Here is a 72089-nt window from a genome sequence, read left to right as displayed (position 1 = left end):
TCCTTTTCCAAGGTTCCCATGAAACCCAATTTGCATTCAACCTCTTTCCCAAGATGATTGAATACTAGACATGAGAAACGAAATTCCTTCTATCAAATTAAAGAGAGATGAAAAAAAGAAGAAATTCACTATCATTAATCTATCAAGTACAACAGAGCTGCCTCTCCCAATAAGAAGGAGTTTAGCTACTCATAGCTTAGAGAAAAGTACAAGAGATGGAAGAAGATGAAGTGAAGTAAAACTAAACTAATTCCTTCCACTAGCCAACCCAATCAACCAACCCCTTTTTCAGTACTTTTAAAGGGTATTTATACTACTCCTGTCAAAATTACCAAAAAAGAAAAGAAAATTACAATTGAAATTTAAAGGGAAAAACTAATTAAATTGAGATATGTGCCTGGCGTGTGACCGGCGTGTGATCGGCGTGCCACACCCAGCTCTTTAGCTTGCCTTGGCGTGCCATGCCAGTGGCACGCCTCCTTTGTTCAACTAGCCTGGCGTGCCACGCCTTCAAACTCAAGTGGCACGCCCAAGTAATATTCCTTTCTGGTCAAATGAACTAGCGTGGCACGCCCAGATCTAGCATGCCACGCCTTCAGCAAAGCCCTCCTTCTTCTCTTCTGGTTAATATAATTGGCGTGCCACACCCAGTAGTGGTGTGCCACACCCTTGTTAAACTCTTCATCTTTCTTCTCTGAAAAGTAGCACTGGCGTGCCATGCCCAGGTCTGCTGTGCCACGCCTAGGTCTGGCGTGCCACGCCCTCAATAAGGCATGATTATTCCTCTCTGGTTCAGTAAGCTGGCGTGCCATGCCCAAGATTCAAGTGGCACACCCATGGTGCGAGCAAGATTGGCGAGCCACGCCTCAAGCATCAAGTGGCACGCCCACTGTCATTGTGTCTTGGCGTGCCACGCCTAAAGTCTCAAGTGGCACGCCCATTGATCTTCTTCACTAAAGGCTTGTGCTGGTGTTCCACGCCTTCAATATGGTGTGCCACGCCCTTGATAAAGCTTTACTTACCCTCTCTGGTCAAATGAACTGGCGTGCCATGCTCAGACCCAAGTGGCACGCCCATAGTGAAATTGAAGGCTCATGTGCTTGGCGTGCCATGCCTCTAGTACCAAGTGGCACATCCATTGATTCTTTGACTTGGCGTGCCACACCTTAAGTCTCAAGTGGCACGCCCATATTGATGCTTCCTCCATTCTCCTCTGCTCTGTTGTACTGGCGTGCCACATGACGAGAGGACTTTTGTGTGGTTTAGAATTCACAATAAATTCTCGTTGCAATATAGTTTCTAAACCAACAATAATCATTTCATACAAAAATTTGGTTGCATTAAGTACAAGAATTAAATGCTAAACTAGAGAGAAGAGATGTAGAAGAAGAAGAATTACAAAAGAAAAAGTAAATCAAAGCGTGAAATTAACCTAGATCTAAGAGTTCCTAATCTAGATATAACCTACTCCTAATTCTAGAGAGAAGATAGAGCTTCTCTCTCTAGAAACTAACTAAAGCCTCATAAAACTAAATAAAACTAAACTAATGAATAGATGTCTCATCCCTCTTCAATCCTTGGGTCAAATAGCATCAAAAATGAGTTGGATTGGGCTCACAAGGCTTTAGAATTCGCTGGCCACGTATTGCTTTAAGTGGATCATATGGCAGCAACGATGCATGTGAGTACAGTGCACATACGCATCACCATACGTGTAGAAACTATGAAAAATCTTATATCGTTTCAAAGCTCCGGATGTTAGCTTTCCAACGCAATTGGAACCGCATCATTTGGACCTCTGTAGCTCAAGTTATGGTCGATTAAGTGCAAAGAGGTCGGCTTGACAGCTTTTGCGATTCCCTCATTTCTTCATGAGTTCTCCATATTTACATGCTTTTCCTTCATTCCCTTGATCCAATTTTTGCCTCCTAAATCTGAAATCACTTAACAAACATATCAAGGCATCTAATGGAATCAAGGTGAATTAAATTTAGCTATTCTAAGTCCTAAAAAGCATGTGTTCACTCTTAAGCACAATTAAAGGAGAATTTACAAAACCATGCTATTTCATTGAATAAATGTGGGTAAAAGGTGATAAAATCCCTTAAATGAAGCATAAGATAAACCCTACAAATGGGGTTTATCAACCTCCCCACACTTAAACCAAGCATGTCCTCATGCTTAAACCAAGAGAGAGCAAAGGGTATCAACATTTATTCAATGAAATCTAACTAAATGCACCTTACCTATATGCAACTATCTATATGAATGCAACTAAATGCAAAATGATTCTACCTACTTGGTTAAAAATAAATCAATCATCCAAGACATACATGCACAAGTAGGGCTAAGGTCCCATGACGACTCATGAATCCTGCCAATTTAAATATCAAAATAAAGTTCAAGTAGACTTGCAAGAAGAATGCTCATGAAAGCCGGGAATCAAGGAATTGAGCATCGAACCCTCACCGGAAGTGTTTGCACTCTAGTCGCTCAAGTGTGTAGGGTCGATTCTCTCAATTCTCCCCTAATCATGCTTTCTAAGATTTGTTTTTCTTCTAACAATCAACATATATTTCATGCATGTATACAAGTATCATGAGGTCTTTTCTTTAGGTTGTAATTGGGCTAGGGTCAAGGTAGGGATGTATATTTGGTCAAGTGAGCTTGAAATTTGAATCTTTGATAAGCTTAAACTTCCCACCTAACCTATGACATCCTATACAATTCAAAACTAACCTAACTATCCATTTTTCACTTTTTCACATACTCATGTATTCCTTTTCATTTCACAACACTTATGCATTGATTTTATTGAGCTTCACTTGGGGCATTTTGTCCCCTTTTTATTACTTTTTTCTCTTTTTCTTCTCTTTCTATTTTTTTTCCATGCTCTTCTTTTTGTTTCTTTTTCTTTTTTTTCTTTTTTTTTCTCATAAACTATATACAAGAACATCAATGCATAAGGTCTATACATTTTATCAATACATGAGCATGTACCCAATTCCCAATAATTTCAATAAAAATACAAAACTACCCTTTTATTCTCCCAATGTCCCAAGGTTCCCACACTTGAATGATACTCACACACACTAGCCTAAGCTAATCAAAGATCCAAATAGAGGACATTTATTGTTTTTCGCTTCAAGGCTTGTAATGTACTAAATTAAGAACAAGTGGGTCAATCATAGGCTCATATTGGCTAACAATGGAAGATAAAAGGTAAGGCTATTTGGGAAAGTGAGCTAAATAAAATGATGGCCTCAATCATATAAATGCATGAATACACAAAATAATGGATATAAAGAATCGAACAAATCAAGGATTGCAATCATAGAAAGAGAATAATGCACACAAGAAGGAAAAATAAGTGGTTATAAGATGTAACCACACCATTAGGCTCAAATCTCACAAGCTTGTGTTCTTAACTCAAAAACCATGTTCCAAAATAAATTCTTTCAAGCAAGTTCAATGAAAAGTTTTTCAAATTGGTAGGGTGCCCTAAAACAATTTTTCTTTCAAAAGAAATCATCACCCTAACCAAGTAGTCCTAATAGGAAAGAAGTGGTAAAAATATGTACAAATTCTAACTAACATGCAACCTATCATTCAATGCAACAACTATCTAACGAAGAAAAATAAAAAAAAATTGGTGTTGAAAAGGAAATTGTTACCCATGGAGATCGGTCAAACGACCTCCCCACACTTGAAGATTGCACCGTCCTCGGTGCATGCAAAGAAGAGCAAGGTGGATGGGTTGCTACAATTGATGAGCTTCTTTGAAAGGTTAGGCGGATGACTTGTTTGTTGTCCCATTTAAAAGCTTTTCCTTTTTTCCCTTTCTTGGTGGCCAACCTAAAAGGAGAGAAAAAGAAAGAAAATTAAGCCTACAACAAAGGTATCAAACCAAATAGAGCATAGGCGGGGGCTAATGCCAAATAAGAGTATGGTTCTCACTACATGTTAGCTACGCATGTAAGTGAGAAAGCAATATAAGCTAATGGCATATTAACTAATACTTGATGCAAGAGTAAAGTCAAAGCATGAAGAGCATATTGAGCATCAAGTTCAAACAGGAAAGAGTGGGTTATGAAAAATAATATTAGGTCATATCAATGCACAAAGACACAAGAATCATACAAGATTAAGCATTGATGTAAAAGTTTCATCACCCAACAATATCAAACAAGTCAAGAGGCACCAAAATAATGCAAGAAATTCTCAACGATCGAATAGGAAAATTCAACACCATTATTATAACAAGAAACTTAAAAAAAAAAGAAAATTGCAACAAGCTATAAAATCAAAATTAAAATGCAATGAATGAAAGTAAGCAAATGCAATAAAAGAAAATGGAAGAAAAGAAAAAAAAAAATTTTTAGTATTTTATTTATTTATTTTTATTAAATTTTTTATTTTTTATTTTTTTGGAGAGTGACCCGTACGCGTCATGTACGCGTACGCGTCAGTGGTTTTGTGCCAAAAGCACAAGGCGCGCGCAGCGTTCGCACAACTCTTGGATTTTTGGCTTGGGGGTGGAATTTCTCAATCCACGCGTACGCGTACATGGCGCGTGCGCGCGGATTGGTGAAAATGCTTGATGCAAGCATACGCGCGCAGTGCGCGTATGCGCAGATGGTGCCTTTTTTTCAAAAATTTTTTCTATGTTTTTGCACCATTCCAAGCATTCCAAACCTCCAAACAGCTACCAAAACACCCTAAAACCTTATTTAACATACTAAACTACCAATTAAACTCAACAAACTAAAAAAAACATGAAATCAAACCTATTCTACCAATATTTACAAAAGAGAAAAATGAAAAGAGTTTACCATGGTGGGATGTCTCCCACCTAGCACTTTTGTTTGTTGTCCTTAAGTTGGACTTATGGGGAGCTCCTCTCAAGGTGGCTTGTGCTTGAAGCTATCCTTGAACTCCCACCAATGCTTGGTTCTCCATTGTGCCCCAAGATTTCTTATTTGTTGCACCAAGTGTTGATGGAGTTCTTCACAAGCTTGGGGATCCCAATGTTGATCCTCTTTTTGTGATCCGGGATTCCACACTTTATTTTCACACCCGTCTTGAAGTTGATCATCATTATTAGTCCAACCCGGTGGTGAACAAGGTGAATTCTCTATAAAGCGACCAACAATCCTTCTAGACCCATCTAGGTGAGCACTACTCCAACCTTTATATCTCATGTTTGATGCATCAACCATAATGAGCCTTGACTTGCAACGCCAACTACGAAACATCTTTCTTTTACGCTTCATCCCTCAAAGCATCCTAAGTTGGTCATCCGTTTCAAGCAAACCATATTCAAGTGGGATAATAAAGCTAATAGAAATGAGTTTCACCCATTCAAATGAATGTGTAGATGGCAACCTAGGCAAAGGTGATTCTAAGGGTCTTGACAAAGCGTATTCAATTCCCCTCCTCCTTTTTATAAGGACTTCCACCTCTTTACAAGATTTCTCAAATGTAATCATTTATTCAACAATACTACCTAAGCCTTTTCCCTTACTCAAATCATAAATGGGAGGATGAGAGAGATTTACCTCCACAATGCTTTCAAATTCACCGGGAGAGTATTCTTCATGCTCAAAGGATTTTTCACCACTAAGGTTTGATGTTTGATCTTCATCACCAAGGGAACTCACTTCTTGCTCTATCCCATCCAAGTCTTCATATGTAATATGCCTTGGAGATTGTGCACATTCCTCCTTAGCATCAAATTCAATCATCTTGGAGGGATTTTCTTCAATTATATGTTCCCATGGAGGCTCCGCATCTCCTAGGTCTTCAACCAATTCTTCCTCTTCTTCAACAATTATAGCTTCCTCCAATTGTTCCAATACAAAGAAACTTCCCTCATTCCCCACCAATCTCTCCTTCATGTTATGCTCTTCGTTTGATTCTCCACATGTAGCCATGGGAGTTTTTTGAGTGTTCAAGCATTGGGATGCTAACCGGTTTACCACCTCATCCAAGGCGGCTGTGAATTGTTCTACATACCTTTTCATCTCTTCTTGTCCTTGAACAAAAACATCAAGGATGTCATCCAGTGGAGGTTGGGGTGGATGAAAGGGTTCATCAATTTGGGGGAAGGATTTATAGTAGGAAGGTGGTTTCTCTTGGTAGAGTTGTGGTGGTTCAATGTTTTCCATTCTTTCCACTTGTTGCACAACACACTCCGTGGTTGCTTGAAATTGATCCAAGGCTTCCTTGAGATGATCCCTTGACTCTTGTTCCGCTTGGATAATATGATTAGGATTATATGGTTCTTGGAGCGAAGGACATGAATATTCTTCCATGGGAGGTTGTGGTGGAAAGTAGCATTCATCTAGTGGTTGGAAATTTTGATACATTGGAGGTGGTTCATCTTGGTAATAATATGGAGGAGGTAGCTCTTGAAAATGTTGATGCTGGAATGGTGGTGGCTCTATATGTGGTTCATATGGCTCATATAGTTGTTGTAATGGTGGATATGGATGAGGGTCATATGAAGGTGGTTGGTGAAAAGAGGCTTGTGAGTGTGGTAGATGTCTATGTTGAGGGTATGGCTCATAGGCATATGGTGGTGGTTCTTGAAAGTCACAAGGATGCTCACCATAGCTATTTGATTGGTATGCATCATAGAATAGCTCTTGTTCATAGTGCATTGGTGGAGGTTGTTGCCATGAAGATTGATCATATGCATATGGCTCCTCCCACCTTTGGTTATCCCATTCTTGATACACATTCTCATTATAGTCCTCATTTCCTACAACATAGTGAGAACCAAACTCATAGCCAAAGTGAGAATTCATGATAGCAAGAGAAAATGAAAATAAAATCAAATAAGAAACAAAAGAAAACCAAATCCTAAAACTAGCAAGAACTAACAAAGAAGCAAAAGGCAAACATATTCACAATATTCACATATATACAATAACCAATAACACAACACCATTGTAAATCCCCGGCAACGGCGCCATTTTGACGAGAGGACTTTTGTGTGGTTTAGAATTCACAATAAATTCTCGTTGCAATATAGTTTCTAAACCAACAATAATCCTTTCATACAAAAATTTAGTTGTCACAAGTACAAACCCCTAAATTTATAAATCGAAGTATTGAACCTCGGGTCATTCTCCATAGGAATTGCAACAAAGTGTCCTGTTATTGGTTATGAGGTATGTTTTGTGGTTTTTGATAAGAGACATGAAAGATAAATGACAAGGAAGTAAACTAATAGCTAAAAAGGTCTTGGCAAAGTTTGGTGGTCAAGGATCTCTATCCTAATCACTAACCACAACATAATAATTGGCAAGGATCAATCCCACTAAGTTAACTCCTAACTAATAGTAGAGGAAAGTCAAGTGAGCTATATCAATCCAAGTCCATAAGTCCTAGTTCTCCACCAAATCAATTAGTGAGATCTAGATTTAATGGCTCCCAATCGTCAATCACTTGGACATTAGCAACTCAAGAGTTCCTGAGTTACCTTCCCAAGCCAAGAGCACTAAAATTCTACTCTAAAATCCAACCAAGCATTTTATCAAACACTTGGAAGGCATAAAAGGAAAGCATAGTAAAAAGTGCAAGGAAAGTAAATCTACACTACTCAATTGTAAGGAATTAAACAACAACAAATCAAATCAACAATAAAGGAACATGAATCATAAATTGCATTAAAGGAAAATGGAAGAACAAAAGTGCATCAACATAAAAGTAAAGAATTACAAGAATTAAATGCTAAACTAGAGAGAAGAGATGTAGAAGAAGAAGAATTGCAAAAGGAAAAGTAAATGAAAGCATGAAATTAACCTAGATCTAAGAGTTCCTAATCTAGATCTAACCTACTCCTAATTCTAGAGAGAAGAGAGAGCTTCTCTCTCTAGAAACTAACTAAAGACTCATAAAACTAAACTAAAACTAAACTAATGACTAGATGTCTCATCCCTCTTCAATCCTTGGGTCAAATAGCATCAGAAATGAGTTGGATTGGGCCCACAAGGCTTTAGAATTCGCTGGCCACGTATTGCTTTAAGTGGATCATATGGCAGCAACAACACGTGTGCGTACAGTGCGCGTACGCGTCACCATACGTGTAGCAACTATGACAAATCTTATATTGTTTTGAAGCCCTGGATGTTATCTTTCCAACGCAACATCATTTGGACCTTTGTAGCTCAAGTTCTGGTCGATTAAGTGCGAAGAGGTCGGCTTGACAGCTTTTGCGATTCCCTCATTTCTTCATGAGTTCTCCATTTTTACATGCTTTTCCTTCATTCCCTTGATCCAATCTTTGCCTTCTAAATCTGAAATCACTTAACAAACATATCAAGGTATCTAATGGAATCAAGGTGAATTAAATTTAGCTATTCTAAGTCCTAAAAAGAATGTGTTCACTCTTAAGCACAATTAAAGGAGAATTTACAAAACCATGCTATTTCATTGAATAAATGTGGGTAAAAGGTGATAAAATCCCTTAAATGAAGCATAAGATAAACCCTACAAATGGGGTTTATCACCACGCGCATTATGAATGATGGGGTTGGCATGCCACGCCCTTTTATAAGTCTTCAAGGATCCTTTTCTGGAATTTGTATTTGGTGTATCACGCCTGGCCTTGGCGTGCCACGCCCATAGTAAAGCTTGGATTCCCTTCTCTAGAAAAGATAACTGGCATGCCACGCCCCCTTGTGGTTCATCTCCTTGGCATGCCACGCCCATTGAAGGCTTCATGGACTCTCTCTGGGATTGATAGCTGGCGTGCCACGCCTAGCCTTGGCATGCCACGCCCATTGTAATTCATCATGGGCTCTCCTCTGGAGTTGCTAACTGGCGTGCCACGCCCTATAGCTGGCGTGCCATGCCCATTCAAATTGTTGGCGTTTGCATCAAGTGGCATGCCCAATACACACGCCCAGCTTATTTTTCTTGATTTCTTCATCTTTTGTTGCTATTTTCACCTGAAATTCAAACAAGATCCCTTTCAAAGCAATATACCATAAAATTCATCAATTAGTTCAAGTAATTGCATCAATTGAATGAGAATTTACTAACTCTATGGTCCTTTTAGTTAAGAGAAAGAGGTAGATGATCCAAGTCATCATTAACGCCACTAACACTAGTGTCAACGCCAGCATTCGAGGAGGAGTGGCGTTAGTGGCCAAGTTAGTGCCACTAACGCTAGTGTTAATGTGGAGGGACCAAGCAAGGGCTGCGTTAGTAGCCAAGTTAGTGCCACTAACGCCAGCACTAACATGAGTGACAACTCCAAGACTCCAAGGAAGAGCTGCGTTAGTGGCCAAGTTAGTGCCACTAACGTGAGCGACACAAATCCAAGGCTCCAAGGAAGAGCTGCGTTAGTGGCCAGGTTAATGCCACTAACGCCAGCACTAACGTGGGCAAAGTAAAGAAGAGCTGCGTTAGTGGCCACGTTAATGCCACTAATGCCAGTACTAACGTCAGCGAGCCATGCAATGTACAGAGTGTTATCCACACTAACGTCCTCACTAACGTTAGTGCTGCATCAACTAATACCTTCCAGAAAGCTGAGAAAAGTCCAAAGAGTTTGCTAACTACTTCAACTAAGGCCAAAGCCCATATCCAAGTACTTGAAGACTCATTTGAAGATCACACAAGTAGTATATATAGGAAGAGTTTCAAACTAGAAAAAGCGGATTACAAACTCTTACAGAAAGGATCCGAATTAGGATTTCCTTTCTGCATTTTAGTTTACTTTTGATTTACCTTTCTTTTCTCTTTGAATTTTCAGAGCAATGATGAACTAAACCCCACACCATTAGGGGGAGGAGCTCTGTTGTAATTCTAATGAATGAATGAACTTCTTCTTCTTCTCAATCCGCTTGTTATAGCTAAGAGATAACTTCCGTGCTTAATAGATCTATTCACTACCTGAAAGGGGTTTAGATCCATTGAATTTCTATGTGAGCCTCAAAAGGGGAATTATAGAAATTAGTTTGAAGATCTTTCTCTCATAACTCTCTTGATCAATACATTCCTGGTTTGAATTGATATCCTGAGAACTTGTGTGGCTTATGGATAAGAGAATTGAACTTAACCTCTTCTCATGACAATTAGATCAAGGAATTGGCAAATTGATTGTGTTAAGAGAAATTGGGTTGCCAAGGAATTGGGACTCAATTAATTACAATCCGCCATAGATCTACTTCATATTATTGAGAATGAAGTTGAGACACATTGATTCATGATGGATTATGATATCTCCAATCCCTAATGAATCTCTCCCTTATTTATTCTTCACTTTAATTGCTTTGAGTTTTCTTCTTTCTTTGATTCCCAGCTCCCAAAACCCATTTACATTTCATGCAATTTACCTTTTATTGTCATTTATATTCTTGATTTTACTTTCTTGTCATTTAAGTTTCAGCACTTTTAATTTCTTGCCATTTAAGTTTCTGTTCTTTAGTTTCTTGCCATTTAAGTTTTCGCCATTTACATTTCACAATTTACTTTCAGCACTTTAATTTCCAGTAATTAAATTCTATTAATTTAATTTCACGAAAATCATCAACTATTAGCTTGACTAGATAAATCACCTAAGTAAAGTTGCTTAATCCATCAATCCTTATGGGATCGACCTCCCTCAAAAGTAAGTTATTACTTGACGATTTGGTACACTTGTCGAAGGAATTTGTGCTGTGTAAATTTCCACTCATCAAGTTTTTAGCGCTATTGTCAGAGATTGATTCAGATTAACAATGATTAAATGGGTGATAGTCTAGATTAAGCATTTTAGTTTTGTTTTCTTTAAAGCACACTAACCGTTTGATACTTTTTGTCAGCTAACTTTAACATCAGTCTAGAAATAGAGTGTTCTACTTTGCTTTTGGTCTGTTTTTGTGTTGTGTATGCCAGGAGGGAGAAAGACAACATCAACTTCCTTTGATTCTGAAACAGAGAGAACTTTTTTTGAGACTGAAAAGAGAAGCTAGGGGGAAGAGAGTTGTTGGTGAAGAAGACTCAGAGGAGGACTTGGATCAAGTCATGGAGGATGAGATACATAATGAAGGGGTGGCTAACAACAATGGCCAACCTGCCAAGAGGGTGTTAGCCTCCTATACCATTCCTAATCCTAGGAATTGTGGGAGTAGTATAAAGACTCCTAATGTACATGCCAACAATTTTGAGCTCAAACCTCAGCTCATTACTTTGGTTCAGAACAATTGTCAGTATGGAGAAAGTGCTTCGGAGGACCCAAATCAACACTCATCCGTCTTCCTGAGGATATGTGACACTGTCAAAACTAATGAAGTACACCCAGACATCTATAAGCCTATTCCCCTTTTCTCTAAGGGATAAAGCAACTCAATGGTTGGAAACCTTCCCAACGGAAAGCATCACAAACTGGGATGACTTGGTTAGCAGATTCTTAGCCAAGTTCTACCCCCCTCAAAGAATCATCAGGCTCAAAACTGAGGTGCAAACTTTCGGACAATTGGAGGGAGAATCCTTATATGAGGCCTGGGAGAAATACAAGGCACTAATTAGAAGATGTTCTTCGGATATGTTTAGTGAGTGAGTGAAGCTCTAGAACTTCTATGAAGGTCTCTCCATGAAAGCAAGAAAAGCATTGGACTACTCTTCAGGAGGGTCACTTCAAATGATGAAAACTCCAGAGAAGGCACATAATCTCATAGATATGGTGGCTGACAATTAGTACTTCTACTCCTCAGAGATACAAGTAACTCCAAAGAGAGGTGTATTTGAGCTTGAGGGTGTGGTGCCATCCTAGCCCAGAACAAGTTGATGCACCAACAAATCCAACAGCAGATGAAAATGATGACAAGAATGATAGATGGACTTCAATTGGCAATAATAAGTACAACAAGCCAAACTCCAAATGCATGGGGTCAAAATGAAGAAAGCTTTGAGGCATACAATAAAGAGCAGCAGCCTGAGCAAGTCCAATACATGCATAACACAAACCCCCCCCACCACAATGATTTCCATGGGAACACTGAAGAACTGAAGATTGATGGTTTAGAAGTTATAATAAACTCTCGTTGTAAGTATAGTTACTAAACCAAGCAATCAACCTTTCTTACAAACGTTGTGGTTGTCACAAGTAACAAACCCCTAAATAAATTGATAACTGAAGTATTCAAACCTCGGGTCGTCTTCTCAAGGAATTGCAGGGAGGTGTTCTTACTATTGGTTATGAGTTGTAAATTGGGGTTTTGGATTAAGGTAAAAAGTTAGTTGAATGACAAGTAAAATAAATAAATAACTATAAAATAAATTTTTGGCAAGGTATGAGAAAGTGGAATTCCTATCTTAGTTATCCTTATCAGGTGTGAAGAGAATTGGGTTTTAATCCCACTTTGTTAACCTCTAACTATGAAGGTAAATCAAGTGGACTGATTAGCTTGATTCTCAAGTCCTAGTCAACTCCTGTGGAGAGACTAGCTTTAGAGCAATCCTAGTTCAATCAGAATCTGCCAATTTTAATCACTTGCTGAGTTTGATAACTTAAGTGTTACCAATCACTTGACCCAAGCCAAAAGGAAGAAAATATCTAAATTAAATTAAAAGTATTTATAAATGAAGCAAAGCAAAATTAAATCTGAAAATACCTCGAATTGCATTCACAAAAGAACTTAAATCTGACATGGACATTCATAAATTAAAATTGAGAAAAGAAATAAAAGAAACATTGAACCTGGGATTGAGAGTCACTCCTAAAACTAAGAAAAGTCCTAAATCATAATCCTAAGAGAGAGGAGTGAACCTCTCTGTCTAAAAACTACATCTACTCCTAAAATTGTGAATATGAAAGCTCTTTTATGAATGGATGCATTCCACCACTTTATAGCCTCCAATCTGTGCTTTCTGGGCCGAAAATTGGGTCAGAAACAGCCCAGAAATCGCTAGTTGCGAAATCTGCCACGCTGGTTTTTCGTCACTGCGACGCGGCCGCATGGAGCACGCGGTCGCGTCACCTAGCGTCAGAACAACTATGATATATTATATATAAAATCGAATCCCCGGATGTTAGCTTTCTAACGCAACTGGAACCGCGTCGTTTGGACCTCTGTAGCTAAAGTTATAGCCGTTTGAGTGCGAAGCGGTCAGGCTGGACAGCTTAGCAGTTTCTCCAGCTTCTTGTATTCCTTCCACTTTTGCATGCTTCCTTTCTATCCTCTGAGCCATTCCTGTCCTGTAATCTCTGAAATCACTTAACGCACATGTCAGGGCATCTAATGGTAATAAGAGAGGATCAATCATAGGGAACTTAAGGCCAAAGAAGCATGTTTTCAATCAAAGCACATAATTAGGAAGGCAAATGTAAAACCATGCAAATAGTATGAATAAGTGGGTAAAGAGTTGATAAAATCCACTCAATTGAGCATAAGATAAACCATAAAATAGTGGTTTTAACCTCCCCACACTTAAACAATAGCATGTCCTCATGCTAAGCTCAAGAGAAGCTATAAAGAATGAAGAGGAATGATAGAATGTATGAAATGCAACTACATGCAAAATATTTCTACCTACTTGGTTAAGAGTAAATAAGTCCTCCAAGAAAAATATGAATCAGATTCCACTAATCTAAATCATACAACAAAAGACAAGTAAACTTGTAGGAAGATAGCTTATGAAAGCAGGGAACATAGAATCAAGCATTGAACCCTTACTAGTAGTGTATATGCACTCTAATCTCTCAAGTGTCTAGGGTTAATCACTCTATTCTTCTCTAATCATGCCTTCTAAACCTTGTTCTTCATCTAACCAATCAACAAATATTTAATGTACCAATGCAAACATCATGAGGTCTTTCTAAGGTTGTAATAGGGCTGAGGTAAAGGTAAGGGTATATGTATGGCCAAGTGAGCTATAATATGAATCTTTAATTAGCCTAAGCTCTCACCTAATATACATATACTCTATATACTTTTAAATTCATGCCTAGCTACCCATAGTTCCCACTTTTATATGATTCCCATACTCATGTACCAAAATTTTGATATTTCTTTACATGTGCATTGATCTTTTTATTAACTTAGCATTGGGGTAATTTTGTCCCCTTATTTATTTACTTATTTATTGAATATTTTTGGATTTTTCTCTTTTTCTTCTTTTTTTTGTAGAGAAATAAACATAACTTATCAGTGCATATGGATTTTCTATTATTTTTCTATTTTGGTTTTTCATGAGTAGGTTCCCAAATTCCTAATATTCAAATAAATTATAAATATGATACATTCCCTTATTAACCCATGTTCCCACAATTTCCCCACACTTAGTTGATGCACAATCTCTATCTTAAGCTAACCAAAGATTCAATTGGGGTTTTTAATTTGTTTTTCTGCTTAAGGCTAGTGATGTGGTAAAGTATAGAATAAATGGGATTAAAAAGGCTCAAGGTGGCAAACAAAGGTGATTGAAAGGGTAGGCTTATTTGGGATAAGTGAGTAAAAATCAAATAATGGCCTCAATTATATGCAAGCATATAAGCACACTAAATATTGGATATATAGACTGAAACAAGGTAAAGATTGCAATCATAGAGAAGAGAACACACAAGAATAAAAATTTATGGTTAAATAATGTAACCATGTAAATAAGCTCAAAATCTCACAGGTTGTGTGTTCTTAGCTGTAATTCATGTTCCAAATACAACTTCAAACAAGTTTTAATAGAAAAGTTTTTTAATTTAAATTTAAATTAGTGAAATACTATAAAAATTTCTTGAAAAAGAAAATATTACTTCAACCAAGTAGTAACTAAATGCATAAAATCAAACAAACATGCAATTAAATATGCAAATACAACAATGAACAAAGAAAATAAAACAATGGTGTTGAAAAGAAGAAAATAGCTAACCCATGGAGATCGGTATCGACCTTCCCACACTTAAAGATTGCACCGTCCTCAGTGCATGCTGAGATGTGCAGGTGGACGGGTTGTTTCAACTGACGCTTTTCTCATCAAGGAATGTGCGTAGGAACTTGTTTGTCTCTCCCATGTAAACGTCTTTCGGTTCTCTTCCTGGTGGCCATCCTGAAAGAAAAAGGGAAGGAAAGTAACCCAAAGCAAAGATAGAAAACAAATAAAACATGGGTTGGTTAATGCCAAAAGTGAGGATCTCAATTACATGGTAGCTACAACATGCAAGTGAGAAAATAATAGAAGCACATGGCATACTAGTGGTGCAAAATATTGCAACAATGAGGGAGAGAGTGTGGGTAAGGAAAGATAATATAAATTCATGTCAATGTAAAAGTAATACAGGTATAAAAGATAGACATTGATTTAAATAATATTACCTAACCAGAATAAAAACAAGTCACTAAGCACCCAAAATAATTCAAGAGAAGATGCAACAGTGAAATAAGAAAATTCAACACCAAAGAAAAAAATAATAAATTTAGAAAAGAAAATAAAAATATGCACTAAATTAAAATGCAATGAATGAAATATTCAAATAAATTAAGTAAAATAAAATAAAAGATAAGAAGAATGAGAAGGGAAAGGAGGGAAGAAGAAGTAAGTAAGAAAGGAGGGAGGAAAAATTAGGATTGGAGAGGAAAAGGTAAGATATTTGGCAAATTAGGATAAGCTGTGCGGCGCAAGCGACGCGGTCGCGTGGGGCACGCGACCGCGCGGCTTGCGCTTAAACTGATTGACACGGTCGCGTCGGTCACGCGGTCGCGTGATCCGTTTTATGCTACTGGCGCGAGGGCAGCCTCGCTCTCGCACAACTCTCTGTTCAAAAATCATTAATTGCCAAATATTGGGTGACGCGATCGCATGGGGCATGCGATCGCGCGACTGGCCACTTAGTAGGATGTGACGCGGCCGCGTGGGGCACGCGGTCGTGTGAGATAGACTGCGCGTCCAGTGCCAGTTCAGCACCACTCTAGTACAACTTTCGGCTGTGCACCATTATTACATCGAAATCCTGGTCACGCGGCCGCGTGGGGCACGCAGTCGCGTGGGAGGCCATTATTCCCATATGACGCGGTCGCGTGGGGTGATTTGTGCCATTGGCACGCCTTCAGCCCTGCTCCTACGTAACTCTCTGTTCATAGTATTATTGTCTCCCATCTCCTTGCGACGCGAACGCGTCAATGAGGCGGTCGCGTCGTGTGATTTTTTTTTTTTTTAATCTGAAAAGATGCAGAATGCAGTGTTAGTATGAATGTGATGCAAAACTCCAGGTTCAATATAACAAAATAAAATAAAACTCGAAAACAAATAAAACTAAATAAAAATGAAAAAAAGAACGATCATACCATGGTGGGTTGTCTCCCACCTAGCACTTTTAGTTAAAGTCCTTAAGTTGGACATTTGATGAGCTTCCTGTTATGGTGGCTTGTGTTTGTATTCATCCAGGAATCCCCACCAATGTTTGTAATTCCAATGGCCTCCGGGATCCCAAACTAGGCATGTAAAGCCCTTAAGAAGCTTCAAACAGATTTTTAGGCTCCCAGGGTGACAAATGTCAGAGCAGATTCCAGGATCCCAAATCTTGCTTTTACACCCGTCTTCAAGTTGATTATCATGATTCCATCCGGGTGATTCAGCTTTAGAATTCTCACTGAAGCATCCAAACAACTTCCTAGACCCATTCAATTGAGCTCTACACCAACCTTTGCATTTAAACTTAAAGCTTCCAACCATAATGAACTTTGCAGGACAGTTCTTACCACTGACCATCTTCCTCTTACTCTTAATGCCACAAAGAGTTCTAAGTTGACCATCCGTCTCTAGTAGCCCATATTCAAGTGGAATTAGAAAGCTAAGGGATATGAATTTTACCCACTTGAATGTTGTGAAGGATGATGGCAACTTAGGAGGAGGTGTTTTTAATGAAATTGCAAGCTCCACTCCCTTGTGCTCTTCTCTGATAATTACCACCTCTTTGCAAGCTTCTTCAATTTCAACCTCTTCCTCTTGGTAGCTTTCTTCCAATTCAATCACCTCTTCATTGCTTTCCAAGGGCATGGGAGGTTGTGCTTCTTCTTCTTGAATCTCCATCTCTTGATCAACCTCTTCCAAGTCTTCAACTGTGATATGCCTTGGAGGTTGTACACCCTCTTCAACATCAAATGCAACATCTTGGAAGGAGGTTCTATGTCTTGACTTTCCCATGGAGGTTCAGCATCTCCTAAGTCTGCAACAACTTCTTCTTCTTCGATAATTATAGCTTCCTCCACTTGTTCCAGTACAAAGTCATGCTCTGTACTGTCCACTGGAGTTTCTAATATCTCCTTCATGCTACGTTCTTCATTAGATTGCCCACATGAAGCCATAGGGGTTCCTTGAGTGTCCGAACGTCGGGAAGCTAATTGATTTATTGCTTGATCCAGTTGGTGAATGGTTGCTTAAAGTTTTGCACATGTTTCCGTGAGACGCTCTGTTGAGTCTTGAGGTGATGGATATGGACATGGTTCATAGGAAAGTGGTGGTTCTTGATATGGTTCATATGGCTCATAAGGTGGTTGGTATGGTGGGTAAGGGTTAGGATCATATGAAGGTGTTTAGTGGTAAAGGGCTTGTGAGTATGGTGGTCCAAAGCTATGTTGAGGAGAGGGATTATAGGCATATGGTGGTGGTTGTTGATAGTCCATTGGAGGTGGTTGTTGCCATGAGGGTTGTTCAAATCCTTGTGGCTCCTCCCATCTTTGATTGTTCTAACCTTGATGCCTATTCTCATTGTAATTTCTTCTTCCTGCAACATAATTGTAACTAGACTCATAGCCAAAGGGGTGAGAGTTCATAATAGCAAATAAAAATTAAAAATGAAAATAAAAACAAATTTAAATTAAAAGGTTATTTAAATTTTGAATTTGAAAATTAAATTTTGAAATTTGAAATTTGAAAATTTTTAAATTTGAATTTTGAAATTTGAATTTTAAATTTTTGAAATTTGAATTTTGAATTTTGAGATTTGAAATTTGAAAAAATTTTTAAAATTGAATTTTGAAAATTTTTAAATTTGAATTTTGAAATTTGATTTTTAAATTTTGAATTTTTGAATTTAATAAGGGAAGAGAAAAACAATAAAATGACACCAAACTTAAAATTTTTAGATCAAAACAAAGAAAACAACTAAGAACAACTTGAAGGTCAAGATGAACACGAAGAACAACTTGAAGATCAAGATGAACACCAAGGAAAAAAATTTTTGAAAAAAATTTTAAATAAAAACCAATAACCTCTTAATTTATAAAAAAAAAGCAAAAATAAAAACAAATAAACAAGTAAAATAAAAATATTTACAATAACCAATAATAAGGCACACGTTTGCAACTCCCCGGCAACGGCGCCATTTTGAAGAACTGAAGATTGATCGTTTAGAAGTTATAATAAACTCTCGTTGTAAGTATAGTTACTAAACCAAGCAATCAACCTTTCTTACAAACGTTGTGGTTGTCACAAGTAACAAACCCCTAAATAAATTGATAACCGAAGTATTCAAACCTCGGGTCGTCTTCTCAAGGAATTGCAGGGAGGTGTTCTTATTATTGGTTATGAGTTGTAAATTGGGGTTTTGGATTAAGGTAAAAAGTTAGTTGAATGACAAGTAAAATAAATAAATAACTGTAAAATAAACTTTTGGTAAGGAATGAGAAAGTGGAATTCCTATCCTAGTTATCCTTATCAGGTGTGAAGAGAATTGGGTTTTAATCCCACTTTGTTAACCTCTAACTATGAAGGTAAATCAAGTGGACTGATTAGCTTGATTCTCAAGTCCTAGTCAACTCCTGTGGAGAGACTAGCTTTAAAGCAATTCTAGTTCAATCAGAATCTGCCAATTTCAATCACTTGCTGAGTTTGATAACTTAAGTGTTACCAATCACTTGACCCAAGCCAAAAGGAAGAAAATATCTAAATTAAATTAAAAGTATTTATAAATGAAGCAAAGCAAAATTAAATCTGAAAATACCTCGAATTGCATTCACAAAAGAACTTAAATCTGACATGGACATTCATAAATTAAAATTGAGAAAAGAAATAAAAGAAACATTGAACCTGGGATTGAGAGTCACTCCTAAAACTAAGAGAAGTCCTAAATCCTAATCCTAAGAGAGAGGAGAGAACCTCTCTCTCTAAAAACTACATCTACTCCTAAAATTGTGAATATAAAAGCTCTTTTATGAATGGATACATTTTCCCACTTTATAGCCTCCAATCTGTGCTTTCTGGGCCGAAAACTGGGTCAGAAACAGCCCAGAAATCGCTGGTTGCGAAATCTGCCACGCTGGTTTTTCGTCACTGCGATGCGGCAGCATGGAGCACGCGGTCGCATCGGCTAGCGTTAGAACAACTATGGCATATTATATATCAAATCGAAGCCCCGGACGTTAGCTTTCCAATGCAACTAAAACCGCATCATTTGGACCTCTCTAGCTAAAGTTATAGCTGTTTGAGTGCGAAGAGGTCAGGCTGGACAGCTTAGCCGTTTCTCCAGCTTCTTGTATTCCTTCCACTTTTGCATGCTTCCTTTCTATCCTCTGAGCCATTCCTTCCCTGTAATCTCTGAAATCACTTAATGCACATGTCAGGGCATCTAATGGTAATAAGAAAGGATCAATCATAGGGAACTTAAGGCCAAAGAAGCATGTTTTCAATCAAAGCACATAATTAGGAAGGCAAATGTAAAACCATGCAAATAGTATGAATAAGTGGGTAAAGAGTTGATAAAATCCACTCAATTGAGCACAAGATAAACTATAAAATAGTGGTTTATCAAACACTTACAACTCCTCATGGAGGAACCACCCCAACTTGAGATGGGGAGACAACCAAAACCAATGGTAGAGGAACTCTAGTCCCAATAACTTTCACAACACAGGCAACCAGAACCATCACCCCACTAACATTGATCCATACAGAAAACCACAAAATAACCTTTCCACAACCACATTCTACCCATAAAATAACCCTTCAAATAACTCAAACAACTTCCACCAACCATCAGCATCTCACACACAACCTCAACCACATTAAAAATCTCAAAGAATCTCAAATCTAGAGATGATGATGGAAAAGTTCATGAAAGATCAAGAGATGACACGCAAGAACTATGAAGCATCAATGAGAAACCTTGAAAGACAAATAGGGAAACTATCTAAGGAGCCTGCTAAGAGGCCAATCAATACCTTCCCAAGTGACACCATCCCTAATCCAAAGGAGGAGTGCAAAGCCATACAGCTTAAGAGTGGTAAATCAGTGGGAAAGGACAACAAGGTTGACAGCAAAGCAGAGACAGAGGTTGAGGAAAATGATAAGATGGATCCCAAGAAGGATGATGAACCACAAGCTCCAAGGAAAAGCAAGCAAGTCTCATAGTCACAACCACAAGAGAAGAAGGAGGAAGTGAAACCATATGTTCCTCAACTACCTTACCCTCAGAGATTGCACAAGGAGATGAAGGATCAACAATTCCCTAAGTTCTTGGAGATTTTCAAGAAATTAGAGATCAACATTCCACTAGTTGAAGCCCTAGAACAAATGCCACTCTATGCAAAGTTTCTCAAGGAACTCATCACCAAGAAAAGGAGCTGGAAAGAGAAGGAAACTATTATCCTCACCCAGGAATACAGTGCTGTAATTCAAAGAGGTATTCCACCAAAACTCAAGGACCCAGGGAGTTTCCTCATATCATGTACCATAGAAAACATAACATTAGAAAGAGCTCTCTGTGACCTGGGTGCTAGTATAAATCTGATGCCTCTCTCCATGATGAAAAAGTTGTCAATAGAGAAAGTTAAACCCACCAGAATGTCACTTTAAATGGCTGATAGATCCCTCAAGATACCTAATGGAGTTGTGAAAAACTTATTGGTGAAGGTTGGAGAGTTCATCTTTCCTGCTGACTTTGTGATCCTAGATATGGAAGAGGAAGGACACAACTCAATTATCTTGGGGTGACCTTTCTTAGCCATAGCAAGAGCCATCATTGATGTAGAAAAAGGTGAAATGGTTCTCAGGGTACATAATGAGCAAATGATCATCAATGTCTTTAAGGCAATGCAATACCCCCTGAGAAAGAGAACCATATGAGGGCAGAGATGATAGAAACCTTGGTGGAAGAAGTGCTTGAGACAAGTCATCATGAAGAACAAGAAGAAGAAATTCAAGAGATTCAAGTTAAAGATGCCAAAGAGAAGCAAGTAGCCGAAAACTCTCTTGAAGGAAAGAGAGAAGAGGCACCAAAGCAAGAACTGAAGCCTCTTCCCCCTCATCTCAAATATGCATTCCTTGGTGGGAAGGACACCCTTCCAGTAATCATCAACTCCTCTTTGAGTACACAAGATGAAGCAAAGTTGCTTGAGCTGTTAAAAACTCACAAAACTGCTCTAAGGTGGACAACTGATGACATCAAGGGTATAAGCCCTGCTATTTCCATGCATAAAATTCTGCTAGAGGAGGACTCAAGACCAGTGGTGCAACCTCAAGGAAGGCTCAATCCAACCATAAAAGAGGTGGTTCAAAAGGAGGTGATGAAGTTATGGAATGCTGGAATCATATATCCCATTTCTGACAGCCCTTGGGTGAGTCTAGTCCAGGTGGTACCGAAGAAGGGAGGCATGACTTTCATCTTCAATAAAAGGAATGAGTTCATCCCTACAAGGATAGTGACCGGGTGGAGAATGTGCATTAACTACAGAAGATTGAATGATGCTATAAGGAAGGACCACTTTCCTCTCCCCTTCATTGATCAGATGCTAGAACAATTGGCCGGCCATGCCTATTATTGCTTCTTAAATGGGTACTCTGGATACAATCAGATAGGGGTGGATCCCAAGGACCAAGAAAATACCTCTTTCCCTTGTCCCTTTGGAGTCTTTGCCTACAAAAGGATGCCCTTTGGGCTGTGCAATGCTCCAGCAACCTTTCCAAGGTGTATGCTTTCTATATTTTCTGACACGGTAGAGAAATTCTTAGAGGTTTTTATGGATGATTTCTCTATTTTTGGTAACTCTTTTGACACTTGTTTGCATCATCTAACCCTTGTCTTGAAAAGATGCCAAGATACAAACTTAGTTTTTGATAAACCCATATTTTATGATATATTTTGTGCTTAAATTGAGTGATTTATTCAATCCTTCACCCACTTATTCATATTAATTACATGATTTTACTTCTCCTTCCTTATTATGTGATGTATGTGAAAAACATGTTTCCTATGCTTTAAAATTAATTATTTTAATTACCTTTATTTCTATTTGATGCCGTGATTAGTATGTTGAGTAGTTTCAGATCTTCTAAGGCAGGAATAACTTAAAGGATGAAAAAGGAAACATACAAAGATGGGAGGAAAGCATAAAACGGAGTTTCTAAAGAAACTGGCATCCACGCGATCGCATGGGCGACGCGGACGCATGCCAAGCGCGAATCAACAGCAACGCGGCCGCATGACTGACACGACCGCGCACCTTAAGCAGAACACATATGACGCGGCCGCATGACCGACGCGACCGCGTAACAAGAAAAGCTCCGAATGACGCGACCGCGTGACCCACGCGGACGCGTGACAGAGGCCACGCACCAGAAATTGCAGAAAACGCTCATAGTGAATTCTGAAGCCCTTTTTGGCCCAAATCCAAGTCCAGAAGGCATAGACCAGAGGTTATAAAGTGAGGGAGTGCATCCATTCAAAGGGAGCTTGCCAATTTAGTTACTTTCCATGATTTAGATTTAGTTTGGAGAGAGGTTCTCTCCTCTCTATTTAGGATTAGGATTTAGATTTAGGATTTTTATTCGCTTTCAGGATTATCTCTTTTGGTCAGGTTCAATATTCCTTTTGTTTACTTTTGCAAGTTACTTTATGAATCCTTTCATGTTACAGATCACTCTTTTATTAATGTTATTTGAGGTATTTCAGTTTAATATTGATTTCTTTTATTTATGCTATTGTTGCTTTTACTCTGAAGACATTTTTATTCCAGTAGATTTACTTCCCCTTTTGGTTTTGGTTAAGAAAACAGTAACTCAGGAGTTGTCAAACTCAAAAACGATTGATAATTGTTATCTTGTTAATTGAATTGAACTTCAATAATTCCAATCTTTTCTTAGGAAATAAATAGGATCCGAAGATCAAACCAATTAATCCCTTGACCTTCCTTTATATTAGTAAAGGCTAACGAAGTGGAATTAAGTTTCAATTATTATCATCATTGATAAGGATAGCCAGGATAGGACCTCTAATTTCTCATACCTTGCCAAAAGTTTGCTTTACAGTATTTATTTATTTTTAATTGCCATTTAAATTATTTGTCATATTTGTTGCTCATTCTTGAAACCCCAAATTTACAATCTCCGTAACCAATAATAAGAACATACTTCCTTGCAGTTCCTTGAGAAGACGACCCGAGGTTTGAATACTTCGGTTATCAATTTTTAAGGGGTTTGTTACTTGTGACAACCAAAACGTTTGCACGAAAGGGATTTTTGTTGGTTTAGAAACTATATCTATAACGCGACTGTTTTTATGACATTCTTTACTGGCAAAAATCCTGTTCGTCAAAATGGCGCCGTTGCTGGGGAACTGCTAACGTGTGCCTTATTATTGGTTATTGTAAATATTTTTTCCTTTACTTGTTTATTTATTTCTGTTTTTCCTTTTTATTTTTATTTGCTACCATGAATTCTAACCCCTCTCGCTTTGAGTTTGGGTCTAACTTTGTTGAAGGAAATAGAAGTTACAGCAGGAATATGCATCAAGGTCAGACCAATCAAGGATGGATGGAGCCAAGAGGATCTAATCAATCCTTCAGGCAAAAACACCTTCCAAGATATCCTGGACAACGACCATTCTACAATGCATACCCAGCTGAAAGATATGGTGGACAACCTTGTAACTACCAACAAGCCCCACCCCGTGCCTATAGACCATCCTCTCAACATAACCTCGAACCACCACACTCACAAGCTTCTCTTCACCATTCGCCACCGTATGATCTTTTCCTACCCCAGTTCCAATCCAATCATTCCCAAGCACCACCACTTCCCTATGTTTCATGTCCAAATCCATCACCCAGAGAATCAGAAGTTCGCCTCAAGGCAACAGTAAATAAACTTCAAACAACCATTTGACAACTGGAGCAAGCAGTAATTCAATTAGCTTCTAGACGCGCGAACATTCAAAGACCAACCACAGCCCCATGTGGACAATCTAATGAAAAGCGTAGCATGAAGGAGACACTAGAAACTCCAGTGGACAAGACAGAGCATGAATTCGTACTAGAACAAGTAGAAGAAGCTGTCATTGTACAAGAAGAAGAGTTGGTTGAAGATCTAGGAGACGCTGAACCTCCATGGGAATCCAGAGTTGAGGAGAACTCCGTCAAGGACGTTACAGTTGATGCTAAGGAGAATATTGCACAATCCCCAAGGCAAGTCGTTTATGAAGAACTAGACGGAATAACCCAGGACACAAATTCCCTTGATGATGATAGTCACAAGTCTAGCTCTCTTAGTAATGAACTTGCATCCGCAAGTGAATTCTCTAAGATCGAAGAATCTTCCCCAAGTGAATACGAAGATGACGTGGAGGTAGATTTCTCTCAACCTCCAATCTATGACTCAAGTGATGAGGAAGACATAGAAGACTTTGACTAGGACTCAGATGTATTTGAAGAACCTTACAAGGAAGTGGAGGAATTCGCAGAAGAGCACAAGGGAGAAGAACTTACAGAACCACCAGAAACACCTACCCCAAGGCCATTACCGCCCAATACAAGCTTCAAGTGGGTACAATCCTTAACCTTTAACTTTACTTTTTCACTTGAATATGGTTTGCTTGAAACAGATGGCCAGCTTAGAGCTCTCTGTGGCTTTAAGAATAAGAGGGAAATGGCTCGTGCTCAGAGCTGGTGTACAAGGTTCAATAAGGTTCCACGCTTCAACTTGAAGTGCACGGATGGGTATCATGTTCAATCGAATGGATCTCGGAAAACGTTTGGTCACTATGGTGAGAATCTACTTTCTAAATCGCCCGGATGGAAAAATATAGATCAAGACGGAGGCGGATTTAAAAACAAGGCTTGGGATCATGGATTCTATTCTGACATTCGTCACCCCGGGAGCCTGAGACTCTGTTTGAAGCTGCTCAGAAGCGTTACATGCCTAGTTTGGGACCCCGGAGGCTATTGGCATTCCAAGCATTGGTGGAGATTTCTGGATGAATTTAACCATAAGCCGCCATAGCAGGAAGCTCTTCCAATGTCCAACTTAAGGACTTTAACTAAAAGTGCTAGGTGGGAGACAACCCACCATGGTATGATCATTCCTTTTGCAATTTTAATTTTATTTAGTTTTGTTTGTTTTTGAATTTTATTTTATTTTATTAAACCTGAAATCATGCATAGCATTCACATTAAGCACTGCATTCTGCATATTGCATTCCGCATTCTTTATAAAAAAAAAAAGGTGCGCGACGCGACTGCATCATCCATGCGATCACGTCAATGGCGAAATACACTTCCCACGTGACCGCGTCCTCCACGCGGCCGCGTGACCTGGAAATCGGCGTAAGGATCCAACGTCCAGAAAGTTGGGCTAGAATCGTGCGGCCATTTTGCGTCTAGCAGAAAATGACCCACGCGATCGCGTGCCTGACGCGATCGCGTCACTTGCACCCAATCAATCCCACGCGACTGCGTGAGCGACGCGATCGCGTCGCATGGATTGCACAAATCTCAAAAGGAGACAGAGAGTTGGGCTGGAACGACACTGGATTCATGCGTTTAGCACAAATTCCAGCGACGCGATCGCACGCCCCAGGCGATCGTGTCCTACCCCCTTTTATCCCTTCCATGCGATCGCGCGACCCACGCAATCGCGTCACCCCCCATTTCGCACCAGCCACGCGACCGCGTGCCCCACGCGGCCGCGTGGATTCAAATTTATAACCCCCCCAGGTCACGCGAAACCCTATTATCGCCCCCCCTGAACCCCCTCCCCTCCCTTCTCTCTTCTCCAATCCAACCACTACCACCCAATCACCACCACCGCCACCCCCAGACGCCGCCGCCACCTTTCCCCCTTCCTCCCTCCCCTTCTTTCTCCTTCTTTCTTCCTCTTCCCCCCCCCCTCTCCGCCACTGCTCCTTCGCGCACCACCAACCACCGCCACCGCCCGTCCCAGTCGCACCCCCCATCCACCAGCACCACCACCCTTTCCCTTATCCCCCCTATCCCCCATTACCCCTTTTTCCCCCTGCCCCGAACAGCTGCACCGCCGTCACCACCACTGCCAGCCACCTTTCTGCCCACTCTCATTCTACGGCCTTCCAGGTTCCGCAGAACGTCACCCTTTTATCTATCCGTAGTTAGTTCATATTTTTCTGTTTATGTTCATGTCTAGGCTAGTTAGATATGCATGCTGTAGTGGATTTTAGGTTGTTAGGTAGCCTAGGATGTGGTTAGTGGATTTAGGTCTATTTAATTGCACCGTTCGTGTTTATTGCTTTATGTTTTCGCAATCCTGCTGCTGCTATGATGTTAGTTCATATGTCGTAATTTCTTATTTCATGCTGCTCTTTACTCTAACTTTTCATGATCATACTCTTTATATGTAATTGCAGCTTTATTTTTTATTCATATGAACTATTCTGTGCTGTTTATTTTCCGGGACAGTCCAATTTTAGCCAGAATGCTGCCCAAATTTCTGTAAAATATTTCCCTTCATGTCTTGGTTTTGGCATTTTCAACTGTGCTTTCCTTATATTTCACCAAACCAATTCATGAATGCTTAGGAACGCATTCTTATTTTCTTTGATCTCCTGGTTCTAAATTGCAATTTTGATGTTTGATTCTATTTTTTGTTATTTCTATATCTATCTGAATCATCATCCACTTGTTTTCCTTGTTTGGTTTTGAGTTACTTATCGCTTCTAATTGTGAATGCTTGTTACTTTAAAAACTTATCCTTATGCCACTTACCTTAACCCATTTTTCACTAACTCACTAATTCTAATTTTCTGACACTCTTTTTCAATTCTAACCAAACTCACCTTTTAAAATCTCTTTTCTGGTTTTTCACTTTCTTTTAACTTTCTAACCATGGCATACTGATAATTTTTCCTACTTAACATGCCTTCTATTATATTTTGGATTGTGAATTATTCTTTTCAAACTTTTCACTCCTATACAATCCTTAATGCACATTTACTTAACTCATTTACCTCATTCTAATTCTCCTTTGCCACTTTGTGTTTCTTTTGACTATTTGCCTATTTGTTTTCCTATTTTTATTATATCCTGGTTTTCTGTTTTTTAGGATGTCAGATTCCCAGAGAAAGGGAAAAGGAAAGGCTACCACTGGCAAACATAAAAGAGGAGAATCATCTTTGTCTATCATAGATCTCATGCATGATGCCTCCTGGCGGGAGAAAAACTTCACCCCGCAGGAGAAGGCCGACCAACTACTTCCCGCCACTGATCCGATTAAATTTGCCAACCGATACTGTGAGCTTAAGTATCCGGTGTTTGCAACCTCCAGGAACCTATACCTGGAGAGAACTTTGAAGATCCCAGAAGAACTCCAGCAGTACACCTCTGATCCAATCAAACAAAGAGGCTGGTTCTTCCTAGAGAGAAACCTGACAGAGGTCAATGCATCTTGGGTTAGGGAATTCTACTGCAACTACTTCAAAACTTCCCTAGATGCAGTGAACCTCAGAGGAAAGCAGATTCTGGTTACTGAGGAGGCGATAGAAGATGTTCTGAAACTTCTGCCTAAGACTGATCAGACAGATGGTTATCAGAAAGCTGAGGAGGATATGCGCTTTATGCGATTTGACTGGGATGCAGTAAAGGCGAGGATCACCCTTGACCCGACAGTTCCTTGGATCATGGGTCAGAATACCACCATGCCCAAGGGGATCAAGCGGATTTACCTGAACGATGAGGCTCGGCAATGGCATCAGATATTCAGCAACTACATTATGCCGAGTACTCACGAGACTGAGATACCAGCCGCTATGATCACCCTCCTTTGGTGTGTGATGGAGGGTAAGGACCTATACCTCCCACGCTTTATCCGGCACTATATGGCCAGGGTCCACGTCCGAGGCACTCTTCCCTTTCCCTATCTGGTTACACAGTTGGGCCGTCGAGTTGACGTGCCATGGGAGGATGCTGATGAGAGGCCACCTGCTGCAGAATGCAAGAAGATTATCCCGCACAGCAGGAACTTTCTGGCCTTGGGCTACAAACCTCCATTCCTGACTGCCACTGCTGAGACAGCCACACCTTCTGCCGGCCCCTCTTCCTCCACAGCCACACCTGCCACCACCACTGCACCTCCACCTGCCCCAGAGCCCATCTATCATCTAGTGCACCACTTGTTTCGATGACTTGACCAGATGGAGCATCGCAACAAGTGACGCTATGAGCACCTGAAGCTGATGATACGCTCTGGCGACATCCCCTCCGAGCCTGACACACCATCCGAGGCATCTGAGGAGGAGGCGGATGATCTCGAGGCTAAGACCCATCCCCAGGGAGAGACAGAGCAGGCAGGCACAGAGCAAGCTGCACCACAGGCAGAGGGTCCACATCAGATTTAGGCTGCAGATCCTGAGATCCCTATCCAGACAGCACCTCCTCTACAGCAGCCAGTTCCTCAGACCACCACCACAGAGACTCCAGCTACCATTCCTTCCAGTGATGACACTCCTTCACACCCCGCTTGATTGAGCATCAAGGACGATGCTACATTTTAAGTGTGGGGAGGTCGCCATCTCTAGTGTTTCTTTTTTGGTGAACCACTACATACTCTTTTCTTTTATTTTGGCTATTTTTCTGTATTTTTCTCTTTATTTTTATTTTTATTTTCTGAGTACTTATACACTGCTACTTTTATGTATTTTCATTCTATTTCTGCATTTTGCACTTTAGTTCATATTTTAGTTATTTAGTTTAGCTTGCAATTCTAACTTATTAATTATAGAAACTGTGGATTAATTAGTATAGTTTACCCTTTTTAGCATAAGATATCTTAGTTAAAATTGAAAATATAAAAAGGAAGTAAACTAGAGACTTTAACAGAATTAAAACAATCCACACACCTTGTATATATAGCATTACATGTTAGTTAGTTAATAACATTTCATCAAGGAGAAACACTAGAACTTTAAAGCCACCTTAAGTTTTACATTAAGAATAATGGGAATTTTTAACTAAACCTGCATGACATACATAACTGATAAATGATTTTTGAGCTAGAGAACATACAGCCTGTGAGTTTTGAGCTTAATTGTATGGTTACATTCAAACCATAATTTTTATTCCTGTGTGTTCCGCCCTTCTTTTATATTCTGATGTTCTTTACTTTGTTTTAATCTATATGTCCGATTATAGAATATAAAGATACATATCAAGAGAGTGACTGAGGCCATTGTTTGATTTTAGCTCACTTTATCTCAAAATAGCCTACCTTTCACATCACCCTTGTTAGCCCCATTGAGCCTTTAAATCCCTTTTTTTATTCTATAAACCACATTACTAGCCTTAAGCAGAAAAATAAATAAAAATCCCAAGTTGAATCCTTGGTTAACTTAAGATAGAAAATCTTGTATAGTTTGAAATGTGGGAAACCTATTGGGAACATGGATGATAAAAATAAAAGGTAGCAGAGTTGAAAAGAACAAAAATAAATCAAAATGAGAATTTTTGGAAAGCATGCTCATGAAAAATCAAATTGAAAGAATTACCATGTGCATTCAAAAAACAAGAGAGAGTTATTTATTTTTCAAGCATATGAATAAGGGGATACAAAAGAATTCTCCAAATGCAAAAATAAAAGCAATGCACATGGGATAAAAATAAAAATTGAAATATGAGCATGTAACATCAAAAGTGGGAAAAGATGGAAAAACAGGTAAAGTAGTTTTGTTTTACTAAGTATGTATGTTAGGTGAGATCTTAGTCTAATTGAGGATTCACTTATTAGCTCACTTAGCCTTATACATATATCCTTACCTTTACCTTGGCCCCATTACAACCTTAATTAAAGACCTCATGATTTTTGGTATGTCTATATTCTATAATTGTTGATTGGTTAGATGAAGAACAAAGTTATAGAAAGGAAGAATAAAAAGAAGAATAGAGTGATTAACCCAATAAACACTGAGTGACTAGAGAGTAAACACAAATCCAGTGAGGGTTCAATAGCTCATTAACATTTATCTCTGTTTAAATTATTTAATTGTCTTGCAAATTTGTAAAATACTTTTCTCTCACATCTCAATTGTAAAGGCACTATATTACTATCTAAGGTTAGGCTATATATATATATGTATATGATGACTGACGTTAGGATTTTTTGCCAGTAAAGAATTTCATAAAAACAGTCGTGTTATAGATATAGTCTCTAAACCGACAGAAATCCCTTCGTACAAACGTTTTGGTTGTCACAAGTAACAAACCCCTTTGAAATTGATAACCGAGTATTCAAACCTCGGGTCGTCTTCTCAAGGAATTGCAGGGAGGTGTTCTTATTATTGGTTATGAGTTTGTAAATTGGGGTTTTTGGATCAAGGTAAAAAGTTAGAAAAGCAATGGCAGAGGGAATAAAATAATAACAATAAACATAAACTCTTGGCAAGGTATTAGAAATTGAAAGTCCAGACCAAGTTATCCTTATCAATGATAATGAAATTTGAATCTTAATTCCACTTAGTTAACCTTCACTAAAGTAAAGGAAAGTCAAGGGACTAATTAGTCAGATCTTTGAATCCTAGTTAATTCCTAAGAAAATATTGGGATTATTGAAGATCAATTCAATTAGCAAGGATAACAATTATCAATTATGCTATTGAGTTGGATAATTCCTGAGTTACTGATTTCTTAACCAAGACCAAAAGGGAAAATATCTAAATTAAAAGCATTCATATAAATAAAGCAAGGCAAAATTAAGTCTGAAAATACCTCGAATTGCATTAACAAAAGAACTTAAATCTGACATAGACATGCATGGAAAAAGAAATAAAAGAACATTGAACCTGTATTGAGAGTCACTCCTAAAACTAAGAGAAGTCCTAAATCGTAATCCTAAGAGAGAGGAGAGAACCTCTCTCTCTAAAAACTACATCTACTCCTAAAATTGTGAATATGAGAGCCTCCTTATGAATGGATGCAGTCCCCCACTTTATAGCCTCTAATCTGTGTTTTCTGGGCCGTAAACTGGGTCAGAAACAGTCCAGAATTCGCTGGTTTTGAATTTTGTCACGCTGGATTTCCGTCACTGCGACGCGGCCACATGGATCACGCGGTTGCGTTACCTAGCATCAGGGGAACTATAACATATTATATATCAAATCGAAGCCCCGGACGTTAGCTTTCCAACGCAACTGGAACCGCATCGTTTGGACCTCTGTAGCTAAAGTTATAGCCATTTGAGTGCGAATAGGTCAGGCTGGACAGCTTAGCAATTTCTCCAACTTCTTGTATTCCTTCCACTTTTGCATGCTTTCTTCCCATCCTCCAAGCCATTCCTGCCTTATAATCTCTGAAAACACTTAACACACATATCAAGGCATCTAATGGTAATAAGAGAGGATTAATAATAAGCAAATATAAGATCAAAGAAGCATGTTTTCAATCAAAACACATAATTAGGAAGGAAATATAAAACCATGCAAATAGTATGAATAAGTGGGTAAAGAGTTGATAAAATCCACTCAATTGAGCACAAGATAAACCATGCAATAGTGGTTTATCAACCTCCCCACACTTAAACAATAGCATGTCCTCATGCTAAGCTCAAGAGAAGCTATAAAGATGAAGAGAAATGATATGAAATGCAACCTATGAATGTAACTACATGCAGAATGCTTTTACTTACTTGGTTAAAAGTAAACAAATCTTTTAAGAACAAATATGAACTGGATTTCACTAATTCAAATCATAAAAATGAAGTACAAATAGACTTGCAAGAAGAAAATAGCTCATGAAAGCAGGGAACAAAGAATTGAGCATCGAACCCTCACTGGTAGTGTATATACTCTAATCACTCAGGTGTTTAAGGTTCGATTCTCTCAATTCTTCTACTAACCTTGCTTTCTAAAGCTTGCTCTTCATCTAACAATCAACAAAAATTTAATTCACAAATACACAAATCAAGAGGTCTTTTAAAGGTTGTAATGGGGTTAGGGTCAAGGTAGGATTGTATTTGGTCAAGTGGACTAAAATCTGAATCCTTAATTAACTTGAACTTTTCCCACCTAACTTAAACAATCCATGTAATCATAATACAACATCTAACCATCCATTAACCATTTTTTCACATATTCATGCATTCTAATTTCAAGTACAATTCAAATGCATTGTTTTCAACATTTACTTTGGGGCATTTTGTCCCCTTTTTCTTATTTGCTCTTTTTCCTCTCTCTTTTTTTTTACATAATTTTTCTTTTTCTTTTATTTTTCTCAATGCATATGATTAAATTATTGGATGCATGAATCATGTCCTAAACATTTTTTTCACATTTTCAGAAAATTCTAACATACTCAATTCTTCAAACCAATTGTTTCCAAATTCGCTTTCCCACACTTAATTTATGAGCACTCTCACTAGTCTAAGCTAACTAAGGATTCAAATTAAGGACATTATTGTTTTCCGCTTAGAGTTAATGATGTGTTAAAGTAAGGAACAAAGGGGTATAATAGGCTCAAATTGGTTTGCAAAGGATAATGAAAGGTAAGGCCATATGGGTATGTAAGCTCAGTGAAACAAAGGCCTCAATCATGTAAGTGTATGCATACATCAAATTATGGAAATATAGAATTAAGCAAGACAAAGATCACAATTTTAGAAAGAAAAATACACACTAAAACAAAATTTTTAGTTGATAAAATGCAACCAATTCAAATAGGCTCAAAATCTCACAGGTTTTGTGTGTTCGAGTTCTAAACCATGTTCCAGTATAATATCTCTTCAAACCAGTGTAACATTAAATTTTATTCAAATTAGTGAAATTCTCTAAAAATTTTCTTGAAAAAGAAAATATTACTTCCACCAAGTGGTAAAATATGCAAAAATCAAACAAACATGCAGATGCAACAACTAATCTACAAAAAAAATTTAAAACATTGGTGTTGAGACAGGGATGTACTAACCCACGGAGATCGGTATCGACCTCCCCACACTAAAGATTACACCGTCCTCGGTGCATGCTGAGATGTGCAAGTGGACGGGTTGTTTCAACTGTTGCTTTTCTCTAAGGATTGTGCAGATGGACTTGTCTGTCTCCCCATGTAAACGTCTTCCGGTTCTCTTCATGGTGGCCAGCCTGAAAGAAGAGGAAAAGAAGAACAGTAACCCAGAAATAAAGATAAGAAACAATTAAAGCCTAGGTTGGTTAATGCTGAATAATGAAGGTCTCAATTACATGGTAGCTACAACATGCAAGTGAGAAAACAATAGAAGCACATGGCATACCAGTGGTGCAAAAATGTTGCAACAATGAGGGAGAGTGTGGGTAAGGAGAGATAATATAAATTCATATCAATGTAAAAGTAATACAGGTATAAAAGATTGGCATTGATATAAATAATATTACCTATTCAAAATAAAACAAGTCACTAAGTACCCAAAATAATTCAAGAGAAGATGCAATCATTTGAACACCAATAATAATTTTAGAAAAATAAAAATATGCAATGAATGAATAAATTAAATAAAATAGAATGGAAGTGAGAGAACATAAGAAAGCAAGAAGAAAGAAATAAGAAAAGATAAGAAGAATAAGGATTCAGAGAAGAAAAGATAAGAAAATTGGCACTGATCTGGATAGGTTGTACGACGCTGGTGACGCGGTCGCGTGGGTGACGCGGTCGCATGGTGCGCGATAAGGTTGGGTGACGCGGACGCGTGGGGCACGCGATCGCATGACTCGATGTGTGCTAGTGGCGCGAGTGCAGCCTCGCGGTCGCACAACTCTCTGTTCAAATCTTAGTATTGCCAAAATCCAGGGTGACGCGGTCGCGTGGGGCATGCGATCGCGTGAGTGGCCTTATTTCCAATATGACGCGGACGCGTGGGGCACGCGTTCACGTGGGAGGGCTTGGGCTGCCAGCACGAGTCCAGCCCAACTCCAGCACAACTTTCGGCCATGCACCCTTTTTACGCCGATTTCAGGTCACGCAGCCGCGTGGGTGACGCGGTCGCGTGGGAGGCCATTATTCCCATATGACACGGTCGCGTCAGCGACGCGGTCGCGTGGGGTGATTGTGCCATTGGCACGCCTCCAGCGCTGCTCCTGCGTAACTTTCTGTTCAATTTATTATTCTCTCATCTCCTTGCGACGTGGACGCATCGCTAATGCGGTCGCATCGCGTGCTCGCTTCTTTTTTTTTTAATCTGAAAAGATACAGAATGCAGTGTTAATATGAATGTGATGAAAAACTCCAGGTTCAATATAATAAAATAAAATAAAATTTCAAAAATAAATAAAACTAAATAAAAATGAAAAAGGACGATTATACCATGGTCGGTTGTCTCCCACCTAGCACTTTTAGTTAAAGTCCTTAAGTTGGACATTTGATGAGCTTCCTGTTATGGTGGCTTATGCTTGAACTCATCCAGGAATCTCCACCAGTGTTTGTGATTCCAGTAACCTCCGGGGTCCCAAACTAGGCATGTAAAATCCTTGAGCAGCTTCAAAAAGATTCTTAGGCTCCCGGGGTGTTGGATGTCAGAACAGATTCCAGGATCCCAAACTTTACTTTTACACCCATCTTTGTCAGGATCTGTATTTTTCCAGCCGGGTGATAAGTAAATTGAATTCTCACTGCAGCTACCAAACAGCTTCCTAGACCCATTCAATTGAGCTCTACACCAACCTTTGCGTTTAAACTTAAAGCTTCCAACCATAATGAACCTTGCAGGACAATTCTTACCACTGGGCATCTTCCTCTTACTCTTAATGCCACAAAGAGCTCTAAGTTGACCATCTGTCTCCAGTAGCCCATATTTAAGTGGGATTAGAAAGCTATGGGATATGAATTTTACCCACTTGAATGTTGTGAAGGATGATGGTAACTTAGGGGGAGGTATTTCTAATGAAATTGCAAGCTCCACTCCCTTGTGCTCTTCTTTGATAATTACCACCTCTTTGCAAGCTTCTTCAATTTCAACCTCTTCCTCTTGGTAGCTTTCTTCCGGTTCAATCTCCTCTTCATTGCTTTTCAAGGGCATGGGAGGTTGTACTTCTTTTTCTTGAATCTCCATCTCTTGATCAACCTCTTCCAAGTCTTCAACTATGATATGCTTTGGAGGTTGTGCGCCCTCCTCAACATCAAATTCAACCGTCTTGGAAAGAGGTTCTATGACTGGACTTTCCTATGGAGGTTCTGCATCTCCTAAGTCTTCAACCACTTCTTCTTCTTCTTGAACAATGACAGCGTCTTCTACTTGTTCTAGTACGAATTCATTCTCTGTCTTGTCCACTGGGGTTTCTTGTATTTCCTTCATGCCACGCTCTTCACTAGACTGTCCACATGGGGCTGTGGCTGATCCTTGTGTATTTAAGCGCCTAGAAGCCCATTGAATTAATGCTTGCCCCAGTTGTTGAGTGGTTGCCTGAAATCGATCCACTATTTCCTTGAAATGATCCTTTGTCTCTTGATGCACTCGGCTTTCATAAGTAGGATCATAGTGCTCTTGGATTGATGGATATGGAGATGATGAATATTGAAGTGGTGGTTCTTGGGAGTAATTGGGTTGGAATTGGGGTGGTTCTATATATGGTTCATATGGCTCATAAGGTGGTTGGTATGGTGGTTGAGGGTTAGGGTCATATGGAGGTGAATGGCGGAAAGGGGCTTGTGAGTTTGGTGGTACAAAGTTATGTTGAGGAAAGGGTTCATAGGCATATGGTGGTGGTTGTTGATAGTCCATTGGAGGTGGTTGTTGCCATGAGGATTGATCAAGTCCTTGTGGCTCCTCCCATCTTTGATTATTCCAACCTTGATGCCTGTTCTCATTGTAATTTCTTCTTCCTGCAACATAATTGTAACAAGACTCATAGCCAAAGGGGTGAGAGTTCATAGTAGTAAATAAAAAATTAAAAATGAAAATAAAAATAAATTTAAATTAAAAGGTTATTTAAATTTTAAATTTGAAAATTAAATTTTGAAATTTGAATATTTGAAATTTGAAATTTGAAATTTAAAAATTTTTAAATTTAAATTTTGAAAATTTTTAAATTTGAATTTTGAAATTTGATTTTTGAAATAAGATAAGATAAGATAAAAATTTTAAAAATAAAAATCTGAAAAAAAAAATTTTTTTCGAAAAAAAAATTAATTAAAAATATTTTTGAATTTAATGAGGAAAGAGAAAAACAATAAAATGACACCAAATTTCAAATTTTTAGATCAAAACGAAGAAAACAACTAAGAACAGCTTGAAGGTCAAGATGAACGTGAAGAACAACTTGAAGATCAAGATGAACACTAAGAACAAATTTTTGAAAAAAAAAATTTTATAACTAAATAAAAACAAATAACCTCTTAATTTATGGAAAAGCAAAAATAAAAACAAATAAACAAGCAAAAATAAAAAAATATTTACAATAACCAATAATAAGGCACATGTTTGCAATTCCCCGGCAACGGCGCCATTTTGACGTTAGGGATTTTTGCCAGTAAAGAAGTTCATAAAAACACTCGCGTTGTAGATATAGTCTCTAAACCGACAGAAATCCCTTCGTACAAACGTTTTGGTTGTCATAAGTAACAAACCCCTTTGAAATTGATAACCGAGTATTCAAACCTCGAGTCGTCTTCTCAAGGAATTGTAGGGAGGTGTTCTTATTATTGGTTATGAGTTTGTAAATTGGGGTTTTTGGATCAAAGTAAAAAGTTAGAAAAGCAATGGCAGAGGGAATAAAATAATAACAATAAACATAAACTCTTGGCAAGGTATTAGAAATTCGAAGTCCAGACCAAGTTATCCTTATCAATGATAATGAAATTTGAATCTTAATTCGACTTAGTTAACCTTCACTAAAGTAAAGGAAAATCAAGGGACTAATTAGTCAGATCTTTGAATCCTAGTTAATTCCTAAGAAAAGATTGGGATTATTGAAGATCAATTCAATTAGCAAGGATAACAATTATCAATTATGCTATTGAGTTGGATAATTCCTGAGTTACTGATTTCTTAACCAAGACCAAAAGGGAAAATATCTAAATTAAAAGCATTCATATAAATAAAGCAAGGCAAAATTAAGTCTGAAAATACCTCGAATTGTATTAACAAAAGAACTTAAATCTGACATAGACATGCATGGAAAAAGAAATAAAAGAACATTGAACCTGGATTGAGAGTCACTCCTAAAACTAAGAGAAGTCCTAAATCGTAATCCTAAGAGAGAGGAGAGAACCTCTCGCTCTAAAAACTACATCTACTCCTAAAATTGTGAATATGAGAGCCTCCTTATGAATGGATGCAGTCCCCCACTTTATAGCCTCTAATCTGTGTTTTCTGTGCCGCAAACTGGGTCAGAAACAGTCCAGAATTCGCTGGTTTCGAATTTTGCCACGCTGGATTTTCGTCACTGCGACGCGGCCGCATGAATCACGCGGTCGCGTCCTCTAGCGTCAGGGAAACTATAACATATTATATATCAAATCGAAGCCCTGGACGTTAGCTTTTCAACGCAACTGGAACCGTGTCGTTTGGACTTTTGTAGCTAAAGTTATAGCCATTTGAGTGCGAAGAGGTCACGCTAGACAGCTTAGCAATTTCTCCAACTTCTTGTATTCTTTCCACTTTTGCATGCTTTCTTCCCATCCTCCAAGCCATTCCTGCCTTATAATCTCTGAAAACACTTAACACACATATCAAGGCATCTAATGGTAATAAGAGAGGATTAATAATAAGCAAATATAAGATCAAAGAAGCATGTTTTCAATCAAAACACATAATTAGGAAGGAAATATAAAACCATGCAAATAGTATGAATAAGTGGGTAAAGAGTTGATAAAATCCACTCAATTGAGCACAAGATAAACCATGAAATAGTGGTTTATCAATGACTCCTTGAGAATGTGAATTAATTCAACTACATGCAAGCCTTATATACAAGTGAGTGAATAAAAATTAGAATTGCATGATGCATGACTCATTTAGGTAATTGCATTTAGGTTAGATTGCATTGCATGACATTCCACCACTTTAACCTTACTTTTTATCTTGGATTTAGCATGAGGACATGCTTTGTTTTAAGTGTGGGGAGGATGATAAACCCATATTTTATGATATATTATGTGCTTAAATTGAGTGATTTATTCAATCCTTCACCCACTTATTCATATTAATTGCATGATTTTACTTCTCCTTCCTTATTATGTGATATATGTGAAAAACATGTTTCCTATGCTTTAAAATTAATTATTTTAATTACCTTTATTTCCATTCGATGACGTGATTAGTGTGTTGAGTAGTTTCAGATCTTCTAAGGCAGGAATGACTTAAAGGATGAAAAAGGAAACATACAAAGATGGGAGGAAAGCACAAAACGGAGTTTCTAAAGAAACTGGCATCCACGCGATCGCATGGGCGACGCGGACGCATGCCAAGCGTGAATCAACAGCGACGCGGCCACATGACTGACGCGACCGCGCGCCTTAAGCAGAACACATATGACGCGGCCGCATGACCGACGCGACCGCGTGACAAGAAAAGCTCCGAATGACGCGACCGCGTGACCCACGCGGACGCGTGACAAAGGCCACGCACCAGAAATTGCAGAAAACGCTCATAGTGAATTCTGAAGCCCTTTTTGGCCCAAATCCAAGTCTAGAAGGCATAGACCAGAGGTTATGAAGTGAGGGAGTGCATCCATTCAAAGGGAGCTCGCCAATTTAGTTACTTTCCATGATTTAGATTTAGTTTGGAGAGAGGTTCTCTCCTCTCTCTTTAGGATTAGGATTTAGATTTAGGATTTTTATTCACTTTCAGGATTATCTCTTTTGGTCAGGTTCAATATTTCTTTTATTTACTTTTGCAAGTTACTTTATGAATCCTTTCATGTTACAGATCACTCTTTTATTAATGTTATTTGAGGTATTTCAGTTTAATATTGATTTCTTTTATTTATGCTATTGTTGCTTTTACTCTGAAGACATTTTTATTCCAGTAGATTTACTTCCCCTTTTGGTTTTGGTTAAGAAATCAGTAACTCAGGAGTTGTCAAACTCAAACACGATTGATAATTGTTATCTTGTTAATTGAATTGAACTTCAATAATCCCAATCTTTTCTTAGGAAATAAATAGGATCCGAAGATCAAACTAATTAATCCCTTGACCTTTCTTTATATTAGTAAAGGCTAACAAAGTGGAATTAAGATTCAATTATTATCATCATTGATAAGGATAGCCAGGATAGGACCTCTAATTTCTCATACCTTGCCAAAAGTTTGCTTTACAGTATTTATTTATTTTTAATTGCCATTTAAATTATTTGTCATATTTGTTCCTCATTCTTGAAACCCCAAATTTACAATCTCCATAACCAATAATAAGAACATACTTCCCTGCAGTTCCTTGAGAAGACGACCCGAGGTTTGAATACTTCGGTTATCAATTTTTAAGGGGTTTGTTACTTGTGACAACCAAAACGTTTGCACGAAAGGGATTTTTGTTGGTTTAAAAACTATATCTACAACGCGACTGTTTTTATGACATTCTTTACTGGCAAAAATCCTGTTCGTCAGTCTTGAATTGGGAAAAATGTCATTTCATGGTACCAGAAGGCATTATTCTTGGGCATAAAGTTTCAAGCAAGGGTATAGAAGTTGACAAAGCTAAAATAGAGATCATAGAAAAATTTCCTATACCAATCAATGTGAAAGTACTGAGAAGTTTTCTTGGGCATGCTGGATTCTACAAGAGATTCATCAAAGATTTTTCAAAAATAGCTAAACCACTAAGTAACTTGCTGGTGGTTGACAATTCATTTATTTTTAATGATGAATGCAAACATGCTTTTGAAATCTTGAAAACTAAACTCACTACAGAACCAATTATCACACCCCCAGAATGGGGACTTCCTTTTGAACTTATGTGTGATGCAAGTGATTTTGCAATTGGTGCTGTATTGGGACAAAGGAATGATAAATTGCATCATGTCATATACTATGCAAGTAAAGTGTTAAATGAGACACACAAAAATTACACCACCACAGAAAAAGAACTATTGGCAATTGTATATGCATTTGATAAATTTAGGCAATACTTGATTGGTTCAAAAGTTGTAGTATATATTGACCATGCTGATCTCAAGTATCTCATGTCTAAACAGGATGCTAAGCCAAGGGTTATTAGGTGGGTGGTGTTGCTATAAGAATTTGACATTGAAGTAAGGGATAGGAAAGGAAGTGAGAACCAAGTTGCAGATCATTTGTCAAGGCTACCACAAGAGATCAACTAAGAAGCACCGCAACCAGTGAATGAGAAGTTCCCAGATGAGCATCTATTTCAAGTCCAACCAGCACCTTGGTTTGCTGATAGTGCAAACAACAAGGTAAGAAGAAGGATTCCTCAGGACTACACTAGGCAACAAGTGAAGAAACTGCTCACTGAAGCCAAGAAATTCTTGTGGGATAAACCTTTTCTATTCAAGAGATATCCAGATGGGATGATTAAAAGGTGGGTACCAGAAAGTGAGATGAGAAACATCCTATGGCACTGCCACAGTTCAGGTTATGGTGGACATTTTGGGGCCGAAAGAACAGCTACCAAAGTTCGTCAGAGCGGCTTCTATTGGCCATCCATATTCAAAGATGCAAGGGATTTTGTAAATCAATGTGATGAATGCCAAATAGCAGGAGGCCTAACAAGGAGAAGTGAAATGTCCCAGAATTTCATCTTGGAAGTAGAATTGCTTGACCTTTAGGGAATAGATTTCATGGGACCCTTTCCCCCATCATATTCATTCAAGTACATATTGGTGGCAGTAGAGTACGTCTCCAAATGGATCGAAGCCATAGCAACAACCACATGTGATGCAAGCATTGTTCTCCAGTTTTTCAGGAAGTATATTTTCACCAGATTTGGAGTGCCTAAAGGCCTCATCAGTAATAGTGGTAGTCACTTTTGTAACAAACAACTAGACAAGCTGCTTTATAGATATGGAGTAACTCACAAAGTGGCTACACCATACCATCTTCAAACTAATGGCCAGGCTGAATTAGCAAATAGAGAGCTAAAAAGAATTCTAGAGAAAACGGTTGGAGTTACAAGAAAAGACTGGGCAAGGAAGTTGGATGATGCCTTGTGGGTATATAGAACTGCATTCAAAACCCCAATCGGGAGGTCACCATTTTAGCTACTCTGTGGTAAATCCTGCCACCTCCCTGTGGAGCTCGAGCACAAGGCTTTTTGGGCCACTAAGCTTCTTAATCTTGATTCTCAAGCAGCAGGAGAGAAGAGGTTACTGCAGCTTAATGAATTGGATGAATTCAGACTGGAAGCTTATGAGAATGCTAAAAACTACAAGGAGAGGACCAAAAGATGACATGACAAGAAAATTGCAAGAAGAGATTTTGAGTCAGGACAACAAGTGCTATTGTATAATTCCAGGCTCAAGATTTTCCCTGGCAAACTCAAGTTCAAATGGACCAGTCCTTATCTGGTGACCAAGGTTTCCCCACATGGAAATCTGAAACTTCTAAATGAAGCCACAAAGGATACATTCACAGTAAATGGGCACAGGATGAAGCACTACCTGGGAGGATCATGGAACAAGGAGGAGAGCATTCATGAGCTAACTTGAACAAGAATGAAGGACGTTAAGCTAGTGACAATAAAAGAGCACTTGTTAGGAGGCAACCCAACCAGAGGTAACTTTCTTTTCCTAGCTATTTCAATAAAAGAGTTAAGTAGATTTTCCTACATTGCAAGGAGTTAAGTTTGGTGTTGCACACCAAAAGGAGGTCATAAGTAAACAATTCAAGATTGAATGTGTGATACTAAGTTTGGTGTTCCACCACAGATTTCATTAAAAATACATTGCAACTCTTCCAAAGAGCATGACTAGTCACTAACTCCAAACAATCAGAGAAACTACTTAACAATTATTTACTTTCTAGTTCATAGTTTGGTTTCTTAATAAAAGCACATGATGTCTCTGGCATGTATCCAATTTGATGCATATAGAAGTAGGTAAGGAACTAAGTTTGGTGTTCACACACCAAAGTAAGTTCAGAAGCTTACAAACATATATGTATGCTAACAATTTCTCAAGTGCTTGGGGAACAAGCAACTTCCAATATCTTTGCAGGAAGTCATTCAATCGTTTGGAGGAAATATGCACCATCATCCAAGGAGAAAAAGAAGAATACAGAAGCTACATGATGATGATGATGACAAGAAAGAAGCAAGAAGACACCAAGAGGTTGTATTGTTACTTAACTGTTTTCATGTTTGAAGTGCTTTAATTGGAAGTGTAATTGTACCTTGTTTTCATGATCATTTGCATTCTATTATTTTTATGTTTATCTTAGCTTGCTAGTTTAATGCCTAAATCACTTCACCTTGTTTGAATTGTATGCCTTGCTTCCAAAGCATCAATAAAAGAAAATGTTGTGAAACAGAAGAGTAAAAGTCCAACTTAGTAGAAGATGAATAAGGTCCTAAGGTTATATGGTGGTACTTGCTAACTAAGTTGGTTCACTAATAAGGATGAAGGCTAGAATATCTCTTTAAGTATGAGCTTAATTTGCTTTCTATGAAACTCAAATGAATAAAAAGATCCATGAAAAAGAAAGAAAAGAGCAAGCAATAAAGCTAAGCACCAATAGTTTGAATCTTGAGATATGTGCCTGTGGTGCTTTTGTACATGGATATGCTTGGATGATTAGGTTCTGAGGAGTACTTCATCACTTGACAACTTGGGTTAACTAACTTGGGATTGTCAACCAAAAGTCCACTATCAAGAGCAACCTTGCTACAAAGCACTTAGTGACCCAAAGAGGTGCTGGGTACTAATGTCTTAGGGATAAAATTTCAAGCCATGTGCCTGTGGTGTGTATGTGTTAAGCTGAGGCTTGAGTAAGTAAGTCCTCAGGGGTGTTTCAACACCTAGCACCTTGAACCAACTGGTTCGGGAGTGTTGGCTGAAAGCTTATCATAAAGAGCTGCCTTAACACAGAACACTTAGCTAAATAGAGTAATAAGCCTCTAGAAAGAAGAAAAAGAAAGCAAAAGCTAAGCTAAGGATCAAAGAATAAGAGTCTCAAAGAAGGTAACAGAGTTAGTACCTAAAGAGCATATTATAGTCCAGAAACTAATAAGAGTATGAACCTAAGAGGCTGGAAATCTCTCAATAAGGACTCATATCTCTATGTATTCTCATTCATTTTTCTTATGTTTTACTGCTTGCTTGCAGACAAGCAAGATTTAAGTTTGGTGTTGTGATGCCATGGCATCTTGGCTGGCTTTTCAAGCCATTTTTAGTATGTTTTAGGTTAGTTTCATGCATTTTCTTAGTTAACAAGCAAGCATTTGGATGAGTTATGTATTCATGTCTTGATTCAATCAACATTGCGAATTATACACATTTTCATGAGATTAATGCAAATAACTACTTAATGCAATGAATGATGCATTATCTTGTGATTATAGCAAAACTTTGATGCAATTGTTTGATTGATGACAGGCAAAAAGAAGTAGAGGAAAGCAGGAGAAGAGTGGTGTTAGTGGTCAAGTTAGTGCCACTAACGCCAGTATCAACGCCAGCTTCTAAGTGAGGAGTGGCGTTAATGGCCACGTTAACGCCACTAACGCTAGTGTCAATGCCAGCATTCAAGGAGGAGTGGCGTTAGTGACCAAGTTAGTGCCACTAACGCCAGTGTTAACGTGGAGGGACCAAGGAAGGGCTGCGTTAGTCGCCAAGTTAGTGCAACTAACGCTAGCACTAACGTGAGTGACGACTTCAAGACTCCAAGGAAGAGCTGCTGCGTTAGTGGCCAAGTTAGTACCACTAACGCAGGCACTAACGTGAGCAACACACCTCCAAGACTCCAAGGAAGAGCTGCATTAGTGGCCAAGTTAGTGCCACTAACGCAGGCACTAACGTGAGCGACACAAATCCAAGGCTCCATGGAAGAGCAGCGTTAGTGGCCAAGTTAATGCCACTAACGCCAGCACTAACGTAAGCAAAGCAAAGAAGAGCTGCATTAGTGTCCACGTTAATGCCACTAACGCCAGTACTAACGTCAGCGAGCCATGCAATGTACAGAGTGTTATCCACACTAACGTCCTCACTAACGTCAGTGCTGCTTCAACTAATACCTTCTAGAAAGCTGAGAAAAACCCAAAGAGTTTGCTAATTGCTTCAACTAAGGCCAGGGGCCCACTTTTAAGTACTTGAAGACTCATTTGAAGATCACACAAGTAGTATATATAGGAAGAGTTTTGAACTAGAAAAGGGGATTATAGACTCTTATAGAGAGGATCCAAATTAGGATTTTCTTTCTGCATTTTAGTTTACTTTTGATGTACCTTTCTTTTCTCTTTGAGTTTTGGTGCACGAAATTGTGATCCCTGATAATGGCTCCAAAAACTTGGTGCTCAAATCTTAATTCATAATTTGTCACAACTTCGATACAACTAACCACCAAGTGTACTGGGTCGTCCAAGTAATAAAACCTTACGTGAGTAAGGATCGATCCCACGGAGATTGTTGGTATGAAGCAAGCTATGGTCATCTTGTAAATCTCAGTCAGGCGGATATTAAATGGTTATGGAGTTTTCGAATAATAATAATAAATAAACAGAAAATAAAGATAGAACTACTTATGTAAATCATTGGTGAGAATTTCAGATAAGCGTATAGAGATGCTTTCGTTCCTCTGAACCTCTGCTTTCCTGCTGTCTTCATCCAATCAGTCATACTCCTTTCTATGGCAAGCTGTATGTTAGGCATCACCGTTGTCAATGGCTACATCCTGTCCTCTCAGTGAAAATGGTCCAATGCGCTGTCACTGCACGGCTAATCATCTGTCGGTTCTCGATCATACTGGAATAGGATCCATTGATCCTTTTGCGTCTGTCACTACGCCCAGCACTCGCAAGTTTGAAGCTCATCACAACCATCCCTTCCCAGATCCTACTCGGAATACCACAGACAAGGTTTAGACTTTTCGGATCTCAGGAATGGCCATCCATGGGTTCTAACTTATACCACGAAGATTCTGATTAAGGAATCCAAGAGATACTCATTCAATCTAAGGTAGAACGGAAGTGGTTGTCAGGCACGTGTTCATAGGGAATGATGATGACTGTCACGATCATCACATTCATGTTGAAGTGCGAATGGATATCTTAGAAGCGGAATAAGTTGAATTGAATAGAAAAATAGTAGTACTTTGCATTAATCTTTGAGGAACAGCAGAGCTCCACACCTTAATCTATGGTGTGTAGAAACTCTACCATTGAAAAATACATAAGTGAAAGGTTCAGGCATGGCCGAGTGGCCAGCCCTCCATGATCTAAGAACTAGACGTCCCAAGATGATCCGAAGATGTAAATACAATAGTAAAAAGTCCTATTTATACTAGACTAGCTACTAGGGTTTACAGAAGTAAGTAATTGATGCAGAAATTCACTTCCGGGGCCCACTTGGTGTGTGCTTGGGATGAGCTTGAACTTTACACGTGCAGAGACTTCTTTTGGAGTTGAACGCCAAGTTGTAACGTGTTTTTGGCGTTCAACTCTGGTTTGTGACGTGTTTCTGGCGTTTAACTCCAGACTGCAGCATAGAACTGGCGTTCAACGCCCTTTTGCGTCGTCTAAATTTGGGCAAAGTATGGACTATTATATATTTCTGGAAAGCCCTGGATGTCTACTTTCCAACGCCGTTGAGAACGCACCATTTGGAGTTCTGTAGCTCTAGAAAATCCACTTTGAGTGCAGGGAGGTCAGAATCCAACAGCATCAGCAGTCCTTCTTCAACCTCTGAATCTGATTTTTGCTCAAGTCCCTCAATTTCAGCCAGAAAATACCTGAAATCACAGAAAAACACATAAACTCATAGTAAAGTCCAGAAATGTGAATTTAACATAAAAACTAATAAAAACATCCCTAAAAGTAACTAGATCCTACTAAAAACATACTAAAAACAATGCCAAAAAGCATCTAAATTATCCGCTCATCACAACACCAAACTTAAATTGTTGCTTGTCCCCAAGCAACTGAAAATCAAATAGGATAAAAATAAGAGAATATACTATAAATTCCAAACTATCAATGAAACATAGCTCCAATCAGATGAGCGGGACTTGTAGCTTTTTGCCTCTTAAATAGTTTTGGCATATCACTTTATCCATTGAGGTTCAGAATGATTGGCATCTATAGGAACTCAGAGTTCAGATAGTGTTATTGATTCTCCTAGTTCAGTATGTTGATTCTTGAACACAGCTACTTTATGAGTCTTGGCCGTGGCCCTAAGCACACTCTTCTTTTGCTTTGGACCTTGACTTTAACCGCTCAGTCTCAAGTTTTCACTTGACACCTTCACGCCACAAGCACATGGTTAGGGACAACTTGGTTTAGCCGCTTAGGCCAGGATTTTATTCCTTTAGGCCCTCCTATCCACTGATACTCAAAGCCTTGGGATCCTTTTTATTACCCTTGCCTTTTGGTTTTAAGGGCTATTGGCTTTTTGCTCTTGCCTTTTGGTTTTAAGAGCTTTTGGCTTTTCTGCTTGCTTTTTCTTTTTCTATTTTTTTTTCGCCAATTTTTTTTCTGTAAGCTTTGTATTCACTGCTTTTTCTTGCTTCAAGAATCATTTTTATGATTTTTCAGATTATCAAATAATATGTCTTCTGTTCATCATTCTTTCAAGAGCCAACATATTTAACATTCTAAAACACCAACTTCAAAAGACATATGCACTGTTCAAGCATTCATTCAGAAAACAAAAAGTATTGTCTCCACATCAATATAATTAAACTAAGTTCAAGGATGAATTCGAAACCATGTACTTCTTGTTCTTTTGTTTTTAAAACATTTTTTATTTAAGAGAGGTGATGGATTCATATTCACTACTTTAAGGCATAGACACTTAGACACTAATGATCATGTAATAAAGACATAAACATAGATAAACATTTAACATAAGAAAACGAAAAACAGAAAATTTGAGAACAAGGAATGAGTCCACCTTAGTGATGGTGGCGTTTTCTTCTTGAGGTACCAATGATGTCCTTGAGCTCTTCTATGTCTCTTCCTTGTCTTTGTTGCTCCTCCCTCATAACTCTTTGATCTTCTCTAATTTCATGGAGGATGATTGAGTGCTCTTGATGTTCCACCCTTAGTTGTCCCATGTTGGAACTCAGTTCTCCTAGGGAGGTGTTGATTTGCTCCCAAAAGTTCTGTGGATGAAAGTGTATCCCTTGAGGCATCTCAGGGATTTCTTGGTAATGAGCTTCTTCATGCGTCTCTTGAGATCCATGAATAGGCTCTCTTGTTTGCTCCATCCTTTTCTTAGTGATGGGCTTGTCCTCATCAATAAGGATATCTCCCTCTATGTCAATCCTAGCCGAATTGCATAGATGGCAAATGAGGTGAGGGAAGGCTAACCTTGCCATAGTGGAGGACTTGTCAGCCACCTTGTAGAGTTCTTGAGGTATAATCTCATGAACCTCCACCTCTTCTCCAATCATGATGCTATGGATCATGATGGCCTGGTCTATAGTAACTTCAGACCGGTTGCTAGTGGGAATGATTGAGCGTTGAATGAACTCCAACCATCCTCTAGCTACAGGCTTAAGGTCCAGTCTTCTCAGTTGAACCGGTTTGCCTTTTGAGTCAATCTTCCATTGAGCTCCTTCCACACATATGTCCATGAGGACTTGGTCCAACCTTTGATCAAAGTTGACTCTCCTTGTGTAGGGGCATGCGTTTTCTTCCATCATTGGCAAGTTGAACGCCAACCTCATATTTTCCAGACTAAAATCTAAGTATTTCCCCCGAACCATGGTGAGATAATTCTTTGGGTTCGGGTTCTTACTTTGATCATGGTTCCTAGTGATCCATGCATTAGCATAGAACTCTTGAACCATTAGAATTCCGACTTGTTGGATGGGGTTTGTTAGAACTTCCCAACCTCTTCTTTGGATCTCATGTCGGATCTCCGGATACTCATTTTTCTTGACTTTGAAAGGGACCTCGGGGATCACCTTCTTCTTGGCCACAACATCATAGAAGTGGTCTTGATGGGCTTTGGAGATGAATCTTTCCATCTCCCATGACTCGGAGGTGGAAGCTTTTGTCTTCCCTTTCCCTTTTCTAGAGGATTCTCCGGTCTTAGGTGCCATCAATGGTAATGGAAAAACAAAAAGCTTATGCTTTTACCACACCAAACTTAGAATATTGCTCGCCCTCGAGTAAGAGAAGAAAGAAAAGATGAAGAAGAAGAAATAAAGGAGAGGGAGAGAGGTTTGTGTTTCGGCCAAGAAGAGGAAGAGAGGGTTGTGTTGTGTGAAAATGAAGAAGAATGGAGGGGTTTATATATTGGAGGGAGAGGGGTTAGGTTCAGCCATTTAGGGTGGGTTTGGGTGGGAAAGTGATTTTGAATTTTGAAGGTAGGTGGGGTTTATGAGGTAGGTTTATGGAGAAGAGTGGATGGATGTGAGTGGTGAAGGGATAGTAGGGAAGAGAGCTTGAGGTGATAGGTGAAGGGGTAATTTGGAAGAGAGCTTGAGGTGATTGGTGAAGGGTTTTGGGGAAGGGTGTTTATTGGGAAGAGAGGATGAATGAGAAGAGGGAAGAGTATGAGTGGAGGTAGGTGGGGATCCTGTCGGGTCCACAGATGCTGAGATGATCCTGTGGGGTCCACAGATCCTGAGGTGTCAAAGAATTGCATCCCTGCAACAATTAGGCATGTAAAATGCCTTTGCATGCAATTCTAGTGTTTAAACGCCGAATTAGTGCTTGTTCTGGGCGTTCAGCGCCAGATGCTCCTTATTGGCATTTAAACGCCAGTAAGCCCTTCCTCCAGGGTGTGATTTTTCTTCTGTTGTTTTTTATTCTGTTTTTAATTTTTGTATTTATTTTGTGACTCCACATGATCGTGAACCTAATAAAACATGAAAGAACAATAAAATAAAATTAGATAAATAAAAATTGGGTTGCCTCCCAACAAGCGCTTCTTTAATGTCAATAGCTTGACAGTGGGCTCTCATGGAGCCACACAGGTGATCAGGTCAATTTTATAGACTTCCCAATACCAAACTTAGAGTTTGGATATGGGAGTTCAACACCAAACTTAGAGTTTGGCTGAGGCCTCCCAACACCAAACTTAGAGTTTGACTATAGGGGCTTTAGTTGACTCTGTACTGAGAGAAGCTTTCTATGCTTCCTCTCCATTGTTACAGAAGGAGATTCTTGAGTTTTAAACACAAGGTTGTCCTCATTCAGTTGAAGGATCAATTCTTCTCTATCTACATCAATCACAGCTCTTGCTGTGGCTAGGAACGGTCTTCCAAGGATGATGGATTCATCCTCTTCCTTCCCAGTCTCTAGGATTATGAAATCAGCAGGGATGTAAAGGCCTTCAACCTTTACTAACACATCCTCTACCTGACCATAAGCCTCTTTTCTTGAATTTTCTGCCATCTCTAATGAGATTCTAGCAGCTTGCACCTCAAAGATTCCCAGTTTCTCCATTACAGAGAGTGGCATGAGGTTTATTCCTGACCCAAGGTCACATAGAGCCTTCTCAAAGGTCATGGTGCCTATGGTACAAGGTATTAGGAACTTTCCAGGATCCTGTTTCTTCTGATGCAATCTCAGTTGATCCAATGCATTTAGTTCATTGGTGAACAGGGGAGGTTCATCTCTCTAAGTCTCTTTACCAAATAAATTGGCATTCAGCTTCATGATTGCACCAAGGAACTTGGCAACTTGCTCTTCAGTAACATCCTCATTCTCTTCAGAAGAGGAATACTCATCAGAGCTCATGAATGGCATAAGGAGGTTCAATGGAATCTCCATGGTCTCTAGATGAGTCTCAGATTCCTTTGGTTCCTCAGAGGGGAACTCCTTATTGATCATTGGACGTCCCAGGAGGTCTTCCTCCTTGGGATTCATGTCCTCTCCTTCCTCCTTGGATTCGGCCATCATGGTTATATCAATGGCCTTGCACTCTCCTTTTGGATTTTCTTCTGTATTGCTTGGGAGAGTACTAGGAGGGATTTCAGTGATCCTTTTACTCAGCTGGCCCACTTGTGCCTCCAAATTTCTAATGGAGGACCTAGTTTCATTCATGAAACTCAGAGTGGCCTTAGATAAATCAGAGACTAAATTTTCTAAGCTAGATGGATTTTGCTCAGAATTCTCTGTCTGTTGCTGAGTGGATGATGGAAAAGGTTTACTATTGTTAAACCTGTTTCTTCCACCATTATTAAAGCCTTGTTGAGGCTTTTGTTGATCCTTCCATGAGAGATTTGGGTGATTTCTCCATGAGGGATTATAGGTATTTCCATATGGTTCACCCATGTAATTCACCTCTGCTATTGCAGGGTTTTCAGGATCATAAGCTTCTTCTTCAGAAGATGCCTCTTGAGTACTGTTGGATGCAGCTTGCATTCCATTCAGACTCTGAGAAATCATATTGACTTGCTGAATCAATATTTTATTCTGAGCTAATATGGCATTCAGAGCATCAATTTCAAGAACTCCCTTCTTCTGAGGCGTCCCATTACTCACAGGATTCCTCTCAAAAGTGTACATAAACTGGTTGTTAGCAACCATGTCAATAAGTTCTTGAGCTTCTGCAGGCATTTTCTTTAGGTGAATGGATCCACCTGCAGAAGTATCCAATGACATCTTAACTAATTCAGACAGACCATCATAGAATATATCTAGGATGGTCCATTCTGAAAGCATGTCAGAAAGACACTTTTTAGTCAGTTGCTTGTATCTCTCCCAAGCTTCATAGAGAGATTCACCTTCTTTCTGTCTGAAGGTTTGGACATCCACTCTAAGCTTACTAAGCTTTTGAGAAGGAAAGAACTTAGCTAAGAAAGCCTTGATCAGCTTATCCCAAGAGTTCAGGCTATCTTTAGGTTGTGAGTCCAACCATGTTCTAGCTCTGTCTCTTACAGCAAATGGGAAAAGCATAAGCTTGTAGACCTCGGGATCAACCCCATTGGTCTTAACAGTATCACAGATCTACAAGAATTCAGTTAAGAACTGAAAAGGGTCTTCAGATGGAAGTCCATAAAACTTGCAGTTCTGCTGCATCAGAGAAACTAATTAAGGTTTCAGCTCAAAGTTGTTTGCTCCAATGGTAGGAATTGAGATGCTTCTTCCATATAAATTGGAATTAGGTGCAGTAAAGTCACCAAGCATCCTCCTTGCATTATTATTATTTTTGGCTGCCATCTCCTCTTCCTGTTCGAAAATTCCTATAAGATTGTCTCTGGATTGTTGTATTTTAGCATCTCTTAGTTTCCTTTTCAGAGTCCTTTCAGGTTCAGGATCTTCTTCAACAAGAATATTCTTGTCCTTGCTCCTGCTCATATGACAAAGAAGGGAATAACAAAGAAAGTATGGAATCCTCTATGTCAAAGTATAGAGATTCCTTTGTCTGAGTAGAAGAAGAAAAGAATGTAATGTAAAGAAGAATGGATAATCCAAACACAAGGGTGAGGATAGGAGCAGAGATATGAGATGAAGAGAAGTCTTAGTAAGTAATTAAATAAATAGAAGAAGATGAGAGAGAGAAATTTTCGAAAATAATTTTTGAAAAGGACTTGATGATTTTCGAAAATTAAAGGGGAAATAAAATTAAAATTAAAATTTAAAACAATTAATTAATTAAAAAGAATTTTTGAAAAAGAGGGAGGTATTTTCGAAAATTAGAGAGGGATAGTTAGTTAGGTAGTTTTGAAAGAGATAAGAAACAAACAAAAAGTTAATTAGTTAGTTGAAACAAATTTTGAAAATTAATTTTTAAAAGATAAGAAGATAAGAAGTTAAAAAAGATATTTGAAAAAGATATTATATGAAAAGGTATGATTAAAAAGATATGATTTTGAAAAAGATAAGATAAAAAGATATTTTTGAAAAGATATGATTGAAATTAGTTTTGAAAAATATTTGATTTTTAAAATCACAATTAATGACTTGATTCACAAGAAATCACAAGATATGATTCTAGAACTTAAAGTTTGAATCTTTCTTAACAAGTAAGTAGCAAACTTGAAATTTTTGAATCAAAACATTAATTGTTGATGATATTTTCGAAAATATGATATAAAATTAAGAAAGAGATTTTTGAAAAATATTTTTAAAATTTTCGAAAATAAATAAGAAAAATGAAAAAGATATGATTTTTGAAAAAGATTTTGAAAAAGATAAGATTTTTAAATTGAAAATTTGATTTGACTCATAAGAAAAAGGGGAAGATATTTTTTTGATTTTTTGAATTTTTAATGATGAAAGAGAAAAACATCAAAAAGACTCAATGCATGAAAATTTTGGATCAAAACATGTGATGCATGAACACTATGAATGTCAAGATGAACACCAAGAACACTTTGAAGATCATGATGAACATCAAGAACATATTTTGGAAAATTTTTGATGCAAAGAAAACATGCAAGACACCAAACTTAGAAATCTTTAATGCCTGGACTCTAACAAACGAAAAATGCATATGAAAAACAAGAAAAGACACAAAACAAGAAAATTTAAAGATCAAACAAGAAGACTTACCAAGAACAACTTGAAGATCATGAAGAACATTATGAATGCATGAATTTTCGAAAAATGCATAAATTTTTAGAAAAAATGCAATTGACACCAAACTTGAAATTAACTCAAGACTCAAACAAGAAACACAAAATATTTTTTATTTTATGATTTTATGATTTTTTTTGTATTTTCTTTTAAATTTTTTTTTTCAAAAAACATATAGGAAAAAGAAAATAAGAAATTCAAAATTTTTAATAAGAATTCCAGGAATCTTTCAATGTTAGCCTAAAGCTCCAATCCAAGGGTTAGACATGGCTTAATAGCCAGCCAGTTTTAGGATATAAATCAGGCATGCAACAGCTGATACTTCATCCAACTCCATATACATGCCTTTTATGTTGACAAGTGGAAGCCTCAATCCAAAAGAATTTGGATTTGGCTTTACAGCCAACCAGGCTTCAACATGCTTCATGAAACACTAGAATTCATTCTTAAAAATTTAGAATAATTTTCGAAAACAGATGAGAAATTTTTGAAAGATTTTTGAAAAATTTTTGAAAATAGGACAAAAAGAAAATTACCTAATCTGAGCAACAAGATGAACCGTCAGTTGTCCAAACTCGAACAATCTCCGGCAACAGCGCCAAAAACTTGGTGCACGAAATTGTGATCCCTGATAATGGCTCCAAAAACTTGGTGCTCAAATCTTAATTCATAATTTGTCACAACTTCGATAGAACTAACCAGCAAGTGCACTGGGTCGTCCAAGTAATAAAACCTTACGTGAGTAAGGGTCGATCCCACGGAGATTATTGGTATGAAGCAAGCTATGGTCATCTTGTCGATCCTACTCCTTTCTATGGCAATCTGTATGTTAGGCATCACTGTTGTCAATGGCTACATCCTGTCCTCTCAGTGAAAATGGTCCAATGCGCTGTCACTGCATGGCTAATCATCTGTCGGTTCTCGATCATACTGGAATAGGATCCATTGATCCTTTTGCGTTTGTCACTACGCCTAGCACTCGCGAGTTTGAAGCTCGTCATAGCCATCCCTTCTCAGATCCTACTCGGAATACCACAGACAAGGTTTAGACTTTCCGGATCTCAGGAATGGCCATCCATGGGTTCTAACTTATACCATGAAGATTCTGATTAAGGAATCCAAGAGATACTCATTCAATCTAAGGTAGAACGGAAGTGGTTGTCAGGCACGTGTTCATAGGGAATGATGATGACTGTCACGATCATCACATTCATGTTGAAGTGCGAATGGATATCTTAGAAGCGGAATAAGTTGAATTGAATAGAAAAACAGTAGTACTTTGCATTAATCTTTGAGGAACAGCAGAGCTCCACACCTTAATCTATGGTGTGTAGAAACTCTACCATTGAAAAATACATAAGTGAAAGGTTCAGGCATGGCCGAGTGACCAGCCCTCCATGATCTAAGAACTAGACGTCCCAAGATGATCCGAAGATGTAAATACAATAGTAAAAAGTCCTATTTATACTAGACTAGCTACTAGGGTTTACAGAAGTAAGTAATTGATGCAGAAATTCACTTCCGGGGCCCACTTGGTGTGTGCTTGGGCTGAGCGTGAAGTTTACACGTGCAGAGGCTTCTTTTGGAGTTGAACGCCAAGTTGTAACGTGTTTTTGGCGTTCAACTCTGGTTTGTGACGTGTTTCTGGCGTTTAACTCCAGACTGCAGCGTAGAACTGGCGTTCAACGCGCTTTTGTGTCATCTACATTTGGGCAAAGTATGGACTATTATATATTTCTGGAAAGCCCGGGATGTCTACTTTCCAACGCCGTTGAGAGCGCGCCATTTGGAGTTCTGTAGCTCCAGAAAATCCACTTTGAGTGCAGGGAGGCCAGAATCCAACAGCATCAGCAGTCCTTCTTCAACCTCTGAATCTGATTTTTGCTCAAGTCCCTCAATTTCAGCCAGAAAATACCTGAAATCACAGAAAAACACATAAACTCATAGTAAAGTCTAGAAATGTGAATTTAACATAAAAACTAATAAAAACATCCCTAAAAGTAACTAGATCCTACTAAAAACATACTAAAAACAATGCCAAAAAGCGTATAAATTATCCGCTCATCAAGTTTTCATAGCAATGATGAACTAAACCCTACACCATTAGGGGGAGGAGCTCTGTTGTAATTCTAATGAATGAATAAACTTCTTCTTCTTTTCAATCCGCTTGTTGTATCTAAGAGATAACTTCCATGCTTAATAGATCTATTCACTACCTGGAGGGGGTTTAGATCCATTGAATTTCTATGTGAGCCTCGGAAGAGGAATCATAGAAATTAGTTTGAAGCTCTTTCTCTCACAACTCTCTTGATCAATACATTCTTGGTTTGAATTGAGATCCTGAGAACTTGTGTGGCTTATAGATAAGAGAATTGAACTTAACATCTTCTCATGACAATTAGATTAAGGAATTGGCAAATTGATTGTGTTAAGAGTAATTGGGTTGCCAAGGAATTGGGACTCAATTAATTACAATCCGCCATAGATCTACTTCATATGATTGAGAATGAAGTTGAGACCCATTGATTCATGATGGATTATGATATCTGCAATCCCTAATGAATCTCTCCCATTGTTATGCTTCACTTTAATTGCTTTGAGTTTTCTGCTTTCTTTGATTCGCAGCTCCCAAAACCCATTTACATTTCATGCAATTTACCTTTTATTGTCATTTACATTATTGCTTTTACTTTCTTGTCATTTAAGTTTCAGCTCTTTTAATTTCTTGACATTTAAGTTTCTGTTCATTAGTTTCTTGCCATTTAAGTTTCCGCCATTTACATTTCACAATTTACTTTCAGCACTTAAATTTCCAGCAATTTACATTCTGTTAATTCAATTTCACTAAAATCATAAACTATTAGCTTGACTAGATAAATCACCTAACTAAAGTTGCTTAATCCATCAATCCCTGTAGGATCGACCTCACTCAAAAGTGAGTTATTACTTGATGATTCGGTACACTTGTCGAAGGAATTTGTGCTGTGCAAATTTCCACTCATCACACTTACAGATAACAAAAGTAGATTAAATTTAAATCTAAAAAAATTAAATATTTACTATCTTGAACTATAAATTGAAAACAAGTTCAAAGTTCAATTTCATAAAATCTTAAAAAGTAGAAATAGAGACAAATATGAGTTTCTTTGATTATTAAATCTACACAAGTTATGCAACATATTGAAAATTTTGTTCTTCTCCACTTAAAAGTTAAAACTGAACTCTCCTCTGATTTGAAGATATTTCTATGAACAAAAAGCAAACTTTGATGCGAAATTTACAATCCACTACTTACCGACAAGTGTACCAGGTCGTACCAAGTAATAAACTCAGGTGACTGACTATCAATCCCACAAGAATTAATGGACTAAGCAATCAATTATTGATTAATTGTTCTAGTTAGACAAGTTGAAATGAGAGGGTTGATTACCAAATAACATAAAAGATAGTAAAGTAAGAAAAGTAAACAATAAACGGTTGAGAAAACGGTATGAGAATAAAACTAAGGCTTTGGAGGTGTTTAAATATCAGGATTAATATTCAATGTTAACTACCTTGATCATGCAATGATTTAGTTTATGACAAACCCCAAGTGATTAAATTCCTATTCCTAAGCAATCCATTCTCCTCTAATTCAACCAACCGTCAATTCCTTGATCAATCAACTGTATAAGAGGGTTAAGTCTAATTTCTAATTTATAAGTCACACAAACCCTAAGAACCCAAAAATGATGCAGTTATAATTCACGTACCACATTAAACCCAGATAATTAAGAAGTTGTGAGAAAGTGGTTTCAATCTGTAATTCTAATGATATAGCTTTTCCAAGAATCAATAGAATTCAAGTTAGATTAGAGTTATTTCTCAATAATCACTAATTCGTAGGATGAAGAACGAAATCTTTTCTAATGAGTATTTGATTTGAAATCAAATCATATTTGCTTCTGTTGATTCCTTGCAAACGTGTGGTCTCCATTGTAAAACACGCTACCGGCGCTAAACGCCGGTGACTGGGCGTTTAGCGCCAACCATCATAATGGCTTGCACGCAATAAAAGGGTCTCAGCGCTAAACCCCGGTGGATGGGCGTTTAGTGTCCACTGTCCAGAGCAGAATTGCCTCGTTTAAGCTCTTGCAGTCGTGCGTACGCGCAGCACATGCGTACGCATGAGAATCCTTTGCTTCTTCATGCACGTTTCATCAAATATTCATCTAAATGCTACTTGAAATCAATCAAAAGCCACAGAGACTCAAAGAAGTATCTAATGGGGCATAATCCACTAAAATCCTCTAATAAATCAACGAAATATCTTAAAAATCACATTGAAAAAACACCAATAATGCTCACGCATCAAACCTCAACTATAAGAGAAAAGAAACCTGACTGAAAAGTATTAAATGTATTGTATTCGTACTATAATCTACAAGAAATAAATTTGGGAATCAATATGGTAGGGTAGGATGAAGTTAGGGATGGAAAAATTCCCCGAGACACGGGGATCCCTGTGGGACTGCCTCGAATGGGAATTTGACTGTGGAGAATTTTTTTCCGCAGGATGGGGACGGGAGACAAAATTCCCCCGAGGCAGGCAGGGAGACCCAAGCGGGGATCCCCGCCCTATCCCCGCTAATCCCCGAAATTCATAAATTTACTGAATTGTCTTTAATGGTTTATTTCTTGTATATATTTTTTAGTCATTTCACACACACACACACACACACATCGTCACACGTGCTCTCTATTTACGGCGTTCCTTTTCGTAACTCTGCCATTGTGTCCATTCTCCTCTCTATTGACGCGTCTCCCACCTCATCCACTGTTCTGTCGTGTGGCTTGCTGTTGCAGCCCACTGCGTCATTTCGAAAGAAGTCACCATCTTGTCGCTTAGACTTTTTGTATAAAATCTTGTTGTTTTTGTATAGGATGGATAGTTGCAGCTCTATTTATATGGAAATTAATAATTTGTTAGAACTATAAGATAGATGGGGATGGGGAGTAATATTTCTCCACGGCAGAGAACGGGGACAAGGATGGGGAGCAAATCTGGGGGTGGAGATGGGGAGTAGGGAGACATCCCCCGCCTCTACCCTGCCCCGTTGACATCCCTAAATAAAGTATTGAAGTAAATTCCATGGATTTAAATTTCTTAATCCGCATACTAAATTTCTCAAGATGACTTTATTGGTTTATCCAATTTAATCCGTTAAAATAATTTTATTTTCATTCAAACATAACATTGAATCATTTCATATTTCATAAAATCAAATATTATTTGCTTATGATTAACAAATTAAATTACTAATTTTGTGACATTAAGTATTCATACAAAAGGTAAAAATATGAAGATATTAATATATGTATAATATATTAAAAATGTGAGTTGGGTAGATAAAATTGATTGGCATCTGAATCCGACCCAATCTATTATCGGTCGGATTGCCAACTTGTTTTGACTGAGTTGGTATCCACGATTGCAAGTGATATAACAAGTTCTAAAGTAAACATTGACATTTGAGTAAAGTATTGTTTTAGTTCCTAATATTTAGGATAAATTTTAATTTCGCTTATGATATTTAAAGCGTCTTATTTTTATTTCTAATATCTTATTTCATCTTATAGTCAAAAATAAAAGTTTTTTTTAAAATATTAATCTTTTTCTCTTGTTTTTTCCCTCTCTTATTATTCGTTATTCGCTCTCCAATTATTACAATAAATTATTATAATCATCGTGGTTACGATTTTTGTCCTTATCTAGATAAAAATTATAATAAAAAATTATTTTTAGAAGTAAAATTTTTAAGTTTGATCAGAAAACTAATTGAAATATTCGAGATTAAAAAAAAACGTTTCAAAAATATTAGAAATAAAATTAAAACTTAATCTAAACATCAAAGACAAAAATAAAACTAATTTTTTATTATTTTTATAGTAAAAATATAAAAAAAATAGCATATAATTTTTTAAAAAAATATTATTCATTATATATAATTTCAGGGTAATAAATCATATATTTATCATTTTAATTAATTATAAATTCATTATAAAAATAAATTGAATTAATAGATATAGTAAACTCAATGGCGACAATATGGTATGGAGCACCAATGAACTTGAACTTGTAGTGGATGCTCAACTAGCTAAACCAGTGGGGGTATCACCATTCACCACCACAATAACCACCACTGCCAGATCGGAAAAAATTAGGGTTTGAGAGAGGGAGAGCAATGGATCAATCGTTCCTGGTGATGCTATCGAACCTCCTCCACCTCCACAACTCCCTGGACCCCACAACCTCCCTCCTTTCCGACACACTCTCCTCCGCCACAACAGCCGCCGCCGCCTCCTCCTCCTCTCCTTCATCCCCAACCTCCCTCCTCTACTCCTCCTCCATCGCCCCCCTCCTCTTCTTCACCATCGCCTCCGTCCTCTCCTACGTCGCCTCCACCCGCCCCTCCTCCTCCGCCGCCACCACCACCTCCTCCCCCTCTCCCCCTCCTCCACCACCTCCACCTCCTCCCCCAACCACCCTAACTACTCCGTCTCCGCCTTCCGCGCCCTCTCAACAGAACACATCTGGTCCCTTGAGGCCCCACTCCGCGACGCACAGTGGCGATCCCTGTACGGACTCTCCTACCCTGTCTTCACAACCGTCGTTGATAAGCTCAAACCTCACATCGCACTCTCCAACCTCTCTCTCCCTTCCGATTACGCTGTCGCCATGGTTCTCTCCAGACTCTCCCACGGCCTAACCGCCAAAACCGTTGCCTCTCGCTACTCCCTCGATCCTTTCCTCGTTTCCAAGATCACCAACATGGTCACGCGCCTCCTTGCCACAAGGCTCTACCCTGAATTCATCAAGATCCCTGTCGGCCGCCGCCGCCTCCTCGAAACCACCCAGGCCTTCGAGGAGCTCACGTCGCTGCCCAATATGTGCGGCGCAATCGATGCTACTCCGGTCAAGCTTCGCCACAATCGTCGCCGCGCCAATAGGGTTCCTCAGTCCTACCGCTGTCGCCATGGATTTAACTCCGTGCTTCTACAGGTTGTTGCAGATCACAAGAGGATATTTTGGGACGTTTGTGTTAAGGCACCGGGTGGCACCGACGACGCCACTCACTTTAGGGATAGTTTGCTTTACAGTAGGCTTACCTCCGGTGACATTGTTTGGGACAAGGTAATCAATGTGAGGGGTCACCATGTGAGGCCTTACTTTGTTGGGGACTGGTGTTTCCCTTTGTTGCCGTTTCTTTTGACGCCGTTTTCGCCGAATGGAATGGGGACGGCTGCGCAGAACCTGTTCGATGGAATGCTTATGAAGGGGAGGTCTGCAGTGGTAGAGGCAATTGGGCTGCTGAAAGGGAGGTGGAGGATCTTGCAGGATTTGAATGTGGGGGTTTATCACGCTCCGCAGACTATCGTGGCCTGCTGCGTGCTGCATAACCTGTGCCAGATTGCGAGGGAGCCGGAACCAGAGCTGTGGAAGGAGCCGGATGAGAATGGACCGCAGCCGAGGGTGATGGACAGTGAGAAGTCCTTGTACTTCTTTGGGGAGAGCTTGAGGCAAGCTCTTGCTGATGATTTGCACCAAAAGCTTTCATCAAGATAATTTTCTTTGAATTGACAAGATGGTGATCGGATGAATGAATGAATGAAGTGATTGATTGTGGCGAAAGTTATTCCTTTTTCATATTGTTCAACGAGTATTATGTGTGTTGTTGTCTTTAGTTTTTGTTTGAAAAATTTATGAGCTTTGTGGTTAGTATTAAGGAGTAGAAATAGAATAGAAGATTTGTGGATATATGAATGTGAGTATGTCAATCCCTCCCAACTGTAATGGCTCCCATCCTATGATGGGGATGTGGAGGAGTGGTAGTATTACTATTTACTAACAATGAGTCTAAATGAATGAGGTGTTTCCAGACTAAGCTTTTACTTTTACTGTAATAGCAAACCTTGATAATACCCTCAACATTTGGTTGTAAACAATGATCGCATCAGTTCGATTCTGCAACAGATGAGTAGGCTAAATTTTGCAGTTGAATTTGTCAGGATTAACAAACAGCTTGAAGGGATATTCTTCCTATTATATTATCTTGATAATGTTAGCTTCAAGGCTTGGTGAATATGGTTACACCACATGACAGCGTGTGAAAGTTACCAGAATATTTATTAAGTTTTTAGATTAATATTATGCTTAGTATAAAACTTGGAACGGTTGAATGGTCTCCATGTAATTCAGCCATATATTCAAACCGTAGAAGCAGTCACTGATATGTAATTATCAGGTTAAGATATCTACATTTAACGCTGTATCTGTGTACCGGGCTGCCTTTTTATAGGACTCTGATCACAGTAATTCGTAGCTCATTCGAATAAGAGTAGGAATTATAAAACTAGCAAAGGTAATTATTACCACTCACTGAAGCAAAGCTGATTTAAACTCTACAATGCATATCTTAACCCATTGATCTGGTAAACTATTTTACAATTTCAGCACCTTCAAAAGAATCATTGACTGTAATAGGGCTGTGCTTGCAAGAGCATGTGCTACAGATTCAAATATGATTTGATTGATTGAGGCATCCCAAGAATTGCAAATTCGTATATGTTTTTGCAGCACACTTTGATACAAGTTCAAATATGATTTGTTTGATTTGATTGAGCCGTTCCACAAATCAGCATATAGGAAATTCAGCATATCCAAGTGGCTTTGCTTTCAATCTTTTTTACTGAACCTTTGCAAGACTTCTGCTAGACACACCATGTAATAATTTGACAAAGCCAAGAAAGCTTAGCTTTCCATCGGTGTGCCGTATCCAGTCATGAAGAACCACATGAACAGGGATAGAAGGACCGAGCCCAAGTTCCTAAAACAGCATTTTGAAGAAATATTATTGTGGTGATTAGCAGGTAACATAATCTGAGAGATTCAACAATTGCTGGATTGCAAGTTAACCTAATAGAATTGGAGTTTTTCTTTTTAACTTACCGATGCAAGTTCTTCAATAACGATAGCCCTGTTTCCATCTTTCTCAAAGAGCTCGTAAGCACATCGGGCATGTTGTTCCCAGCGATCAAGAGCTTCGAGCTGATGTACGCTTAATGCAGCAGCACAGAATTCTTCAAAATCCATTCTTCTATATTGTAATGGATTTAGCTGTCATACAAGGAGAAATTTCAGAAAGGAAATGTATGGAACAATAACCGGTCAAACAATCGGACATCTAAATATATAGAACTAGTTATTAATTACCGAGGCAAGAAAGTCAGGGATGCGAGACTCTTTCATGGCATCCGTTGCATGTTTCATCAAGGCCTACCCAGAAAATACGAATGTGAAAAACTTATGGAATCCAAACAAACAGTACATATCTTAGGTGCTGATGTTACAACCAACCTTGCTAATGTTTTCTAAGGATATGCTGCCATTTTTGCTTGGTTCTAACAATGCAAATTGCTCCCTTAGATAATAGAGTTCATCAGCAGTTAATGTCTTGGACAAGGCCTGCCAAAGAGATGAATATAAATAACTAACATAATAAAAAGTTAAAAGAAAGAAGTTTACTAACTAGCACTGAGAATTATTATATATCATTTCAAAACTTTGGTTCAACCCGATAATCAGCATCAAATATACGCACCCTTAAAGCAGCCTTACGCAAGGATGATGATCGCATATAGATTTTCATGAGCTTAAATATTAAAAGATCAAGTGAGACTTTTACATTATTGTAATTCCTTATCCAAGGGTGACCTGCAAGCACAAGATTAGAACTGGTTGTTCAAAAGAATGTATCACTACTTGACACTTAATGATATTAGAGCCATAGACCTAGCACGAAAAGAACTCACTTAGAGCTTGAGAAGCAGATATTCGTTTCCGTGGATCCTTATTCAGTAGGCGTTTGACAAAATCTTTTGCTTCTGTAGATAAAGAAGGCCAAGGAGCCTCATCGAAGCTGGGATCAGCTTTCAAAACTGCCCTAAAGATACCAGACTCCGTTCGGGCCCAAAATGGGCGACTACCACACAAAAGAATATATGCGATCACGCCTATGCTCCACACATCAGCCTCAGTGCTGTATGATCTATGGAGAACTTCTGGGGCCACATAGTATGCACTTCCAACAATGTCATTAAGCCTTTCATCTGTAAGTCATTGAAAATAATTAAGACCATTCCAAAAATCTATTGAGGGAAAAGATACCATACCAATTAAGGACGTGTATGGGGAGACCTGGTCGGACAAAGTCAGATAACCCAAAGTCAATTGCTTTTAATTCTGACTCTGAACTTTCATCCTTCGACGTATACAGAAAATTCTGAACAAAGAAATGCCAGGGGTTTAGGCCCAGTTTCGGTAACCAACTTAATTAAGCTCCTTTTGATAAAATAACTTAAACAATAAATGATTCTGTTAAAAGTAACTTATAAATAAGTTATTTTGTGTTTGGATTTTTAACTCTAAAGTGCTTATTTTATAGAAATGTGATGAAAAGTAGAAGTATTATGAGAGAAGTCATTTTTTTTAACTTCTCTATAAGCTCCTAAATAACTTCTTAAAAAGTTACAATTTAGTTTTGAAAATTGCACCAGACATTAATACTACTATTTTTCATAAGTCAAAAGTTTAAAAAAGTTACTTCTAAAGTTTCCAAACGAGCCCTTAGTAAACAACAGCCTCCAAAATGAGATCCCATCCAATAATTTAATTGAACCTTGACTACAATAGTTATTTATACACAAACAACGAGTTTCAGTGAAAAAGTAATTTTTCATAAAAAAAAAAAATCATCTTTTCTTATTTGCTTCATTTTCTTAGAAAATGTCTATATTGAGAAAAATGAGTTTAACACTTGAGCCAGAGCCCGAATGATTGCTGCACTAGACGAAACTTAAAACCACTTAGGTCATACCCATGGATTATACTGGCCTATGTACAGCAACCTAATGATATTTCGAGAAAATCCAAAATCCATGCAAAACTGTTAACAGCGGACCTCAAGTAAAGGCTGTTAAACCAATTCTAATGTTAGTACCATGTCCCATTCCAATGACATACATGAATAATGTAGAGCAAAACAAATAGTTCAATTTACCATTTGAAATAAAAAAAATAATAAAACAAATTCTCAAAAGCTAAATACCTACCACTGGGTTACCATTAAGGTAATTAGGATTAACCAACCCATGCTCTGCATAGCTATTGTATCAAATGAATCTGTGGCAAAAATCAAAGAAGACAAAAGGAAAAGAGTTACCTCTGGCTTAAGATCTCGATGCACCACACCTTGAAGATGACAAAATGCAACAACATTTAGTATTTGTACCATCACAGCCTTCGCATCATCTTCTGAGTATTTCCCTCCTCTTAAAAAATAAAAATTTCAAACAAACAGACAAACATAGAACTCGTTAGTGGCATGGTTCAATTCCAAGGTCTTTTGTTTTCTTTTTTTCTTGGGGGGACGGAAGGGCAGGGGGCAGTATTGTTCCTGCTTTATAACGTACTTTGATAGTATCCTATCCAAAAGCTCGCCACCTTCGCATAACCTGAAATATGAACAGTATCAAGTGAATTATGAAAAAGTTGGGAAAAAATAAATGAAAAATAAATAAAAGCTCTCACATGTGATGCACATTCAATCAACAAAAATAAGTAATCAAACCTATTATACCATCTTGGTGTTACCAAAAATAGTGTCTAGGGTTGTGACAGAATACTTCATTGAAGAATAAATTATTAGCTTCCTTTCCATAAGTTTTGTCTTCGCTAGAATTGCGAGTGCACTACTGTTATGATATCATTTGAAAAGGAAACAGATGCCCAAAACTTACTCCATCACAATGTAGACATTATCTTGATCTTCAAATGCATCATAGTATTGTACCAGATTCTTGTGTCCGTTCAAAGCTCGCAATATCTTAACCTCCCTTCTCACATCTTCAATTGCAATTGCTGTTGTCATCTGGCAACAAAATGGGTGAAGATTAAACCATAATTTTGACCTCTATATATGGTTCACAATAGTGTAGAAGTTGCAACAAAAGTTATACCAAGTATCTAGACAATGCCACTGTGGAGAAGTCCAAGCTTTTCATACAATAAGAACAATATCATCCACAGCAATTTCAATTTGCTATAAGAAATGTTCCAACAAGTTTATCACAAAGCATCCAAGTTCAACATTTAACAATTAGAATGGATTAGGTCAATGCCGAGCTATGCTACTCAATTTTCATGACTCCGGAAGATCAAACAAATACATACGACTTCAAGGATTTCGAAAACCATCCACTGAAAGAATCCTCAGAAAGTAAATAAATAAATCATTACACAAAAGACCAAACAGAAAGACCTAGTGTTTGGAAGCTGTATGAGACACAGACAAAAACAAACGAATACACAACCCTGTAATCATCATAACAATAATTCCCCGCGGAAAATACTTCCTAGCTTTAATATCTTTGCATAAAATAATAATCATAACAATAATAAAACTCAAGCTTTGTCTAGCAGACAATGTAAATCACCCCCAAATGACTAAGCATTTGCAACAATTCACAATCCTCAACAAAACAAAAACAAATCAAAAAACAAGTGCAAGTTTGTAATCATGATGAGTCTATAAGGAACTAAAAAGTAAAAACACATGAAAGGAGACAAAAAAGAGGATCAAATTATTGTTATTAACCTTAGCTTTTGGGATGACTTTAACAGCAACTTGCTGACCCTTAAGCTCACCCTTCTTGTACCTAGCAGAACAAGTATACCCAAAATGCCCTCGACCCACTTCTTCCCCAACCTCAAGCCTACTAGTGAACTCCTTCGAGAATCCGAATCTCTTATCCAAATCGGCGGCGCCTCCTCCGCCGTCCTCCTCTCCTTCCTCCGGTATTGCCGTTGCCGCCTTCTTTCCCTGCCGTCTAGCCAACACAGCCCTTATGTGCTTCGCCGGCGACGGAGGCGGGAACGGTCGCCTGAAAAACCTCCTCGGCGTCGAGCTGGCACTCTTGTTCCCTCCTCCGGTCGCCGGAGACTTCTTGAGGAAGCGTGCAGGGCTTGGGCTGTAGAAGGGGAAGAACGGCGACTGTTTACCGGCGATGACGTCATCTTTCCGGTCACCGGGGGGAGTGAGAGGGGTTCTGGGGATTTGTTGTGAGGGATCGTAAGGTTCAGCTTCAGGTTCCCGAGAAGCGTAAGGGTTGGGTTTGTGAGGCTTTGAAGTGCAAACCCCCATTGTTGGAAAACGGTTAGAGAAGCTCGCTTAGTGAAGAATTGGTCATGACATTGCGGGGAAAATTTTCTGGGTTCCGTTCAGCTTCCGCTAAAATTTCGAACTTTACAAAGTTGGGAAGAGGGTCGAAGATTTTGAGGAATTCTATGTTTGGATGGAGAGAGAGAGAGAGAGAGAGAGAGAGAGAGTGTGTGTGTGGTGGCTTTGTTGGGAAGATGAAGATGGAGATGAAAATGAAGAAGGTGAGCAATCTCATGGGACACGTGGCATGCACGTGAGCGTTGATGATGTTTGGGTGTTCATTGAATTAGGAAAGAGTAGTTCTTGTGTTGATGAATTATGAATATGAACGAACGAACGAATGAATGAATAGCGAGTTGAGGCAAGTGAGAAGATGGGGATTGTAATTGGAGTAATTGTGTGTTGTGTTTTGCAGTTTGCATTGGTTGCCACAGCTTTGGCTACTACATATTGTTTTTCCACTTTTGAGTTTTGACTGATCAACAACTACGCCGTACCAAGAGAAATGCACCAATTATTATAGTACATTATTTAGAAAAAAAAAATATAATTAGATTTTGGAAAATTTTGATCTAGAATTAATTAATTTTTTAAAAGAGAAAAATATTAATTAGATCTTTTAGCATAATAAATGATGGACATATATGTTCTTTCGCTAATGAATAACGCAAAATAAAACATCATTGTACATGGGCATGAAAATCGGTTGTTGTCATATAAGTATAAAAATAATATAATTTTGGATAATAAAATATTTATTATATTTTAATTTTTTATATAATATTTATCAATTATTTTATATTATTATAAATTTTTGTTATAGACCTAACAATTTTTCATAAATAAATATGTGATAATAATTAATGATACATGTAAGTATTACTGTTAAGTTTTATACAATAATACATATATAGTGTCCACCATTATTTATTATTATAGAGATTAAATTAGTAGTTTTTTTAGCAATTAATTAGTTTAAAGTTGAATTTTTTAGGAACTTAATTATTACTTTACTTAAAAAATAATAAAAAAAAAAAGATTGTGTTGTGTAGAATGTATTACATAGTGAATTTTAAAACATATATATTTTAGATTAGAGATTTTGAATTTATTTGAGATCGGAGATTTTGGATTTAAGTTTTATAGAGAAATATTATTTAATTTAAGATTTTTTTTTAATATATCAATGAATTGAAGGTATTATTTTAAAATTTTAATTTTAATGTTGTAAAATATTTTATATATTTAATAAGGGTTAAGTACTGAAATCGTCCCTAAGGTAAGTGGCGAAAATCAAATTCGTCCCCGACGTTTTTTTGCTATTAAAATCATCCCGAACGTTCAGAAACACTTTAAAATCATCCTTTCCCGAATTTTTGGACAAAAATACCCTTGACTATTAATAAAAAAAAAAAAAACCCTACCCCCACCCTCGCCCATCAGCATCTCTTCGCTTCTCTCTCCCCCCCAACCCCCCAATTTCCCTTCCTCCTACACCCACCCCCAAACCCCACCCCCAAATCCCATCCCATCCCATCTCATCATCATCATCATCATCATCATCAGTTCCCACTCCCTCACCCCCATCACTGTCGCCCCCTCACCCCTTCACCGCCGCCGCCTCACCCCCTCACCGCCGCCGCCCCTGCGTCCAACCCGCCGCCGCCCCTGCGTTCAACCCGCCGCCGCTCCGCGTCCAACCCTCCTGCCGCACCATGGGTCCAACCCCCCGAACCGCACCGCACCACCGCTTCTTCTTCTTCTTTTTTTTTTCTTCTGTGAACTGAATTTGTTGAATCTTTGGACTGGATTTTTTGTAAAATTTGTTATGCATGTTTGAATTTTCTGTTGATGATGATGATGATGAACATGAAGAGAGGGGCATGAGAAAGGGGGTGGGGGGAGGTATTACAGTGAGGGGGTGAGGGAGTGGGTGAGGGGGAGGTGGTGAGGGGTAGGGGGTGAGGGATGGGGGGTTACAGTGAAGGGGTGAGGGAGTGGGTGAGGGGGTGGAGGATTACAGTGAGGGGGTGAGGGAGTGGGTGAAGGGGAGGCGGTGAGAGGTAGGGGGTGAGGGGGTGGAGGGTTACAGTGAGAGGGTGAGGGAGTGGGTGAGGGGTAGGGGTAAGGGGGTGGAGGATTACAGTGAGGGGGTGAGAGAGTGGGTGAGGGGTGGGGGATGAGGGGGTGGAGGGGTGAGGGGTGGGGGTTTACGGTGAGGGAGGGGGTGAAGGGGGGGGTGGGGGGTTACCGGAGTGGGGTTAAGGTGTTGGTGTTTGTGTTTGTGTCTATGATGGTGGTGGTGGTGGTGGTGGTGGTGGTGATGATGGTGGGGTGATGAAGGTGAAGAGGAGAATAATGATGATGAGGGTATTTTGGTCCAAAAATTTGGGAAAGGATGATTTTAAAGTGTTTCTGAACGTTCGGGATGATTTTAATAGCAAAAAAACGTTGGGAACGAATTTGATTTTCGCCACTTACCTTAGGGACGATTTCAGTACTTAACCCTTTATTTAATTATATTCTTTTTTTCTTTTGGATTATCATATACATAATTAAAGTAAAAATTAGTTATTTTTTATTAATATATTGTTACATAATTAGATATATGTATAAATTATTTTATATAGTATTTTAAAATTAAATTTTTATCTTGAGGTGAGTTTGTATTTCCGTCTTCATTTTTCAGAGTTTAAGTATAAAAAAATTGGATAAATTGACTCAAAATAATCTCACACTAAAGTTGTACGTGTATAACATTTTTGAATATATAGAAAATATAAAATAATTTGTGATGATAAGAAGGGTAATTGTCAATGATGAATAGGAGACAAGACTACAAAACAACTGAATAATAACCAACCAAAAATGATGATGATTTAATAACACCAAAATAAGGGTATGCTTAATTTGAATGGTTAAGAAACAGGAGAGTGAAGTGCACACAACCGAGTTAATAAATGAGAGGGGATAAATGTTTAATTATTATTAATTTTTTGTTTGCTTTTAAAAGTTCCTTGCTTACTCTTCCCTTCATCTCCACCAACTACTACTATTATTGTTAGCAAGAGTTAAGTAAACTCCAATTTAAGAGCTTTTAATATTGTGTTGACATTATTAATATAATATGGGGCATGCTTTATTTTTGTTTGTTTGGCATAAATTAGACATGAGCAAAACTCAACGCCCTTCCCTAACAAAGTAACAATCAACTCATTATTAATATATGTGCATATTCTTTGTACCATGGTCTGTATACGATAATAATAATAAGGGTCCATCTAGTGTACAGATGCATTTTGGTACAGATTTATAGATTTTTATTTTTATTTGGTTGTTTATTGATTTAAAAGCGTATCACTAAAAGTGTTGCTTAGAGAAAAAGTGTTACCCTTAATCGTTAAGTTGGCTCTTATACCAATTTTTTAACATTCGACTTTTCTTTCCTTTTTGAAATTAATTCTTCATATTTTACTTCAAATAAGATTATAATTTGTATAGATTCAATTGGTGGTGCAAATTTATAATCTAAAGTATTGACCATTTTTATTATTTTTCTTGTGTGATTATTTATTATTAGTCCTTGATTTATAATTCTGATTTTTATAGTTTTTCAATCTTGTTTTAGTTTATAATATTCTTTTTTACATGGATTATTATATATAAAATCTTTTATCTGTTTGTCTTTTTCTTTAATATAATTTCTCAAATCCTCAAGAACTTCTTTTATTTCTACACTTTCTGTTGTTTCTAAATATCTTTTTAATTTTTCAACTTCATTCTCCATTTTTTCTTTCAACAGTTTTAATTCTTTTAAGTCATAATATGGTTTTCCAGGCATTTATAAATTTTTTAAGTTTAATTCCAACTTGTTTATATTTATTCTTATTTCTATCCTTTTTATTATAAGGTCATCAATTTCGATCTGAAAATTATTTAATTCCCTTTTATATTCTTTTATTTTACTTTTTAATTTTTCCGCCCTTTTTCTTTTTATTTTATTTTCTGGTTTTTCAATCTTTTTATGCTTCATTATTTTAGAATTTCTGCAAACTCTATCATCGATTCATCACTATTTTTCAGAGATTCTATTAATTTCTCTAGCTCTTCAACTTCTCTTTTCAACTTGTCAAAAATTATTTTTAGAGCTTCAAATGCCCTTTGATTTATTCCAGAAAACTGTAAATAATTTAAACGATTTTCTCTTTCAAAGAGCTCTTGTTTCTTGTCTTGATAAGTTACATATATTTCTTCTTTATTTATTGTCATAATTTAGTGTTTAGGGTTTCATTTAACTTTTCGACCTTTTTTGTTAATTCTTTTATTTCAGAATTTTCTTCTTTAATTTTTAACTTAGATAAACTTAAAGGGCTATTAATTTTAGATTCTCTTATTTGGAAATTCGATGAAACTAATTTTTCTGATGGTTCTTTTAATAATAGAACTGGGTTTTCAATAGCTTTATATTTTGGTATTTCTGTTTTTACAATTTTCTGAAATAATTCATCGACATAAATTCTTTCTCTGTTTTTAAATATTATACTATGATGGCTATTTGTTAAAGCATAATTTATTGCATATGTAATTGAAAATGGTTCATCGTCTTGTTCCATTAGATTCTTTCTGTGAAATTTATAAGCTAAACTTATAGATCTTCCAAGATTTTCAGTTGATAAAGGTATAGCATATCCAAGATGAGCATTGAATTTAACATTTACGTTTGCCAAGTTTCCATGAACAATTCCAATTATTTGATCTATTGGATCATCAGTAATTCTTTTGTCACAGATTGCTAAGCTTATTGGTGAATTAATTCCTTTCATATATGTAGATTTGATTAAGACTTGTATAATACTAATATGAATCCATCCAATTTTAGATCTTTTTTGTTGATCCTTAATTTTCTCAATCTGTTTACTCAATTCTTCATCATTTATCAAAGCTATTTCAAGTTCTCCATTGGCGGATTTTATCTTTATAGGGGCTTCAAGTTGAATTTTTCCATAGTATATTATATTTTTTCTATTAAAAACTTCTTTTAAGAGATTTTGTTTATTAAAGTTTTCATTTGATTTGAGATTTAATTCTGTTTTTAGAACAGCCTGTTTTTCATTATCTAATAAAGCAGTTAATCTATAATAATCAGATTCTTCTGTTAATTCTAAACTTTCTAAATAATTCATAATTTAAAGATTAAGATGAAGATGTACCTTTCTGGAGAAAAACTTCCTTTATTTAGTATATTTTACATCAGGTGTTTTTATCTCCAGAGGGGAGATTGTAGATGCTAACTCCAGAGGGGAGTTTAGAATTATTTTTCCCTAAGGGAATTCTTCCTCAGACTATAGAATCGCCTTGGCAGCTTCCTCCTTGCTCTCCTAGCATATGAGTACTCTTAGCCTCCTGCTTTCTATTGTCTGATGCTTCTACAATTGCCTAAGCAACCTATTTATAATAGTTGGGTTTGATGGACAATTCCCATCCTTACCCTTCTTATGACGTCATTGCTTACGTCATTGTTTGTTCTTTTGCACCAGCTACATTGTTGGTGCTCTATGACCTAAGTGCTTACGTCACTATGCAATAATGTTGAGAGATGCTTCAGATGCACTGTCCTCCTCTTTTATCATGTGACCCTCAGATGCATTGTCTCCTTCTTTCATCATGTGAGTTGATTCCGTTTCATTATTGCTTTCTTCAGATATCTCTGAGGCACATAGCTGGCACTTGTGGTCTTCTCTGTCTTTTATCAAATAGTAGAGATTCCTCTTTATCCCTTCAGGAAGCTTTTCTAAAAGTCCAGATAAGTTGTAGAATGCTGATTCAAATTCCACCAAGAGTCTCATCTCTCTTTCTTTAATTTCATTTCTTTTACTGGACACAATCAGAGTATTTCTACTTTTATAATTAATCCTTGTGTGAGATTCCTTCGTTATTTTTTGAGTTCTTTCAAAGACCCTTGCTAATGTGCTGGCTAACCTTCCTTCATGACTGTAAATCGTTAAATCTTGAATCTGATCAGTTGGTTGAAAATTTCCTGGGAAGACGGACATGAATATTACTTGGTGTGCTGG

The 72089-nt window shown here is 38.0% G+C and overlaps 1 protein-coding gene and 1 pseudogene across 1 annotated transcript; one reads left to right on the top strand and one right to left on the bottom strand.

Moving 5' to 3' along the window:
- The first annotated feature begins 58828 nt into the window (after nucleotides 1-58828).
- On the top strand, nucleotides 58829-60681 carry LOC112783391 (protein ANTAGONIST OF LIKE HETEROCHROMATIN PROTEIN 1-like; annotated as a pseudogene).
- A 460-nt stretch (nucleotides 60682-61141) lies between these two features.
- LOC112783390 (CDPK-related kinase 5) lies at nucleotides 61142-66513 on the bottom strand. The gene is made up of 11 exons (XM_025826324.2): nucleotides 65452-66513; nucleotides 64595-64725; nucleotides 64268-64309; nucleotides 64018-64126; nucleotides 62994-63078; nucleotides 62609-62905; nucleotides 62398-62510; nucleotides 62154-62261; nucleotides 62010-62072; nucleotides 61746-61913; nucleotides 61142-61623 (listed from the first exon to the last, which is right to left on the bottom strand). Exons 1-11 carry the CDS (start codon nucleotides 65995-65997, stop codon nucleotides 61483-61485), a joined length of 1803 nt encoding a protein of 600 aa, XP_025682109.1. The 5' UTR covers nucleotides 65998-66513; the 3' UTR covers nucleotides 61142-61482.
- Nucleotides 66514-72089: the final 5576 nt, after the last annotated feature.

The sequence above is a fragment of the Arachis hypogaea genome, chromosome 20 (genome assembly GCF_003086295.3).
Source record: "Arachis hypogaea cultivar Tifrunner chromosome 20, arahy.Tifrunner.gnm2.J5K5, whole genome shotgun sequence".
Lineage (NCBI taxonomy): Eukaryota > Viridiplantae > Streptophyta > Magnoliopsida > Fabales > Fabaceae > Arachis > Arachis hypogaea.
This window is presented reverse-complemented; position numbering and strand designations above follow the sequence as displayed.

Coding starts and splice junctions, on each gene's coding strand:
- LOC112783390 (XM_025826324.2), bottom strand. CDS start 65,997: ATGGGGGTTTGCACTTCAAAGCCTCACAAACCCAACCCTTACGCTTCT. Junction 64,127..64,267: donor TTGGATAGGATACTATCAAA/GTACGTTATAAA, acceptor TTATTTTTTAAG/AGGAGGGAAATACTCAGAAG. Junction 62,511..62,608: donor ATCTGCTTCTCAAGCTCTAA/GTGAGTTCTTTT, acceptor TTGTGCTTGCAG/GTCACCCTTGGATAAGGAAT.